This window comes from Arachis hypogaea, chromosome 11, assembly GCF_003086295.3.
Source record: "Arachis hypogaea cultivar Tifrunner chromosome 11, arahy.Tifrunner.gnm2.J5K5, whole genome shotgun sequence".
In the NCBI taxonomy this organism is placed as follows: Eukaryota; Viridiplantae; Streptophyta; class Magnoliopsida; order Fabales; family Fabaceae; genus Arachis; species Arachis hypogaea.
Window position 1 is genome coordinate 69,885,715 of NC_092046.1, and position 72,089 is coordinate 69,957,803.

General features: G+C 39.4%; 3 non-coding genes across 3 annotated transcripts; 1 reads left to right on the forward strand and 2 right to left on the reverse strand.

The window, feature by feature from the left end:
- The first annotated feature begins 43,541 nt into the window (after positions 1-43,541).
- Positions 43,542-43,645, forward strand: LOC112724865 (small nucleolar RNA R71). The gene has a single exon (XR_003164008.1). It is a non-coding gene; the product is annotated as a small nucleolar RNA R71 (small nucleolar RNA).
- Positions 43,646-64,702: 21,057 nt separating this feature from the next.
- LOC112724483 (small nucleolar RNA R71) lies at positions 64,703-64,810 on the reverse strand. Its single transcript, XR_003163644.1, has one exon. It is a non-coding gene; the product is annotated as a small nucleolar RNA R71 (small nucleolar RNA).
- A 6,653-nt stretch (positions 64,811-71,463) lies between these two features.
- LOC112724301 (small nucleolar RNA R71) lies at positions 71,464-71,572 on the reverse strand. Its single transcript, XR_003163470.1, has one exon. It is a non-coding gene; the product is annotated as a small nucleolar RNA R71 (small nucleolar RNA).
- Between the last annotated feature and the right edge of the window lie 517 nt (positions 71,573-72,089).

Below are 72,089 nucleotides of genomic sequence, written 5' to 3' on the forward strand. Positions count from 1 at the left end.
ATTGACAAGATAGTGTTGCTCGGCTACGTCACACAGGGCATGAGGCCCCAAGATAAGACCACATTGGAAAATGCTAGCAATGGGTCTATGAAAAAGTACAAGACCACTGATGAGGCATGGCAATTGATCAGCGACTTGGCTGAATCTACTAGGAATGACAGGCAGAAACAAAGCCGGGCAAAAGCTGTTGCAGAAGTATCCTCTAGCAGAGAGACTGCTGCACTAAGTCAGAGTATCTGTGAAATGACCAACTTACTGAAGCAGATGCAGTTGAGTCAACAACAAGCTCAGCAAGCTCAGCCCTCTCCACCACAGCAAAGCCAACAGTTGGTTCCACAAAGAGTATGCGGGATTTGTGCTGATTATAGCCATTATACTGATAAATGTCCGCAGCTCCAGCAGGAAGACAACACTGTGGCAGCCACTCATAACTTCTATGACCGTTCCAATCAAGGATACAATCAAGGTGGTAGCTACAACCATGGATGGCAGGACAATTCAAACCAAGGTTGGAGAGATAATTCTAACTAGGGCTGGAGGGACAACAATAACAGAAGAGGCAAAGACAATCAGGGAAATCAAAGGTAGAATAATAACAACAATAGGCAGCAGAACTAGAACTAGCCTTACAGAGCACCTCACCTGAGGTAATTTCAAGGACCACAGCACAACCAACAGCAGACCTCTCAGATCACTTATCCCTCTTCATCTTCTACTGATGAGTTACTACAATCTATTGATCGGAGATAGCAAGCCATGGAAAACAACCTTACTTCTACTCTAAATGGTCTGAACTCTACCTTGCAAGCTCTTGTATCACAGATTGGATCACTAAATAACTCCAATAACCAGCCTTTGAGCTCCAGCAGAATCCCCTCTCAACCATTGCCCAATCCAAAGGGTGGCATCAATGCCATCACCCTAAGGTCCGGAACCACACTGCATGAGAGGAATCAGGAGGAGCCAATCCCATCAGAACACGGCTCAGCCGAAGAGGTGGTGGAACTAGAGGATACTGAAGAGGAAGAGGACATACAAGACACAGTTGAAGAAGAAGAAGCTTAACCACAGCAGGAAGCACCAAAGGAGGCAGACCCTGCAGGAAACGCCCTTCCTATTCCATTTCCACAAATTGCAAGGAAGCCCAGGAAGCAGTTGGAACTTGATCCCAAAATGGTAGAAATATTCAAAAAGGTTGAGGTAACTGTTCCCCTTTTTGATGTTATCCAGCAGGTACCTAAATACGCAAAGTTTCTAAAAGATTTATGTATACATAAAGACAAAATTATTGAATTAGAAACTATTCCTTTAGGTAGTTCTATATCTACTTTAATGGGAGGTATACCTGAAAAGTGTAGTGATCCAGGTCCATGTATGGTTAATTGTACTATTGGTGGTGTGATATTTTCTGACTACATGTGTGATTTAGGAGCATGTGTTAGTATAATGCCTTTGTCTATATATGATACTTTGAGGCTTCCCCCGTTAAAAAGGCCGGCAGCTCGTTTTGTGTTAGCAGATAAAAGCATAATTACAGTGGTTAGAATTGCTGAAGATGTATTAATGAGCATTAAGGGGCTCACATTTCCCATTGACTTCTATATCCTGGAAATGCCCCCTAATGACTCAGGAAGGCCATCATCAATCCTGCTTGGAAGACCATTCCTGAAGACTTCAAAGTTCAAGCTGGACGCATTTTCCGGAACTTATTCCTTTGAAATAGATGGTAGAATAGTGAAATTCAGTTTAAATGGAGCTATGGAGCACCTTCTGGATGACCTTTCTATCTTCCAGTGTGACATCATAGATGAAATTGTGGCTGAAGTTCACCAGGAGGAGTTAGAAGAGAAGTACACAGGACGAGGTCCAAGTGTGGGGACACTTTCAGAGGACAATGAGGGTACTTTGCCATTATCACAAACACCAGATAATCCAGAGCCTGACCATGAACAGAAATTAGAATTAAATCCCCTCCCTCTGCACCTCAAGTATGCTTACCTTGAGGACAAGCAGAAGTTTCTAGTTATCATTGCAAGGGAACTCACTTTCCAACAAGAAGAACAGCTACTCAGTGTGCTGAGGAAACACAAAAAAGCAATTGGATGGAGCTTGGCAGACATAGAAGGCATCAACCCTCAAGTTTGTGAGCACAGAATATTTTTAGAAGAGGGAACTAGGCCTGTTCGTCAACCCCAGAGAAGACTGAATCCCACTATCTTGGAGGTTGTCAAAAAGGAAGTGACCAGACTACTTGAGGCGGATATCATCTACCCCATCTCAGACAGTGAATGGGTAAGCCCAGTACAAGTGGTACCCAAGAAGTCTGGAGTCACTACAGTGAAGAATGAGCATGGAGAGCTCATAGCAACCGGAGTACAGAATGCTTGGAGGGTCTGCATTGATTACAGGCGCCTCAACCAGGCCACTCGTAAGGATCACTACCCCCTTCCATTCATTGATCAAATGCTGGATTGCCTGTCAGGTAAATCACATTATTACTTTTTAGATGGTTACACAGGCTATTTCCAGATTCATATAGCTCCTGAAGATCAGGAAAAGACTACTTTTACATGTCCTTTTGGGACTTATGCTTATAAGAAAATGCCCTTTAGCTTGTGCAATGCACCAGCTACTTTCCAAAGGTGCATGATGAGTCTTTTCTCTGACCTTATTAAGGACTGTATGGAGGTTTTTATGGATGATTTTAGCATTTATGGTGATTCCTTTAGCCTTTGCTTAGATAGTTTATCTAGAGTATTAGATAGATGTGTCAGTACAAACCTTGTATTGAATTTTGAAAAATGTCACTTTATGGTAAAACAAGAGATTGTACTAGGACATGTTGTGTCTAATACTGGCATTTCTGTAGATCCAGCAAAGGTGGATGTTATTTCTAGTTTACCTTACCCCTCCTCTGTGAGGGCCATGCAGGTTTTTACCGGAGATTCATTAAGGACTTTAGTAAGGTAGCACTACCCTTATCCAGACTACTGCAGAAAGATATTGAGTTCGAGTTCAGTGAGGATTGCAAACAAGTGTTTGATAAGCTGAAGACCGCCCTGACTCAAGCTCCAATTGTGAGAGGACCAGACTGGAGCCAGCCATTTGAAATCATGTGCGATGCTTCTAACCATGCAGTAGGAGCAGCGCTAGCTCAACGTGAAGGTAAGGACCCTTTTATAATTGCTTATGCGTCTAAGACTTTAGACACAGCTCAGTCTAATTACACTACTACTGAGAAAGAGCTTCTTGCTATTGTTTTTGCTCTGGATAAATTTCGAGCCTATTTACTTGGTACTAAAGTCGTAGTGTACTTAGACCACGCAGCTCTAAAGTATTTATTAGCTAAAAAGAAGTCCAAACCTAGGCTTATACGTTGGATACTGCTACTACAAGAATTTGATTTAGAAATTAAGGATAGGAGTGGTAACCAGAATCTAGTGGCGGACCACTTGAGTCGCCTTGAGCACATTAAGGATACCGCCACTCCTATAAATGATAATTTCCTGTTTGATAACTTACAAGTAGTATCTGAATAGTCCATTGGTATGCGCCTGTAGCTAATTATCTAGTTAGCCGCACATTTCCTCCAAACTTTACTAAGCATCAAAGAGACAAGCTAAAAAGCGAGTCTAAATATTATATACGGAATGACCCATTTTTATGGAGATGTGGCACTGACCAGGTAATTAGACGGTGTGTGCCTCAATTAGAATTCCAGTCCATTTTAGAGGTCAGCCACTCATCTGAGAGTAGAGGACATTTTGGCCCTCAAAAAACAGCTAGGAAAATTTTAGACTGTGGATTCTGGTGGCCTACTCTTTTTAAAGACGCTGCTGAATTTTGTAAATCTTGTTCCCCATGCCAAAGGTTTGGTAATATATCCAAGAGGGATGAGATGCCTCAACAGACTATGCTTTTCTGTGAAATTTTTAATGTTTGGGGCATTAACTTTATGGGTCCATTTCCAAATTCTAATGGTCATTTTTATATATTCTTAGCTGTAGATTACGTTTCTAAAAGGGTGGAAGCAATTCCTACCCGCACTGATGATGCTAACACTGTTGTTTCCTTTGTTAGAAACCACATTATTTGTCGCTTTGGATCACCACGAGCAATCGTGAGCGATCAAGGCACCCATTTCAGTAACAGGAAACTAAAAGAGAAGTTTCTTTTCCCTTTTATATCAAATCCTGATTAATTTAAAATCTATTATCTAAAACTAAAATAATATCTTTTCCTAAAAATAATATTTGAATTTAAATTAGAATTAATTAACAAGTCTTCAGTTGATGGGTGGGGACCATTCGTTTTGTCCATTCTGCGGCTTCTAATCTATGTTTTCTGGGCTGAAAACTGAGTCAAAATAGCCCAAAAATTGCCCCCAACGTTTTTCTGCGTTTTCTGCACGTGGCGCATGTCACGCGTATGCGTCAGTCACGCGTACGCGTCGATAGTCTTCTTCGCGTGTCACGCGCACACGTCATTCACGCGTATGCGTAGCTGAGAAAATCTTCAAATCACGCATACGCGTCAGTCACGCACATGCGTTGCCATGGAAAGCTCCAAATCACGCGCACATGTCAGTCACACGTACGCGTCGCTCCTTGCTGCCATCTGCTTTGGTTCTTGTGCTGCAGAAACTCCATGAAATCCAGCCGAATGCTACCTAAAATAAACAAAATTGCAAAAGACTCAAAGTAGCATCCATATTGGCTAAAAGATAATTAATTCTTTATTAAACTCAACAAATTAGATGCAAATTCACTAGGAAAAGATAGGAAAGATGCTCACGCATCAGTACTTCAAGTTCTTAGCCTTCAATTGTTTGTTTGTTGTTAATCTCTTATAGTGGACACCTTTGATTTCAAGTTTTTTCTCAATTTTACAATGTCTCTCATCATTGCTCTCCAAGTATTTTAGAAAATGCCAACTTTAACTATGGAGTAGACTTTTCCTACTTGGCTTGGAAGTTGAGATATTGGAGACACTTGAATTATTAATGCCTTTTTTTATTGTCAATTGGAAATTGCTAATTGATTTGTATGTCACTAAAGCTAGACTTCCTTAGGGGTAGGCTAGGATTTGTTAATCCGAATTGATTACTTTCACTTGACTTTCCTTAATACTAGAGGTTAACTATGTGAAGCAATAACTAATTGTGATCACAATTGATAGAAATAATGATGATAGGAAGTCCAATTCTCACTTCTAGCCAAGGCTTTTATATAGCTTGATTTTCATTTGCACTACTAGCTTGTTCTTTTCTTATATGAAACTCCAAACAACAATACACTTTTTAATCAACAATGTGCATCTTGGAGCACTCCTAGGGAGAATGACTCGGGAGTCATACTCTCGGTTATTGATTTTAGATTGTTTGATGTGGAATTACATGTCAGTTTAAACTATACTACAATTGGATTCATTGATAAATTCTACACCGGCATAAAGTCACTCATCAAGTGGCCAAAGATCAACAATTTTCTAAGTTCCTAGAAGTCTTCAAAAATCTCCAAATAAATATACGTTTTGCTAAAGCTCTTGAATGAAGGCCCTTATATGCAAAGTTTATTAAAGAGTTGATTTTCAAGAAAAGAAATTATAGGAAGAATGAAACTGTAGTGCTTACAAAGGAGTGTAGTGCCATAATTCAAAAGAACCTCCTTGAGAAATTAAAAGATCCAAGAAGCTTTGTGATTCCTTGTACCATTGAAGAGGTGACTGTTGAGAGAGCCTTGTATAATCTTGGAGCTAGTATAAATCTCATGCCATTATCCTTGATGCGCAAACTCCAAATTAATGACGTAAAACCTACCAGAATTTCTTTACAACTTGTATGTTGACCGTTCTCTTAAATTTTCTTTAGGTGTTGTTGAGAATTTATTGGTGAAGGTGGGGACATTCATATTCCCTGCAGATTTTGTCATTTTGGATATGGAAGAGGATGGCAATGCCTCTATTATATTGGGGGAGACCTTTCCTTGCTACAGAGAGAGCCTTAATTGATGTTCAAAAAGGTGAATTAACATTGAGGGTGAATGATGAACAAATTATTCTTAATGTTTTTAAAGCCCTACAACATCCTAATAATTCTGCGGATTGCATGCAAATTGGCATTATTGATCCATTAGTGTAAGAGGCTTTAGAAGAGGAAGAGCTTAATGAATCACTTGGGTCCCTTGTTGAAGTTGAAGTGGGTGAAATTGAAGAGTTCCCACCACCCAAGGAAGCAACATATATTCTTTCAAAGGAAGAGGGGCCACCAAAGCTTGAATTAAAGCCCCTGTCTGCTTCTCTAAATTATGCTTTCCTTGGAGAGGTAGAGATATATCCTGTGATAATCAATTCTTTATTAAACACTTGTGAGGAAGAAGCATTAATCAAGGTGCTTAAGGAACACAAAACAGCACTTGGTTGTTCTATTGGTGACCTTAAGGGAATAAGTCCCGTAATGTGTATGCACTAGATTTTGCTTGAAGGGGATGCTAAACCAGTGGTGGAAGCACAAACAAAGCTTAATCCTAAAATGAAGGAAGTGGTTCAAAAGAAAGTGATGAAGCTGTGGGAATCCGTCATTATTTACCCAATTTTTTATAGCTCTTGGGTGTGTTCGGTACAAGTTATTCCTAAGAAAGGAGGAGTGATAGTGGTGGCCAATGACAAGAATGAACTTATCCCTACAAGAATTGTAGCCGGTTGGAGGATGTACATTGACTATATGTGGCTCAACACTACCACAAGGAAGGATCACTTCCCTCTTCCTTTTATTGATCAGATGCTAGAAAGGTTGGCCAGACATGCTTTCTCTTGCTTCCTGGATGGATACTCCGGTTACAACCAAATTACTGTGGACCCTCATGATCAAGAGAAGACGGCATTTACATGTCCCTTTGGAGTCTTTGCTTACCGCCGTATGCCTTTCGGTTTGTGTAATGCTCCTGTAACTTTTCAAAGCTGCGTGCTTTCCATCTTTTCTGATATGATTAAAAAATTTATTGAGGTACTTATGGATGACTTCTCTATTTTTTGTGATTCCTTTGAAGGGTTCTTGCAATATGTAGCCTTGGACTTGAGAAGGTTCCAAGAAACTAACCTTATTTTAAATTGGAAAAAATATCACTTTATGGTCACTGAAGGCATTGTTCTTGGACACCGTATCTCAAGCAAAGGCATAGAAGTTGACAAGGCCAAAATAGAGGTAATTGAGAAATTACCACCCCCTGTAAATGTCAAGGGCATAAGGAGTTTCTTGGATCATGCAGGCTTCTATAGAAGATTCATCAAAAATTTTTCTAAAATATCAAAGCCATTGAGCAATCTTTTAGTTGCTTATGCACATTTTCACTTTGATGATGAATGCTTACATGCCTTTGAAACTCTCAAAGCAAAGCTTGTCTTTGCACCCATTATTCCTCCTTCTAATGGGACATCACCATTTGAATTGATGTGTGATGCAAGTGATATTGTAATTGGAGCTGTTTTAGGGCAAAGGCAATATAAGCTTTTGCATGTTATATACTAAATGAAGCTCAAAAAATTATACAACTACTGAAAAAGAGTTACTTGCTATGATATTTGCATTTGATAAGTTTAGATCCTATTTAGTTGGTTCAAAGGTTATTGTTTACACTGATCACTTTGCTCTTAAGTACCTTTTGACTAAGCAGGATTCTGAACCAAGATTGATTAGGTGGGTGCTCTTCTTACAAGAGTTTGATATTGAAATCCGAGATAGGAAGGGCTCTGAGAATCAAGTAGCTGACCACCTTTCTCAGATTGAACCTGTGAAAGCCCAAGAACCTCCACTTCCCTTTCATGAAGATTTCCTTGATGAGCATTTATTTATGATTCAAAAGATACCTTGGTTTGCTGATATGGCCAATTACAAGGCCGGAAGGATAATACCAAAAAAACTTACAAAAGGCAACAAATCAAAAAGCTACAACATGATGCCCGGTACTTTCTTTGGGATAATCCATATTTATTCAAGAGGTGTACGAACGGCATCATCTGGAGGTGTGTTTCAGAGGAAGAAATTCCATAGATTCTCTGGCATTGCCATGGTTCCGAGTAGGGCTGGCATTTTGGTAGAGAAGGGACAGCGACGAAGGCCCTTCAATACGGGTTTTACTAGCCCACACTCTTCAAGGATGCAAGAGAGTTTATAAACAAGTGTGACTCATACCAAAGAGCTAGCAACATGCCCAAGAAAAATGAATCACCTCTGAACCCTATTTTGGAGGTTGAATTGTTTGATATTTGGGGCATAGATTTTATGGGACCATTCCCTTCTTCCTACTCTAATAATTACATCTTGGTGGCTGTTGACTATGTCTCTAAATGGGTAGAAGCTGCACCTCTGGCCACCAATGTTGCTAAGGTGGTGATGAGTTTCCTCAAAAAATATATCTTCACTAGGTTTGATGTTCGCCGAGACTTGATCAGTGATGGCGGCAGCCACTTTTGCAATAAACAGTTAGATGCACTTTAAACAAGTGGCCAAGTAGAGGTCTCTAATAGAGAACTCAAACGAATTCTAGAGAAGATTATGGGTGCTCCAAGGAAAGAATGGGCCAAGAAGATTGATGATGCCCTTTGGGCTTACCGCACAGCCTTTAAGACCCCGATTGAGATGCCTCCTGATCAACTTGTCTTCGGCAAAGCCTATCACCTGCTAGTAGAACTAGAGCATAGAGCTTTGGTGCGGGAAACTGGCTCTGCACGTTTCGCACAGATAGACTGGCAAGTATACCGGGTTGTCCAAGTAATACCTCAGGTGAGTGAGGGTCGATCCCACAGAGATTGTTGGTTTGAGCATGCAGTGGTTACCTTACAAATCTTAGTTAGGCGGATAGAAATTATAGTTTTTCACTGAAAACACATAAAACAAAATAAATAAATAAAACGTTACTAGATAGACGAAAAATCAACGACATGAGAACGGTTAAGGCTTTGGATTAACTTTTCTTATTGTCTACTACAATAACTTTCTAATTCCTTCAATGCCAGCCGTAAGTGATTAGCTCATGTCTTCTCATCAAGTTAACCTCCTCCACTGCAGCAATCCACCACGTTGAGATGACTCATGTCCTCTCATCAAGCCACCTATAGGTTTCTCACTATAGCATAAGATGAAGCTCTAAGCAATCCACTCTCCTTCATGATCCTACTCAAGGTGCCACAGACATGGTAGATCTTCCGAATCAGAAAGTGTTGCTTCTCTGACTCTAGCCTTACACCACAGAGACCTCACTTACCCACGGTCAACGAGATTTTATATCATGTATCCAAAGTTGCCCAGGTACTCTATTGGAATTTGCAATGCAATCTCTAGCTCTGGTTCAATGCTATCTGGGTTAGGACTTGCACGGAACCCAAGTAGAACAAGGGTGATTGTCACGAGTCACCCTCAATTAATAAGATAAAGAACGAGGTTGCATAAGAGAATAGAATCAGACATATTGAGATAGAACAGTAATATTATTATTCCATGAAACTCATCGGAGCTCCTAACCTTAACCTTAGGAGGTTAGTGACTCATACTATTCAAAAAATATAATGGAAAATGTAAAAGTGGGCAAAGATCCCTAACAATGGTGATCTTTGTTGTATATATAATGGTTTCCTAACTAAGAATTACAGAAATAAGATAAACTAGTCTAGTAGTGCGAAAATCCACTTCTGGGACCCACTTGGTGAGTGTTTGGGATGAGCTTTATGTGTTTCCATGTGCTAGTACCCTTTAAGGGCATTGAACGCTGGCTAGGGACTCTCTTTTGGGCGTTCGACGCCAGCTGCTCCCCTGTGGGCACTGGATGCCAGGAATGAGGCTGGTGGCTGGCGCTAAACACCATTTTTGGGCCTTCATTTCCGAAAGAAAGTATAAACTATTATATATTTCTGGAAAGCCCTGGATGTTTGCTTTCCATGGTCGTTGAGAGCGCGTCATTTGGACTTCTGTAGCTCTAGAAAAGCTCCTTTGAGTGCATGGAGGTCAGATCCTGACAACATTTGCAGTGCATTCTCTCTCTTTAAATCAAACTTTTGCTCAAGCTCCTCAATTTGAACCAAAAAATACCTGAAATCACCATAAAATGCATAAACTCAAAGTAAAATCCAAATATGTGAATTTAGCACTAAAACCTCTGAAAACATAATAGAACTTAAACTGTTGGTTTTCCGCAAGCAACCAAAAACAAAGTAAGATAAAAAAAAGAGAAGGATACAATAAATCTCAGAGTTTTCAATGAAGCTCAGTTTTAATTAGATGAGCGGGACTAGTAGCTTTTTTATTCTTGAACACAACTTATTTAGAGTCTTGGCCATGACCCTAAGCACTTTGTTTTCTAGTATTACCACCGGATACATAATTGTCACAGACACTTAACTAGGTGAACCCTTTCGGATTATAATTCAACTTTGCTAGAATCCCCAGCCAATGGTGTCCAGAGTTCTTAAGCATACTCTTTGCTTTGGACCATGACTTTAACTGCTCAGTCTCAAGCTTTTTACTTGACACCTTCACAGCACAAGCATATAGTTAGGGAGGCAGCTCAATTGAACTGTTTAGGCCAAAATTAAGTTTCTTTCAGACCCTCCTAACCATTGATGTTCAAAGCCTTGGATCCTTGCTCTTGCCTTTTGGTTTAAAGAGCTATTGGCTTTTTATGTTTTTTTTTCTTTTTCTGCTTGCTCCTTTTTTTTCGCTACTTTTCTTTCTCTTTTTTTTTCTTGCATTTTGCTGCTTTTTCTTGCTTCAAGAATGAATTTTTGGATTTTTTAGATTACTAATAACAGTTCACTTTCATCATCATTCTTTTACGAGCCAACATTCTTAACTCTAACATCAAATATGCACTGTTCATTCATGCATTCAGAAAATAAAAGCAATGCCACCACATCAAATAATTGAACTATTCTTAATATATAACTCAAAACTTATGTATCATTACTGCTTCTAACAAAATCAAAATTTTATTCAAGTTCAATGAGATGATAAGAGGAACATTTTATAGCTGATTGGAAAATAAAAACTTAAATCCTAAGAATACTCATGCACTTCTTAAATTAAAAGACAGAAATTTAAATAAACATAAAAACTTATAGACTACTAGTGATCATGTAAATCTAAACATAAGAAATAGGAATTAGAATAGCCACAGAAATAGGGAGGTGGAACTCAACCACCTTAGTCATGGGAGGCGTTAGGCTCTTCAGGGGATAATTTCTGGTGCTTCAGTTCTTCTAGCTCACGCCACTGCTTCTCTTGTTCCTTGACCTGTTTGCAAAGCATGCTAGTATGATCTTTCTTATCCTCTCTTAACTGATCCAAGGTGGTTTGCAATTGTGCAACAGATGCTTCCATCTAGGTCCAATATTCAATTAGAGGGATCTCTTGTGCTTGCTCAGGCACCTTCCTTTTGGGTTGGTCAGCTAGTACTTGGGTGCTTTCCATCACTTGCTTGGTGATTGGGCTTTCTACTGGGACAAATAAGTCTCTGTTAATCATGACTCCAACCTCTTTACACAAGCAAAAGATAAGGTATGGATAGGCCAATCTGGCTTGAGTTGACATCCTGTTTGCAACCTTGTATAGCTCAAAGGGAATTAGTTGGTGGACTTTGACCTCATTCCCCATCATAATGCAGTGGAACATCACAGCCCTTCTGATGGTAACTTCAGAATGGTTGCTAGTAGGGAGTATGGAACACCCAATGAAGTCCAACCAACCCCTAGCAACTGCTTTGAGATCTACTATTCTCAGTTGGTTTGGATTACCTTTTGTGTTATTGATCCACTTAGTTCTAGGCAGACATATGTCTTCTAGAATCTGATCCAACTTTGGATTAGCCACCACCCTCCTATTAAAAGATTTTGGATCATCCTTTTATGGTGGTAACTTAAAGATCTCTCTCACCTTGTCAAGATGAAAATAGAGACTCTTCTCTCGCACCATGGTGCAAAAAGTATGGAATCCTTGTCTATCTTTCTTTTGCTTATCTGTCATCCACAGATTTGCATAGAATTCATGGAACATTGTTATTTCAATATTGATCTAAGGATCAGTTAGGATCTCCCATCCTCTCTTACGAATTTGCTCTTGGATCTCTGGGTACTCATATTCTTTTAATCCAAATTTGCATCCGGGACTACTATCCTCTTGCAAATTATTTTGTAATAATTTTCTTCATGCTGCTTTGTGTAGAATCTGAAAGGTTTGAAAACAACTGTTTGGATGTCTTCTTTCTTGCTTCTTAAAGTGGGATTTTCACTTTTTAGAGCCGTAGAATTCGAATGGAGTGAGAAGGAAAGGCTCTTTCAACACCAAACACAAAAGGTATGATCATCCCTGAGCAAAAGAGAGAAAAAAGACGAAGAAGAAAAGAAGAATTCGAATGGAAGGAGGATGAGGGTGGCCGAATGGTATAAATAGGGATGGGGAGGGTGGGATTTCGAAATTCAATTAGATAAAAGATAAATAAGATATGATTGACACTTTAATAAAAGATAGAAAAAGATATATTTTAAAATCAAAAGATATGAGAAAGATATGAAAAAGATAAATAGATAAGATAGAAGGTATGAAAAGGATTTTAAAGTTAAAATAAAAAAAGAATTTGAAAAAGATATAAAATTTTGAAAAAAGATTTGAAAAATAGTTGAAAAACATATGAGATTTTGAAAAGGATTTGAAAAGATTTTAGATTTGAAGAGAATTTGAAATTAAAAGATGAAGGTTAAAAGAATCTTGTTTAGAAGATATGATTTAAAAAGATAAAAATTGGAAAAGATAAGCTTTGAAAAGGTCAACAACCTCCCTAACCTGTTTTGGGCGTTTGAATGCCCAGAATGCCTTAATTCTGGCATTCAACATCATGCTGATACTCCTTTTAGGCATTGAACGCCCAGCCAGTTCCCCCTGGCTGGCGTTCAACACCAGCTTGCCACTCCTTCTTGGGCATTGAACGCCCAGCCAGTGTCCCCTGGCTGGCATTCAACGCCAGTCTGGCATCCCCCTTCAGTGCATTGAACGTGCAGCCAGTGCCCCCTGGCTAGCGTTCAACGCCAGGCTTGCTACCCCTTGAGGGCGTTCAACGCCCAACCAGTACCTCCTGGCTAGCGTTGAACGCCAGTCTTGCTGCCTCTTGGGGGCGTTCAACGACCCTCTTTCCCTCTTGTCTGGCGTTCAACGCCAGCAAGGGGCCTTCCCCAGGGTGCTCTATTTTCTGCTCTGACTGTTTCTGTTTCTGTTCTAACTACTGCACATAATCACAAACTTAAATGTAAAAATTAAACTGAGATAACTGAAATAAATTTAATGAAAAATAGAAATAACTTTAATTATAGCTGGGTTGCCTCCCAGCAAGCACTTCTTTAAGGTTACTAGCTTGACGGTACTGCTCTCATGTCAACAATAGGGTGGATTTGTCTTGTTCAATCTCACCACCCAAGTAATGTTTCACTCTTTGGCCATTAACCGTAAATCATTTATCAGAGTAATTGCACTGAAGCTCTATATGACCATAGGGTGATACATTAGTGATCAGGAAAGGTCCTGTCCAACGTGACTTAAGCTTTACAGGAAAAGCTTTAGTCTGGAATTGAAGAGCAGAACTTTCTGTCCAAGTTCAAAAATTTTGGAAGAAATCTTTCTGTCATGCCACTTCTTGACCTTTTATTTATAAATCTTTGCATTCTCAAGTGTAGCAAGTTGGAATTCGTCCAACTCATTTAGCTGGAGCAACCGTTTCTCTCCTGCTGCCTTTGCATCAAGGCTCCGGAGTCTGGTTGCCTAGTAGGCCTTGTGTTCTAGCTCCACTGGCAGCCGGCACACCTTCGTATACACTAATGGATATAGGGAGTTTCTATAGGGGTCTTGAAAGCTGTTCTGTATGCCTAGAGAGCATCATCAAGCTTTCTTGCACAATCCTTTCTAGATGTGTTCACCGTTGTTTCCAGGATTCTTTTTAGTTCTCTATTCGAGACTTCAGCTTGCCCATTTGTCTGTGGATGATCTGAGGTGGCCACTTTATGGAGAACTACATATCGGCTCAGCACGGAGTCAAGCTGTTTCTTGCAGAAATGAGTTCTTCCATCACAAATCAGTGTCCGAGGGACACCAAACCTGTTGAAGATGTTCTTTTGAAGGAACTTCATTGCTATTCTAGTGTCATTTATGGGTGATGCGACTGCCTCAACCCATTTAGACACATAATCTACGGTCACAAGGATGTAGGTGTTTGAGTTTGAAGGAGGGAAAGGATCCATGAAGTCTATTCCCTATACATCAAATAGCTCAATCTCTAGGATTCCTTGCTGAGGCATGTCGTGACCATAAGGGAGGTTACCAGCCCTTTGGCAACTGTCACAGCGATGTACAAACTTTCGAGAATCCTTGAAGAGTGCGGGCCAGTAGAAACCACTTTGATGGACTTTAGTGGCTATGTGCTCTCTTCCAAAGTGTCTTCCATAATCGGAGCCATGGTAGTGCCATAGGATTTTCTGTGCCTCTTCTTCAGATATACAACGGCGGATTATCCCATCCGAGCATCTCTTAAAAAGATATGGTTCATCCTACAAGTAGTATCTTGCATCATGAATGAGCTTTCGGGCTTGCTGCCTACTATGTTCCATGGGGATAAATCTTATAGCCTTGTAATTCGCAATGTCTGCAAACCAAAGTGTTGTTCGGATGGCAAAGAGTTTCTCATCCAGGAATGTTTCTGATACCTCAATAGAGGGAGGAGATGTCCCTTTTACTGGTTCAATCTAAGATGGGTGGTCAGCCACTTGATTTTCTGACCCTTTTGTCTCTAATTTCTATATCCAACTCTTGCAGGAGTAGTACCCATCTTATCAGCCTGGGCTTGGAATTCTGCTTGGCGAATAGATATTTGAGAGTAGCATGGTCAGTATAGATAATGACCTTAGATCCTATTAAATAGGATCTGAACTTGTCAATGGCATAAACCGCTGCAAGTAATTCCTTCTCTGTGGTAGTGTAGTTCTTCTACGCATTATTCAGAACACGACTGACATAACAAATGACATGCAGAAGCTTGTCATGCCTCTGCCCCGAGACTGCGCCAATGGCATGGTCACTGGCGTCACACATCAGTTTGAATGGTAAGTCCCAGCTAGGTGCAGAGATGACAGGCGCAGTGATAAGCTTAGCTTTCAGAGTCTCAAAGGCCTTCAGACATTCTTGATCAAAGACAAACAGAGTGTCTGTAGCTAGTAGGTTGCACAGGGGTTTTACAATCTTAGAAAAATCCTTTATAAACCACTTGTAGAATCCTGCATGTCCCAGGAAACTTCTAATTCATTTGACATTGTTGGGTGATGGTAATCGCTCAATTACCTCTACCTTAGCTTGATCCACCTCTATTCCTTTGTTCGAAATCCGATGCCCAAGAACAATTCCTTTAGTCACCATGAAGAGACATTTTTCCCAATTTAAAACCAGCTTTTTCTCTTGGCATCATTTAAAAACTAGGTCAGATGATCAAGGAAAGAATCAAATGAATCTCCAAAGATGAAGAAGTCATCCATGAATACTTCAAGGAACTTCTCCACCATATCAGAGAAGATGGAGAGCATACACCTCTGAAAGGTGGCAGGTGCATTGCACAGGCCATATGGCATCCGCCTATAAGCAAACACACCATATGAGCATGTAAATGCTGTCTTTTCTTGATCATGTGGATCTACTGCAATTTGATTGTAACCAGAATAACCACCCAGGAAACAATAAAATGCATGCCCTGCTAGTCTCTCTAGCATTTGATCTATGAATGGTAAAGAAAAATGATCTTTTCTAGTGGCGTTATTGAGCCTTCAATAGTCAATGCACATAGGCCACCCTGTAATTGTCCTTGTAGGAATCAATTCATTCTTTTCATTGTGAATCACTGTCATGCCTCTCTTTATGGGAATAACTTGGACAGGGCTCACCCAGGGGCTGTCAGAGATGGGATAAATAATCCCAGCCTCCCATAATTTTGTGACTTCCTTCTGCACCACTTCCTTCATGACTGGATTCAGTCGCCTTTGTGGTTGTACCACTGGTTTGGCGTCATCTTCCAGCAGGATCTTGTGCATGCATCGGGTCGGGCTAATGCCTTTGACTTCACTTATAGTCCACCTAAGAGCTGTCTTGTGTGTCTTTAGCACTTGGATTAGTGCTTTTTCTTCTTGTGGTTCTAAGGCAGAGCTTATGATCACAGGATAAATATCTCCATCTCTGAGAAATGCATATTTCAAGGAGGATGGTAGTGGCTTTAGGTCGAGTTTAGGAGGCTTGTCCTCCTCCTTAGGAGTTTTCAGAGATTCCTTTATTTCCTCTGGCTCCTCTAAATCAGGCTGAGCATCATAAAAGATGTCATTCAGCTCTTATTCGAGTCCCTTAGCCATATTCACTTTTTCCACCTGGGAATCAATGATATCAACACTTATGCATTCCTTTGGAGTGTCTGGATGCTGCATGGCTTTGACAGCATTTAGTACAAACTCATCCTCATTGACTCTCAGGATCACTTTCCCTTTCCGAACATCAATAAGAGCCCGTCCTGTAGCTAGGAAGGGTTTTCCTAGAATGAGGGTTGCACTCTTGTACTCGTCCATTTCCAATACTACAAAATCTGTGGGAAAAGCAAAGGGTCGAACCCTAACAATCATGTCCTCAATCATGCCTGATGGAAGCTTAATAGAGCCATCAGCAAGTTGAAGATATATGCGGGTAGGTTTAAGTTCGTGAGTTAAACAGAGTCTCTTTATTAGTAATGTAGGTATTAAGTTAATACTTGCTCCGAGATGACATAGGGCTGTCTTTGTACAAGCATCCCCTAGGGTGTAGGGTATCATGAAGCTCCCAGGATCTTTGAGTTTCTCTGGTAAGCTCCTTTAGATTACTGCACTGCATTCTTCAGTGAGGACAACTGTTTCTTCCTCTCTCCAATTCTTCTTATGACTTAAGATGTCTTTCATGAATTTGGCATAAGAAGGTATTTGCTCAAGAGCCTCTGCAAAAGGGATCTTGATCTCAAGTGTCTTGAGATAATCCGTGAAGTGGGCAAACTATTTATCCTTTTCTGCTTGGTGGAGTTTCTAAGGAAATGGCATCTTGGTCCTGTACTCATCAACCTTGGTTAATGTAGGTTGAATGCCTATGGAATTGGAAGGGGGGTTAGTAGCTTGCTTAGGAAGGGTCTTACCAGCACTTGCATGTGCCTGACCATCCCTGGTTAGGCGTTCAACGTCCTTGCTACCCCCTTCCTAGCGTTCAACGCCAGGAACACTGTTCCCTTGTGGGCGTTCAACGCCGAGGGTGGGTATCCCGTCTTGGCGTTGAACGCCAAGAGTGTTGCCCCCTTTGGGCGTTCAACATCGGGAGTAGGCACTCTTTCTTAGCATTGAACGCCAATGACATTCCTCTTTGGATGTGCAACATCCTCAGAGGTGTCTTGGACAGCAGTCTGGATGTCCTCTATTAGCTTTTCTTCTTCTGGTCTCCTGTTGCTCTGAGGTTGGGTTTTCAATATTTTCCCACTCCTCAGTTGGATTGCCTGACATTCATCTTTTATTTGCTTAGATAATTTTTTCCTTGTTTGACTCAGCTGGGCTTCTACATTCCTGTTGGAAGCCTGAGTTTCTCACAAAGTCTTTTACAGCTCCAGCAACTGCTGTGCAAGGGCATGCAGCTGCTAAGTCAATGGGCCATGTTGTTCTGGAGAGTTAGACTTAGTAGATATTGCCTTAACCTCTCCTTTTATGGTAGTCTCACCAATCGAGTACAGATACTGGTTCATGGTAACTGTCTCAATAAGTTCATGAGCCTTTTCAAATGTCTTCCTTATATGTATAGAACCACCAGTAGAGTGGTCTAGAGACATCGAAGCCATGTCTGTGAGGCCATAATAGAAGATGTCTAATTGCACCCATTCTGAAAACATTTCAGTGGGGCATTTCTGTAGCATTCTTCTATACCTCCCGCAGGCATCATGAAGAGATTCATTATTCTCTTGCTTGAAGCCTTGGATGTCCAACCTTAACTAAGTTAACATTCTTTGGGGAAAGTATTGATTCAGAAACTTGTCTACTTGCTGCTTCCATGTTTTCAAGCTAGATTTGGGTTGGTTATCTAACCACCTCTTTGCTTGATCTCTTATAGCAAAGGGAAAGAGTAGCAGTTTGTAGATATCCTAATGTACTCCTTCAGTACGTACTGTGTCAGCAATTTGTAAAAAGTTTTCCAGGAACTCAGTAGGCTCTTCCTGTGGAAGTCCAGAGTATTGACAGTTTTGCTGCACCAGAGTGATGAGCTGAAGATTTAGCTCAAAATTGCTTGTCCCAATGGAAGGTATACTGATATTTCTCCCATAGAAGTTAGGAGTGCGGGCCATGTAAGACCTTAAAGATCTTCTGAACTGTTCATTCCCATTTGGATCCATGGGGGGTATACTGATATTTCTCCCATAGAAGTTAGGAGTGCGGGCCATGTAAGACCTTAAAGATCTTCTGAACTGTTCATTCCCATTTGAATCCATGGTGAAGAGAGGTAGGAGAGATTGGATATTAAGAAGTAAAAAGGAAAACTAAAATTAAAATATTTTTATTTTTATTTTTTTATTTAATTTGAAAAATAAAAGCTAATTAACTAAAAAGACTTGAAAATTAAATGATGAATTTTGAAAAAGTAGAGAGAGAAATAGAAGGGAACTTTTTCGAAAATAGAAGAGAGAGGAATTAGTTAGGAAGTTTTGAAAAAGAAAAGAGAAAACAAGTAACTAATTAAGAAAGATTTGAAAATAAGAAAAGATAGAAGATTAGAAAAAGATTTGATTTTAAAATTTAAAATTAGAAAAGATAAGATAAGAATTTGAAAAGATTTTGAAAAAGACTTGATTTTGAATTTTAAAATTGAAACAAGATAAGATTAAAGATTTGAAAAAGATTTGATTTTTGAAAAGATTTTATTTTGAAATTTTAATTTTGAATTTTTAAATTTTGAAATTGAGTTTTTTGAAATTTGAATTTGAAATAAGATAAGATAAGATAATGATTTGAAATTAAAATTTTTCTTGGAATTTTTGAAAATTGTTGAAATAAAGATAAGAAAGATATTTTTTATTTTTTTTATTTAATGAGGAAAGAGAAAAACAACCAAAAGACACCAAACTTAAAACTTTTAGATCAAGAGACACTAATTTTCAAAAATTAAGAAAACAAACACCAAAAGACACTAAACTTAAAAATTTTAAGATCAAAATAAGAAAAGAAACAAGAACAACTTGAATACAAAGAAAGAATACGAAGAATAATTCGAAAATTTTAAAGAAAAGATAAACTCAAAAGGGACACCAAACTTAAGAATTGACACTATTTTTGAAAATTATTTTTGAAAAGAATGCAAGAAAGTTCAAAACTTTAACAAGAACAAGAACAAAGACTCAAACAAAAGACCAAGATTTATAAACAAAAGAAAAAGGTTTTGAAAATTGTTTGAAAAGAAAACAAAGGACACTAACAGAAACAAAAAGTACCTAATCTAAGCAACAAGATAATCCGATAGTTTGTTAAATCCGAAAAATCCCCGACAACGGCGCCAAAAACTTGGTGCACGAAACTGGCTCCGCACGTTTCACACAGATAGACCGGCAAGTATACCGGGTCGTCCAAGTAATACCTAAGGTGAGTGAAGGTCGATCCCACAGAGATTGTTGCTTAGAGAAAGCAGTGGTTACCTTGCAGATCTTAGTTAGGCGGATAGAAATTATAGTTTGTCACGAAAAATGCATAAAACAAAATAAATAAATAAAACGTTACTTGATAGATGAGAAATCAACGGTATGAGAATGGTTGAGGCTTTGGAGATGCATTGTCTTTCTGGATTAACTTTTCTTCTTGTCTACTTCAATAACTTTCTGATTCCTTGAATGGCAGCCGTAAGTGATTAACTCATGTCCTCTCATCAAGTTAACCTCCTCCACTGCAGCAATCTACCCCGTTGAGATAACTCATGTCCTCTCATCAAGCCACCTCTAGGTTTCTCACCATAGCAGAAGATGAAGCTCTAAGCAATCTACTCCCTTTCACGATCCTACTCAAGGTGCCACAAATAAGGCAGATCTTCTGAATCAGAAGATAACTATATGCTTGTGGTGTGAATGTATCAAGGAGTGGCATGGGTAATTAAATATGAGGGGTGCGTCATCACCCGGTAACTTGAGCCAACTGGCTCGGGATTACCGATCGAATGCCCACAATCAAGAGTTGCCTTGAAAATGGAGCATTTAGAGCTGTCAACCGAAAAAGCTCTTTGATGTGAAACAAGGATTCACAGATCAATTTGAAGCTTAAAAAAGGATCTCATAATATTATCCGAGTTTTAACTATTAGGGATCATCCATTCCTAGGAGTGCAAGACTCATTGATGATAAAGAAAATCCAAGATGATCACGGAGGTTGTTAAATCCCACTTCCTAGAAGGGCATGAACTTCAAGAATGATTTAACCTCACTCCATCTAATACAATTCTGTTCCTTTCTGTATTCTTTTGCTTGAGGACAAGCAAAGTATTAAGTTTGATGTTGTGAAACATTCGCATCTTTAGTGTTTTTTATTCATGATTTTATTTGAATTATTAATAATTCTTGTTGAATAGGCAATGGCTTCATGGTTAAAATGAGCATTACTTTGATTTAGTTGAATCGATTGATTACAGGAAAACTTAGAAGGAAAACAGTCAAAATAAAGAAGAAAAGAGGATAGAGAGCAACAAGCAGGAAGCTCTCTGTAATGACCAGAATGCTCTCTGTGAAAAACAAAAAGCTCTCTGGAAATAAAGAACAATGGGTGTGCAACATAAAAGACTTGGCGTACCACGTTGGGGTCAAAAAGGTATCGTGCGTACGGACACAGCATGCGTACGCACAAATATGGTCTATTTTGCCACTCATGCATACGCATGATATCTCGTGTATGCATGAGTACACCATTCAACGTGGGACGTAGGAGATTTCACGTGGTACGTAGGCCACCATACGTACACATGGTGCATGTGTACGCACAACAAGGGGGACTTCAGGAAACCATGCGTACACACAAGACATGCGTACGCACAAGTGTGCTTTTACATGGTACTTGGATTTTACCACAGACAATGTTGACGGGTAATCAAAGGCAACCAGAGGCAACAATTGAGCAAGTTAAGGCCACGTACAATGCAGCATCCTTCATGTGGTACATGGGCTTCACAAAAAGCAAATCCATACAAGGTTAGACTTCACGTGGCATGCAGGAATCCTCACGTGGGATGTGGAAGTCTTGGACATCTTCCAAGGCTTCAAACAAAGCCTTCCTATCTCCAATTCTTTAACCTTTGGATGATCAATCAAAAGTGCACCAATGATGGCATTAATTGAGGATTACAAACAATTAAGGAAGAGATTTTTACAAAGGAGAAAATAATTATTATGGAGCTTTAGTTTTACTATAGTTTTGATTCTGTTTAAGTTTGAAATTTGAATTTGTTTTCTAGGGTTAGTACTAACCTCTTCTTCTCTTTGGCAGTTTTTACTTTCAATAATTAAGGATTTCTCTGAAGAACATGAGCAACTAATTCTTTTTGGTTAAGGTTAAGAGCTCTGTTAATTCCATGGATTAATATAATAGCTTTTCTACTTTTAATGTATGCATTGATTCCTTCTCAAGAAAAAGTTTTCGTTCTTCATCTTAAAGGGTTTGAATGTGTTGGGAAACCATTCTTCTTTAACTTGAATTCTTTTAACCTCTTGAAAAAGTTAATTAATTGAATTAAGCTTGAAAACCAATTCTCACAACTCTTAAGTTTTGAAACTAGACTTGATAAGTGACATCGAATCAACTAGGAGAGATTCTTATGAATTTTGTGGCTTTATAAATCAGTGAACACGTGTAACTCTTTTCTTAAATAATTGACTAAGGGATTAGAGATTAATTAGGTTAAAGAGAAATTGAATCACCAAGGGATTAGGGTTTGATTACTAATGATTTGCCATAGAAGTATCTTAGCATGATTAAGGTGGAAAATGAAAAGTATTAATTCGGAAGTTTTAATATCTCCAAAACCTTAACTTTCTTAATTATATCATCTTTTCAATACTCACTGTTTGTTCTTGTTTACTTGTTGTTTATGTTTCAAATGTTCAAAACCCTAATTTGGTTGTCTAACTAGATTAATTAGTTAACTATTGCTTGCTTAATCCATTAATCCTCGTGTAATCGACACTCACTCACCTGAGTTATTACTTGATACAACTCGTTGCACTTGCCAGTGTTTTGTGGTTTATAAAATCCACATCAAGATAAATGATTTTGGGGTTTTCAATTAGGATTTTTAACTTTTAACCGGTATGACTTTGAACCTTGTTGAAAAAATTTTAAAGCTTGAAATGATTTTGAAGTTAATTTATGATTTAACTTATTTAATTTTTGAGACGACGGTTGGAGATCTTGAAGATACTTAACGAGCGGACATTTTATACGCTTTTTGGCATCATTTTCATATAGCTTTTATTATGTTTTGTTTAAGTTTTATTATGTTTTCATAAGTTTTAGTGCTAAATTCACATTTTTGGGCTCTACTTTGAGTTTGTGTGTTTTATGGTGATTTCAAGTATTTTCTGGCTGAAATTGAGGAGCTTGAGCAAAAGTCTGATTCAGAGACAGAGAAAGCACTGCACATGCTGTCAGGATCTGACCTCCGTGTACTTGAAGGAGCCTTTCGGGAGATACAGAAGTCCAAATGGTGCGCTCTTAACGGCTATAGAAAGCTAACATCAAGGGCTTTCTAGAAATATATAATAGTCCATAATTTGCTTCGTAAATGAAGGCCTAAAACTGGCGTTCAACGCCAGTCACCAGCCTCATTCCTAGCATCTAGCGCCCACACGGGAGCAGCTGGCGTTCAACGCCCCTAAGGGGGACTAGCACGTGAAAACACTCAAAGCTTAGCCCAAACACTCATCAAGTGGGCCTCAGAAGTGGATTTTCATACTACTAGACTAGTTTATCTTATTTCTGTAATTCTTAGTTAGCAAAGTAATATATATACAACAAAGATCACCATTGTTAGGGATCTTTGCCCACTTTTACGTTTTTTATTGTATTTTTTGAATAATATGAGTCACTAACCTCCTAAGGTTAAGGTTAGGAGCTCTCTGAGTTTCATGGAATAATTATACTACTGTTCTATTTCAATATGTCTGATTCTATTCTCTTATGCAACCTTGTTCTTCATCTTATGAATTGAGGGTGACCTGTGACAATCACCCTTATTTCGTGCGAGTCCTGACCCGGATAGCATTGAACCAGAGCTAGAGATTACATTACGAATTCCAATAGAGTACCTGGGCAACTTTGGATACGTGACATAAAATCCCGTTGACCGTGGGTAAGTGAGGTCTTTGTGGTATTAGGCTAGAGTCAGAGAAGTAGTGATAAACCCCATTTAGAGGGTTTATCTTGTGTTGAATTTAGAGGATTTTATAACCTTTTAACCCACATTTATCCAATAAAATAGCATAGTTTTATAACTTCTCCTTTAATTGTGCTTAAGTGTGAAAACATGCTTTTAGGTCTTAAAGTAGCTAAATTCAATTCACCTTGATTCCATTAGATGTCTTGATATGTTTGTTAAGTGATTCCAGATTTAGGAGGCAAAGATTGGATCAAGGGAATGAAGAAAAAGCATGTATAAATGGAGAACTCATGAAGAAATGAAGGAATCGCAAAAGCTGTCAAGCCGACCTCTTCGCACTTAAACGACCATAACTTGAGCTACAGAGGTCCAAATAATGCGGTTTTAGTTGCATTGGAAAGCTAACATCCTGGGCTTCGAAACAATATAAGATTTACCATAGTTGCTACACGTATGATGATGCATACGCGCACTGTACACGCACGTATCGTTACTGCCATATGATCCACTTAAAGCAATACGTGGCCAGCGAATTCTAAAGCCTTGTGGGCCCAATCCAACTCATTTCTGATGTTATGTATGCCAAGGATTGAAGGGGAATTGACATACTTTAGATACTTTCACACATTAGTTTAGTTTAGTTTAATTTTTGGAGGGAAAGTTAGTTTTAGAGAGAGAAGCACTCACTTCTCTCTAGGATTAGGAATTAGGATTAGGATTAGTTTTTAGATCTAGGTTTTCATTCATGCTTCCCTCTACTTTTGCTTCTTAATTCTTTGTTGTTGCAATTATCTTCTTCTATTCTTTTGTTGTAATTTTCTTTATGTTGCTTCTATATTTTGTTATCTCTTCTCTTTCAATTCAATTAGAGGTAATTCATAATAATTGTGTTCCTTTTGATTGTTGTTATTGATTTCTTACAATAATTGTTGTTAGATTTCATTGTTGTTATCCATTTACTATGCTTTTCTTTAGTGCCTTCCAAGTGTTTTATGAAATGCTTGGTTGGATTTTAGTGTAGATTTTGTTCCTCTTGGCCTAGGTGGAGTAATTAGTGATGCTTGAGTCATCTAATTCCCTTGTTGATTGACAATTAGAAGTTGCTAATTGATTTGGATACCACTAAAGCTAGTCTTTCCCTTGGGAGTTGGCTAGGACTTGTGGAATCAAGTTGATTAATCCACTTGACTTTCTTCCATGGTTAGAGGTTAACTAAGTGGTTGCAATGGACAATTTGTGGTCACAATTGAGGAGGATAGCTAGGATAGGACTTCTAGTTCTCATACCTTGCCAAGAGTTTTGTTAGTTGTTAGTTTATTTTCTTTGCAATTTATGTTTCTTGTCTAAAACCTCAAAACACCAAAATACAACTCATAACCAATAACAAGACATTTTGTTGCAATTCCTAGGGAGAACGACCCGAGGTTTAAATACTTCGGTTTATAATTTTAGGGGTTTGTACTTGTGACAAACATAATTTTTGTATGAAAGGCTAATGTTGGTTTAGAAACTATATTACAACGAGACTTATTGTGAATTCTAGACCATACAAAAGTCCTCTCATCAAAATGGCGTCGTTGCCGGGGAATTGCAATGGTGTTGTGTTATTGGTTATTGTATATATGTGAATATTGTGAATAGCTTGATTTTTGGATTTCTTGTTAGTTTTTTCTAGTTTAGGATTTTGTTTCATTATTTTTCTATTAGCTTTTGAATTTTATTTTCTCTTTTCACCATGAATTCTCACTTTGGCTATCAGTTTGGTTCTAATTGTGTTGTAGGAAATGTGAACTTCAATGATGACACTCATTATGGATGGGACCAACAAAGATGGGAGGAGCCTCAAGGAACTGATCACTCCTATTGGCAATAACCTCCGGATATTTATAGGTATAATTTTCATCCTAATGCATGTCACTTCAATGGCTATGGTAAAACTTTATGTGAAAATCAACTACTACCATCATATGCCTATGACTCTTATCCTCAACATGAACCTCAACCATTCTCACAAGCCTCTCATTACCAAACACCTTCCTATGATCCATATCCATCACATGACCAATCACACATACCATATTCTTATGACTATTATGAGCAAGAACCTTTGGAACCACCACAACCTTATCATGACTACTATGAAGAACCACCTCAATGCACACCATCTCCATACCCCTATCAAGAAGAACCACTTTCCTACTATGAACCCTTTCTCCAAAATAATGAACCCCCTTACCCACCCCAAGCCCCAATAGATGATTCTCTCACCTTGCTACTTCAAGGACAAGCGGATATGCAAAGGAACACCTTAGAGTTTGTAACTAACTTGACCAAGGTAGTGCATACTTTAGCCTACCAATGCCTGAACACTCAAGGTGCTTCCATGGCCACATGTGAAGAATCAATTGAAGATCATAGCATGAAGGAGAGATAGAAAACTCCAGTGGGAAATGAGGGATGCCATTTTGTGTTGGAACAATTGGAGAAGCCTATGGTTATTGAAGAAAAGGAAGAAGTGGTTGAAGATTTAGGAGATGTTGAAAGTCCATGGGAATGTAGCATCATGGAGCACTCTTCCAAGAAGCTTGATATTGATGTTGAGGAGGGTGCGCAACCTCCAAGGCATATCATAGTAGGAGACTTGAAAGAGGCTTATCAAGAGATGGATTCAATCATGGATGAATTTCTATCTACAATTGAATCCTTTCCCATTGGACATGAAGTTAAAATTATAGAAGAATGTGTGCAACCTCCCATACTCTTGGTGAGCAATGAGAAAGAAGGTGAATCGGAAGAGAGCTACCAAGAGGAAAAAGTTGGCATGGAGTATATCAAAATTGAAGAATATGAAGAGGTTGATCAAGAGGTAGATTCATTCATCAATGAATTTCTATCCAAAATTGAGCCACCTCTCATTGGGCAAGAAATCGAAGTTCTTGAAGACAACACCAAGCCAAGTGATAAAAAGGAAAAGGTTGAAATTAAAGAGGCTTGCGAAGAGGTGGAAACAACTAAAGAATAGCCTAAAAAAGTAGACCTCGCATTGTCTAAGTGTGGGGAGGTCACACTCCCCAAGTCACCATCCAACACAACATTTAAGTGGGTAAAATTTCTTATCCCTAAGCTTTGCTTTCTCACTTGAATATGGTTTAATCGAAAATAATGGTCAACTTAGAGCTCTTTGTGGAATTAAGAGTAAAAAGGAGTTGTGTAGTGGTTGGATGTTTGGAATTAGGCTCATCAAGGTCAAAGCTTCAAAGTATAGGGACTATGATTGGATGAATGCTACTTTACATGGGTCTAGGAAGAAGACTTGTTACACTAAGGAGAATTCTACTTGTCATACTTGTCAACCACCCGAACGAAAAATTCATGAAGATCAACAAGAAGATGGGTGCGAAAATAAGATATGGGACCCCGGATCGAAGCACGGAGACCAACTATGGGAGCTTATATCTTGGGTGGAACTCCATCCAAACTTGGTGAAGATGGTTGGAACTTCTGTCAACCATTTGAGGAGCAAGGATCCTTGGAGATTCAAGGATGAGTACAAGCATAAGCCACCATGACAAGATCTTCCCAAAGGTCCAACTTAAGGACTTAAACTAAAAGTGGTAGGTGGGAAACACTCCACCATGGTAAACTCTTTTCACTTTCTTGTAGACTTTATTAATAAGTGATTTAAGTTACCATTGTAGGTAGTTTTCTTTCCATATACTTGTTTCAATAAATTGGTTGTTAGTTACTTGTGATGCAAGTTTCCTTGTTTATTTTTGAAAAAATCTTCAACAACCAAATAGAATTCTATAATTTTGCATTTGTAGTTGATTTTGGAGTTGTAGGTAGTGTTAGGGAGATTTTAGGCTGTTTTTAGTATTTCTGAAAAAATAAAAAAAAAGTGTCAAGGATGCGTACGCACGCTGTGCGCGTGTGCGTCCATACGTATATGTAGGCCCATACTCTTTCCAGAGATTTGGGCCAATCTCGCGCAAAAGCTGAGCCAATTGCACAACTGTGCGTACGCGTGCGCGCACAGTGCGCATACGCGTCGATATCCATATTTTCAACATGCGCGCGCCCGCGCACATGCCGCTTGCGCGCCGATTCGCCAAAATCATTTCCAGGCCAAGGACCTGAGACTTGTGCCAGTTCTGGGATGGCTTTGAGCCTTTAGCCCAACTCACCTTGCGCGGACGCACACTGTACGCATCCGCGCCCACACCTCCACAACTCACCCACGCGTATGCGTAACTTTTTAAATGGGGTAATAAACAAGTCATTCGCATAACTTTTTGAAGGAGCTCATCAGTTGTAGAAACCCATCCACCTTGCTCTTCTTTGCATGCACCGAGGATGGTGCAATGTTCAAGTGTGGGGAGGTCGTTCGACCAATCTCTATGGGTAACAATTTCCTTTAAAAACACCAATTTTTTTATTTTATTTGTTAGATTAGTTATTGCATTGCATGATAGGTTGCATGTTAGTTAGAATTTTTATATATTCTATCACTTCTTTTTATGCTAGGACTACTTGGTTAGGGTGATGATTTCTTTTCCAAGAAAATTGTTTTAGGGCACCCTACTAATTTGAAAAATTTTTGGTTGAACTTGCTTGAAAGAATTTATTTTAGAACATGGTTTTGAGCTAAGAACACAAGCTTGTGAGATTTGATCCTAATGGCGTTGTTACATCTTATAACCACTTATTTTTCTTCTTGTGGTCATTATTCTCTTTCTATGATTGTAATCTTTGATTTGTTTGATTCTTTATGTCCATTATTTTCTGTATTCATGCATTTATATGATTGAGGCCATCATTTCATGTAGCTCACTTACCCAAATAGCCTTACCTCTTATAATCCATTGTTAGCCAATTTGAGCATATGCTTAACCCACTTTGTTCATAATTTTAGCACATTACAAGCCTTAAAGCGGAAAACAATAAAATTTCTTAATTCGGATCTTTGATTGGCGTAGGCTAGTGTGTGTGTGTGTGTCATTTAAGTGTGGGAAATCTTGGGACATTGGGTAAATAAAATGGTAGTTTTGTATTTTTGTTATAAATATTGGGAATTGGGTACATGCTCATGTGTAATGAATGTAAACCTTTATGCATTGATGATCTTGTATATAGAAAGAAAAATGAGAAAAAGGAAAAGAAAAAAAAACAATATGGAAAAGAAAAAGAAAAAAATAGAAAAAGAAAGAAACAAAGAAAAAGAAAGAAATAAAAGGGGACAAAATGCCCCAAAGGAAAGCTCAATAAGGGTCAATGCATAAGTGTTGTGAAATGAAAAGGAACACATGAGTATGTGAAAAAGTGAGAAAAATGGGTAGTTAGGTTAGCTTTGAAATTGTATAGGATGTTGATGACTTGCATCATCTACCCTTCTTTCTTGCATAAAGAAGACCATAAAAGAGCATAAATCTCATTTGATCAGTACAATTCATGCATTATTTGATGAATATTATGGTACACTACTTTGAGATGAGTTGTGCTGAATTTCAGGTGAAAAAGGCATCAAAAATGGGTAGAAGACAAACAAGAAGCTAGGCGTGTGAAACTGGCGTGCAACTTGGGAGCAAACGCCACAAAAATGCACTGGCGTGGCACGCCATTACTAAAGTCCAGAGAAGAAGTCCAAGCATGCATGTGGGTGTGGCACGCTAGGGACTGGGCGTGGCACGCTAATACAAAATTCCAGAGAGCTACAATGGAGGAAACAAAAGGGGCGTGGCACACCAGGTTGGGCGTGGCACGCCTGACCCATCAACTACCATGGGCGTGCCACTTGAGCAAAGGGGCGTGGCATGCCAACGCACCATTCCAAGAAGAACCTTCACTATGGCGTGCCACTTGGTATCGAAGGCGTGCCACGCCAGCCCCAAGAAGTCACTTGGGCGTGCCACTTGAGAACCCAGGCGTGGCACGCCAAGCTTAAAGAGTTCACAAATCCATGGGCGTGCCACTTGAATAGCATGGCGTGGCACACTGGTACAATAATCCATAAAAGGGGCTAAAGGCAATTGAAGACTGGGCGTGCCACTTGAAGTCGAAGGCGTAGCACGCCGACCTTTCACCCTCACTTAGGCGTGCCACTTGGTGTCGAAGGTGTGGCACGCCAACCCAAGCATGTCACTATGATGTGCCACTTGAAGGTTGAGCGTGGCACGCCAACCACTGGAACCAAGACAAGATCATGGGCATGGCACGCCAGCCTTTAGGCGTGGCACGCTGGTATAAGTTTCCAGAGAGGATGAAGGAGGCCAATTACATGGGGTATGCCACTTGGTATCGAAGGCGTGGCACGCCACTCACCATTCTTCACTTAGGCGTGCCACTTGAGCAATCAGGCGTGGCACGCCAGTGTCATTCAGAGAGCAAAGAAGCATTGGGGCGTGCCACTTGAGTTCGTGGCGTGGCACGCCAAACAAAGGAACCACTCACTCACAAAAGGGGTGTGGCACGCCAGACCCTGGGTGTGCCACGTTAGTGCAACTTTCCAGAGAAGCTTAGCCAAGCATAGAGCAAGAGCGTGGCACGCCAGACCCTGGGCGTGGCACACTAGTTCAAGTTTCCAGAGGCAAAGAAAGGTGAAAAAAGGCAAAGGGCGTGCCACTTGAGTTCGAAGGCGTGGCACGCCAACACAAGAATTCCACTAGGGCGTGCCACTTAAGTTCGAAGGCATGGCACGCCAAGGTTGATAGAGAGATGAGTGTGCCACTTGAAGGATTGGGCATGGCACGCTAAGCTAGAAATGAAGGGCACGTGACACGCCAGAAAAGCGCCAGCCACACGCCAGCTGGGAAGTCACGCTTATTGAGTGTTTTCTTTTCCCTCCAAAATGTAATTTTTCTTTTTCACTTTTGTAGTTCTTTTATTTTACTAGGAGTAGTATAAATACCCCCAGTACTGAAGAGGGGGTTAAGCAGTTAGTTTTAAATCCACTTTTACACTTCACTTTTGAGTACTTTTTGAGCCATGAGTAGCTAACTTCCCTCTCATTGAAAGAGGGAGCTCTGTTGTACTTGATGGATTGATAATAGTGAAATTCTTCTTCTCTTTATCTTCTCTTTGATTTGCTAGAAGGAATTTCATTCTTAAAACTTAGCATTCAATCATCTTGGAGTAGAGATTGAATGCAATTTGGTTTCATGGAAACCTTGGGAAAGGAAGCATGGAACCATGCTTGAAAACCCTTCTCACATTTGAGTAGAATCTGGGTTTTGGTGTTTGGATATGTGACATATAATCCTCCCTCTACTTGGACCTATAATGGTGTGTGGTATAATTAGGGACCAAGCATATCTCTCTTCATGAGCAATTAGACCAAGGAATTGGCTATTGATCAAGATCTGAGAGATTGAGTCACCAAGGGATTGGGGCTCAATCAATCATGATTGCCAAGAGGTCAATGAGTTGCATGATTGAAGAGGATATAAGCTAGGTTTGATCCAAAGAGACAACATCTCCCAATCTCAATGAATTTCCCCATTCTTATCTATCCATTTCTCTATAGCTTAATGACGTTAGGATTTTTGCTAGTAAAGAATTTTATAAAAATAGTCGCGTTGTAGATATAGTTTCTAAACCAACAGAAATCCCTTCGTACAAACGTTTTGGTTGTCACAAGTAACAAACCCCTTAAAAATTGATAACCAAAGTATTTAAACCTCGGATCGTCTTCTCAAGGAACTGCAGGGAAGTATGTTCTTATTATTGGTTGTGAAGATTGTAAATTGGGGTTTTGAAGATGAGGAACAAGTAATTTAAATTGCAATTAAAATAAGTAAAGGACTGTAAAATAAATAAATAATTGTAAAATAGACTTTTGGCAAGGTATGAGAAATTAGAAATCCTATCCTAGTTATCCTTATCAATGATGATGAAGATTGAATCTTAATTCCACTTAGTTAGCCTTTACTTAAAGTAAAGAAAGGTCAAGTGACTAATTATGTTGATCTTCAAATCCTAGTTAATCCCTAAGGAAAGATTGGGATTATTGAAGTTCAATTCAATTAGCAAAGATAACAATTATCAATCATGTTGAGTTTGATAACTTCTGAGTTACTGATTTCTTAACCAAGACCAAAGGGGAAAAGTAAATCTACTGGAATAAAAATGTCTTCAGATTGGAAGCAACAGTAATATAAATAAAAGAAAGCAATCATAAACTGAAATACCTCAAATAACATTAATTCAAAGAGTAATCTGTAACATAGAAGAATTCGTAAATTAAATTGAGAAGATAAATAAAAAGGAATGTTGAACCTGATAAAAAGAGATAATCCTAAAAACAAAAGAAATCCTAATTCTAAATCCTAAAAGAGAGAGGAGAGAACGTCTCTATCAAAAACTACATCTAATTCATGAAAAAGAAACTAATTAGAGACTCTCCTCTTGAATGGATGCATTCCCCCACTTCATAACCTCTGATCTGTGCCTTCTGGACTTGGATTTGGGCCAAAAAGGGCTTCAGAAATTGCTGGGAGCGTTTTCTACAATTTCTGGTGCGTGGCCTCTGTCACGCGTCTGCTTGGGTCACGCGGTCACGTCATCTGAAGTTTTCCTTGTCACGCGGTCGCTTCAGTCATGTGTCCGCATCATATGCGTTTCGCTTAAGGCGCGCGATCGCGTCAATGACGCGGTCGCGTCACTATCATTTCGCACTGGCATGCCGCCGCGTCGTCCATGCGATCGCGTCACTGCCAGTTTCTTCAAAAACTCCGTTTTATGCTTTCCTTCCAATTTTGTATGTTTTCTTTGTATCCTTTAAGTCATTCCTGCCTTAGAAGATCTGAAACTACTCAACACACGAATCACGGCATCGAATGGAAGTAAAGGGTAATTAAAATAATTATTTTTAAAGCATAGGAAACATGTTTATCACATACATCACATAATAAGGAAGGGAATGTAAAACCATGCAATTTATATGAATAAGTGAGTGAAGGATTGAATAAATCACTTAAATTAGGCACAAAGTATATCATAAAATATGGGTTTATCAACATCCCCACACTTAAACAATAGCATGTCCTCATGCTAAATCCAAGACAAAGAGTAAGGTTAAGTGGTGGAATATCATGCAATGCAATCTATTCTAAATACTCTACCTAAATGAATCATGCAATTCTAATTTTTATTCACTTGTATATAAAACTTACATGTAGTTAAATTGATTCATATTCTCAAGGAGTCATATATGCATAGCCAAACCTTAGATAATGATAAAGCACTTTTACAATTGAGATGGGAAAGAAGAATATTTTACAAACTTGCAAGACAATTAGCAATTTAAGCAGAGATATATGTTGACGAGCTATTGAACCCTCACTGGATTTTGTGTTTACTCTCTATTCACTCAGTGTTTATTGGGTGAATCACTCTATTCTTCTTTTTATCCTTACTTTCCATAACTTTGTTCTTCATCTAACCAATCAACAATTATAGAATATAGGCATACAAAAATCATGAGGTCTTTAATTAAGGTTGTAATGGGGCCAAGGTAAAGGTAAGGGTATATATATAAGGCTAAGTGAGCTAATAAGTGAATCCTTGATTAGTCTAAAACCTCACCTAACATACATATTTTGTAAAGCAAAGCTTCTTTACCTATTTTCCCATATTTTTCCCACTTTTTATGTTACATGCTCATATTTTATTTTTATTTATTTTTATCCCATGTGCATTGCTTTTTGCATTTGGGGAATTCTTTTGTATCCCCTTTAGTCAAATACTGAAAATTTTTTTTTAATACACATGGTAATTCAATTATTTTGATTTCACATGAGCATGCTTCCCAAAATTTTTATTTTGAATTATTTTATTCTTTTTAACTTTCTACCCTTTGTTTTTATCATCCATGTTCCCATAAGGTTCCCCTACTTACACAATACACAATTTCTATCTTAAGCTAACCAAGGATTCAACTTGAGATTTTTATTTTGCTTTTCTGCTTAAGGCTAGTAATGTGGTTATAAAACAAGAGGGGTTTTAAAGGCTCAAGGGGGCTAACAAGGGTGATGTAAAAGGTAGGCTAATTTGGGAATAGTGAGTTAGAATCAAACAATGGCCTCAATCACTTTCTTGGTATGTATCTATATTCTATAATCGGACATATAGATTAAAACAAAGTAAAGAACACCAGAATAAATAAGAAGGGCGGAACACACAGGAATAAAATCTTATGGTTTAAATGTAACCATACAATTAAGCTCAAAACTCACAGGCTATGTGTTCTCTAACTCAAAAATCATATATCAGTTATATATGTCAAGCAAGTAAAAATTAAGAGTTCCCATTATTCTCAATGTAAATCTTAAGGTGGCTTTAAAGTTCTAGTGTTTCTCCTTGATGAAATGTTGTTAACTAACTAACATGTAATGCTTAATATACAAGGTGTGGGTTATTTTTATTCTGTTAAAGTCTCTAGTTTACTTCCTTTTTATATTTTTAATTTAAACTAAGTTATCTTATGCTAAAAAAAGGGTAAACTATACTGATTAATCCACATTTTCTATAACTAATTAAGTTAGAATTGCAACTAAACTAAATGACTAAAGTATGAACTAAAGTGCAACATGCAGAAATATAGTAAAAATACATGAAAATAGCAATGTATAAGTACTGAGAAAATAAAAATAAAAATAAAAATAAAGAGAAAAATACAGAAAAATAATAAAGTAAAAAGAGTCTGTAGTGGTTCACCAAAAAATATACGCCAGAGATGGCGACCTCCCCACACTTAAAATGAAGTATCGTCCCTGATGCTCACTCAAGCAGGGTGTGAAGGGGTGTCATCACTGGAAGGATGGGTAGCTAGGGTTTCTGTGGTGGTGGTCTAAGGATCTGCCTGCTGCAGAGGAGGTGCTGACTGAATAGGGATCTCTAGGTCTGCAGCCTGAATCTGAGGCGGGGCCTCCTGCTGTGATGCAGCCTGCTCTGTGCCTGCCTGCATAGCCTCTCCCTGTGGATGGGTCTCCGCCTCGTGATTATTTGCCTCCTCCTCAGATGGCTCTGATGGGGTGTCAGGCTCGGAGGGGATGTCACTGCCAGAACGGATCATTAGCTTCAGGTGCTCATAGCGTCGCTTGCTGCGACGCTCAGATCTCTCGTATCGCCGCCGGTTGCGGCGCTCCATCTGGTCTAGCTGCCCAAACAGGCGGTGCACTAAGTGATAAACTGGCTCTGAAGCAGGTGGAGGTGCAGTGGTAGTAGCAGGGGTAGCTGTAGAGGAAGAGGGGCCGACAGATGGTGTGGCTGTCTCATCAGTAGAAGTGAGGAATGGAGGTCTGTAGCCCAAAGCCAGAAAGTTCCTGCTGTGAGGGATAATTTTCTGGCATTCTGCAGCAGGGGGCTTCTCATCAGCATCCTCCCAAGGCACGTCAGCTCGACGGCCAAGCTGTGTAATCCAATATGGAAAGGGGAGAGTGCCTCGGACGTGGACCCTGGCTATGTAGTACCGAATAAAGCGTGGCAGGTACAGGTCCTTACCCTCCATCACACACCATATGAGGGTGATCATAGCGGCAGGTAGCTCTGTCTCGTGAGTACTCGGCATAATAAAGTTGCTTAGGATTTGATGCCATAGCCGAGCCTCACCATTCAAGTATTCCCGCTTGATTCCCTTAGGCATAGTGGTGTTCTGACCCATGACCCATGGAACAGTCGAGTCAAGGGCTATCCTTGCCTTGACGGCATCCTAGTCAAATTTCATGAAACGCATGTCCTGCTCAGCCTTTTGATAACCATCTGGCTGATCGGATTTAGGCAGGAGCTTCAGAACATCCTCTATGGCCTCTTTAGTGACCAGTATCTGCTTCCCTCTTAGGTTTACTGCATCTAGGGAAGTTTTGAAGTAATTGCAGTAAAATTTCCTAACCCAAGATGCATTGACCTCAGTCAGGTTTCGCTCCGGGAAGAACCAGCCTCTTTGTTTGATCTGATCAGAGGTGTATTGCTGATGCACGGAAAACTCGTCTCATAACAAATTTCCTTCGGCAAGTGTACCCAATTTGTCGTCAAGTAAAAACTCACAATAGAGTGAGGTCGAATCCCACAGGGATTGATTGATCAAGCAACTTTAATTAGAGGATTGTTCTAGTTGAGCGAATCAGAATTTGGGTTGAGAATTGCAGAAAATTAAATGGCGAGAAAGTAAATAACAAAAAAGTAAATGCTAGAAATAAAGAGCTGAATGTAGATGACGGAAAGTAAATTGCAGAATCTTAAATGGGAATGGGGTAATTGCTCATAAAAGTAAATGATAGAAATTAAAGAGAATGGGTAAGATCAGAAATGGGGAGTTCATTGGGCTCAGGAGATGTTGCATTCTCCGGATCACTTTCATTTTCATCTCTTCCTCAATCAATGCACTCATTGATCTCCTTAGCAATCTTAAGTGATCGAATTACAATTCCTTGTAATTCAATCTCTCAAATCTTGATCAATAGCCAATTCTTTGGTCAATTGCTCATGAGAAGAGATGAAGTATGGTCACTGATTATACCACATGCATTTCCCAAATCAAGTGTTGAGAGGACTATAGTCACATATCCATCCAAACCCAATTTGGTCCAGCATGAGAAAGCATTTCTAGCATGATGTCTTCATTCCTCTTTCAAGGTTCAGAAGAGATCCAAGTTTGAATAGCTTCTTTTCCAAGATAACTACCCAATTGGATGAAGATCGAAAGCTTTCAAGTAAAATCAAGAGAAAAGATAGAAGAAGAATAATGAAAACTAGTATTGATCCATCAAATTACCACAGAGATCCCTAACCCAATGAAAGGGGTTTAGTTGTTCATAGCTCTGGAAAATGAAAACAAAGATGGAGAATACATGATGAAACTAGAAGTGCAGAGAAAGTAAAATACAGAGAGTAATTCTATGCCAAGAGGCTCCCTATAATTTCCAACTCCTCTTTTAATTCAAAGCTACTCCTATATATACTACTCTTCTGATCTTCTAGTTGGCTCTTCAAGTCTTGGGTATGGGCCTTTAGATTTTGAGTTTGAAGCAGTTATCTTCTTCATTGGGCTTAGTTTTACTTGCAGAGAGAAAGTGTGAAGTGGGCAGAGACTTTAGCTCAGGACGTTAGTGGTGTTAACATTTAAGTGGAAATATGGGTTTGAGAACGTTAGTGACAATCACCTTTTTCACTAAAGTTCCTCACCAAAGCAAGAGCCACGTTAACTCCAACATTAGTGGCACAAACATTGTTACTAACGTTGCCTCTTTGTCCTTCGCACACGTTATTGGGACTTACGTTTCCCAATAATGTTGAGAAGTCTCCTCCTTCCCTACGTTAGAGTCCACGTTAACTTAGTTAACGTGGCTCCTTAACATAGGCTTGCCAACCTTCGAGAATGTTAGTGATACTTACTTTTGTCACTAACATTCCAATGTGCCCCTAGCTCCCACGTTAGAGTCCACGTTAACTAGGTTAACGTGGCCCTTAACGTGGCTGTGCTAGCCATCTCCAATGTTAGTGACAAAGATGAATGTCACTAACGTTGGCTCATGATCTCTCCTCCTCACGTTAGCTTCCACGTTAACTAAGTTAACGTGGCTCATTGTGGCTTGTGTGGGCTCCTTCCAACGTTAGTGACAATGTTAGGTGTCACTAACGTTGGCGATCACCTTCCTTCTTCACGTTAGCTTCCACGTTAACTAGGTTAACGTGGGAGTTAACGTGGCTTATTGGGGCTTGTGTGGGTTAATCCCAACGTTAGTGACAATGTTTGGTGTCACTAACGTTGTCGATCACCTACTTTCTTCACGTTAGCTTCCATGTTAACTAGGTTAACGTGGAAGTTAACGTGGCTTATTGTGACTTGGCCAACGTTAGTGACAAAGTTGAATGTCACTAACGTTGGCTTCCCCTTTACTTCTTAACGTTAGAGGCCACGTTAACTAAGTTAACGTGGCTCTAAACATGGCCACTTATGAGCTTGGTCCAACGTTAGTGACAAAGGTAAGTGTCACTAACGTTGGCTCCATTTCCTTTCCTCCACGTTAGAGTTCACGTTAACTTAGTTAACGTGACTCTTAATGTGGGCAATGATGGCTTCGAGAGCGTTATTGGCGATTACTTTTCTCATTAACTTTGCAAGTTACTCCCATTCCACGTTAGGTGTTACGTTAATTAGATTAACGTGGCTGCTAACGTGGTTCTTCCTTGCTTCCTTTGTCCTGAAATCAAGCAATAGAGTGCATCAAAGTTCTAGTCCAAGTCATGGGAAATACAACATCCAATTTGTGATTAAATTCATGCAAAATCCTCATGAAATCATGTAAAGTGCACAATGTATGCTTGAATCAAGATGTAAGTGAATATCTACCCAAAACTAGCTTATTTTCTAAGAAAATGCATGAAACTACCCTAAAAACAGTAAAGAAAAGGTCAGTGAAACTGGCCAAAATGCCCTGGCATCACAACACCAAACTTAAAGCTTGCTTGTCCCTAAGCAAGTACTGGAACAAGAGAATGATGAATGGAATGCCAAGAGAAACGAGTCATTCTTGTGGAGGTCATGTCCCTGGTTTTATGGTGGTTTCATGCATAGCAACTTAGATTCATTCCTTTACTGGCTTTCAGACCTTTATCATGTCCTAGAATACTCACTGTGATTGCATCCCATGAGACTTTTATTCATTGATCCTTTTATTGTTATTTCAGGGCTTATTTGTGTTCTTAGGCTAAGTGCTCTGTAAGGGGGCGACTCTTTAAGATAAGCTTTCAGCCAACACTCCCGAACCAGTTGGTTCAAGGTGCTAGGTGTTAAGACACCCCTACGGACTTACTCCCTCAAGTTTCTTTCCCCCATACATACACACCACAGGCATATAGTTTATTTATTTTCTTTTCTTGAGACCTTGGTGTCCAGCACCTCTTTGGGTTACTAAATGCTCTGTAGTGAAGGTTACTCTTGATAGTGGACTTTCAGCTGATAATCCCGAGTTAGTTAACCCAAGTTACCAAGTGATAAGGCACCCCTAAGAGCTTATTCATCCAAGTAGATCCCTCACACAGGAGCACCACAGACACATGCCTCAAGATTAAAACCATTGGTGCCTAGCCTTATTGCTTACTCTTTTTTCTTTTATATTTCAACATTTATTTGTTCTTTCCCTTTTTCTTATTAGGATCTTCTTATTTAGTTAGTCTCATGGGGTGTATTCAAAGCATAGTATTCATGACAGATAGTTGTCTTCCCACCTTGTGGTTGAACCAACTTAGCTAACTTATGATCACACCATAAACTCATGAACTTACTCCATAGTATGAGCTCCACTCTGGTCTTTTGTAAACACTCATTCTCTTTTTATTTGATTTAAAGGAACAAGCATACAAGTAAGCCTAGTGATGATGCAGTGACATAAAGACTAGCAAGCATGGACCTCTTCAACACAAAACTTAAAAGATAAAATAAAAAAGTTCAAACTAACATGGAAGCAAGTTCTATTTCATAGAAGATCTTCCTTATTTAAAGCATAGAGAAAGATGGACCAAAGAAGGAACTCCACCACCTTTTACTCATGTGGTTGCCCATTCTCTCCTCCTTGCTTGTCCTCCTTGTGTCCCTCTTGATTGCTCGTACTCCCACTCGCTTTGCTTTTTCCAATCAGCTTCTTCCAGAAACCACCATCTTCCATCTTCTTCTTCAGTGTTTCCTTCTGCTGTTTCACCTTCTTCTCTTCTTGTTCTACAAAATCTTTTTGGACCTCATCATATGTAGGGATGGCATAGTGTAGATGATGCATATTACTAGACATGTAGTTCAACTTGGCTTGAGTGTTTACGTTGAACTCCTCCCTATGTAGTTGCCGTCCTTCATTAAGTACAGTGAACTCATTGAATGCTTTTATCTGAGCTATTTGCCGCTGATTGAGTTCCTGCAAATGCTTATCTTGACGTTCTTGCCTCTTAGTAACTTGGTGGATGGCTTGAGTGAGCTGGGAGTATTGTTCCTATTGCTGCTCCATTTGTTGTTTCTGCCACTCTTCTTGTTGGCTCATCCAGTTGGACTGAAGGTTTAGTATTTGCTCTTGTCCTTCCATATGTCTCATCCCCAGATCTTCAATGGCCCTTAGAAGGTGATTCATATTCAAGTTGGCTGGGTCATGATACTCTTCTTGTTGATATTCTTCTTGATGAGGCTCCTCTTGGTGGGCTCCTTCTTTCGCTTTTAGCTTCCCTATTTGTGGCCTTCTTTGTTGCTGAGCAGGTGTAGTATAGACAAGACGCTGGATTGTAACTAGCCTCCCAGGGTTCACCCAGTCTGGATTGCTATCCTCGAAGACCACCTTAGCCTTTGTATATAGTCTGAGAATAGTGCTGGGGTACCAAAGCCTGGCACCCGAATCAGCCTTCTCAGCTGACTCTTGAATCCCCTCAGCTATGAGTTCATGCACATTGATTTCTCCACCCTGTACTAGGCAATGTACCATAGTCGCTCGATTAATATTGACCTCTGAATTATTTGCAGCTGGAAGGATGGACCTCCTTACGAGTTCAAACCACCCTTTGGCTTCTGGGCTAAGGTTTCCCCTCTTGATGAACCGGGGTCTTCCATCTGCATATCTCTCCCAATCAGCTGCTATGACACAGATGTTAGTCACGATTTCTGTGAGCTCATCATTGTCAGGGCTCTTACTTATCCTTGCATGATAACTGGGCTCATCAAAATGTGGTGATTTCAAGTGAAGAGTTCTTGTTATAGCATTTGGGCTGAAGTCTACCTCCTTTCCTCTTACATAGCTTTTGAAGGATGGGGCCCTGGTTTTCTCTTCTCTAACCACATTTGCGTAGAACTCTTTGATGAGGTTTGCATTGATCTTCCCCTCTAGATTAGTGAGCCTTTGCCACCCTCTTTGTTCAATTTTCTCCCGAATCTGTGGGCACTCGTCTTCATTGATTTGGAAGGTTAAATTAAGCAGTATCTTCTTGATCATGATCCTTTCAAATTCTTGTTCATGAAAGGCAGTTTTGAATCTCTTCTCATTGAAAGGAATGTTCTCCATTGGTTCCTTCCTCTTTTGCCTCTTAGAACTTGATGATGCCATGAATTTGAGTTGCTGTGTGAGGGGATTGGAAGGTAAGGATAGATGAGGAATTTGGTTGGTTAAGACGAGGTGTGATGAAGGGGTTTTGGATGTCGAAAGTGTGAAGTGTGGAGAGTGGGAATTTGAATGTGAGGGGTAAGTATTCACTAGGACTTATTTATATAGGGAGATTATGAGTGAGTGGAGGGTGTGGATTGATGGAATGGTTGCTTGATGGACGGTTGGGGTTGTGCATGGAGAAAGGACAAGGATCATCACTTTATGAGGGTTATTAGTTCGGTCTTCAAGAATCTCCTTTCTTCAATGTTGCATGGCAACATTTTCCAATGCATTCCTTCTTGAGACAAGTGTGTAGTTTCTCTTCATGAAGTGGCCGAACCTTTCTCATTTAATTGTCCAATCAATCTCCTTCAATGCTCTTCTCCTTTTCCCTATAAAGATCAAATAAGAAAAGTAAGAATTAATATCATAAAAAAAACAAGTTAAACTTTACGACTAGAATAATAAAAAGAAGAAAAGATTTTGTTTATTCATGAACTCCAACTAACTAACTAACTGTGTATCCTTATATGCACATTGGTGGCACCATGGGGTGACACCAAACTTAGTTTGGATCACTGTGATGAAAAGTTCTGTTCAAAGCTCCAAGACTAGCATGCTCTCAGTTGCATTCATGCTTTCTTGGCATGCTTTGAACACCAAACTTGTTCTTCACTATATACTGCTTATTAAGGATTTCACCAAGTGTTGGTCAAGTCTGGGTTAGAATTCATGAATATTGACTTATTCACTATTTTCTAAAAGCATATAAAACATGGGTTGCCTCCCATGAAGTGCTTCTTTAGCGTCACTAGCTTGATGTTTCTCCCTCATCAGGGTGGTTGGTAATGCTTAAAGTCCTCCCCTCTTGCTGTGGACTTATATCCATTGGTTGTATTAATGATCTCTACATGTTCCAAGGAGAGAACTCTGTTGATAGTGAAGACCTTAGGTAACTGAGATGGTACAGTGGGGAGATTAGGGGGGATATCTGGGAAGTAAGCTGAGATCACTTTATCCCCTGGAGAGAAGTCTTCCGTAGGGATCTTCTTGTTCCTCCACCCCCTTGGTACCTTCTTCTTTGTCCCTTTTGATGTTGCCTTGCTCTTTGTGACTTCTTCTTCTAAGGGAATTTTGTTGTTGTCTTCACATGTCTCTGGTGGTTTAGGTTCCTCCAGCTTTTCCTTGAGCTGTGACAACTGCTTATTTCCTTGTTCATCAAGCAAGGGCTTTCCCAGCTGGGCTGGTTGTGCTTCATTTCTTGCTTCCTCTTTCAGTATCTCATTATGATCTTTGCTTGGTTCTTTGTTCTCTTGGTCTACTTCTTGTGAGAGTTTGAAGACATTAAAGCTGAGTCGTTCATCATGGATCCTCAATATTAGCTCCCCTCGCTCCACATCTATGAGTGCTCTGGCTGTAGCTAGGAATGGTCTTCCTAGTATGATTGGGTGGGTGTGACCCTCTTCCATGTCCAGGATGACAAAGTCTATGGGAAGGAAGTATTTCCCAACCTTTCCCAACACATTTTTCACCACTCCTATTGCTTGTTTTTGAGTTTTGTCTGCCAGCCTGATGACTACATCTGTGGGCATTATCTCATTGATCTTTAGCCTCTTCACCAGGGATAAGGGCATTAAGTTGATGCTTGCTCCCAAATCGCAGAGTGATTTATCAAACATTGTTTCTCCTATGGCACAAGGGACATGAAAACTCCCTGGATCTTTTCTTTTTGTAGGCAATTGTGGTTGAATGAGGGCACTGCATTCCTTGTTCATCACTATAGTTTGGCCTCCCTTGAGTGAGCTTTTCCCGGGAAGCAGCTCCTTCATATACTTGATGTATGCAGGAATTTGTTAAATAGTCTTGATGAATGGTATGTTGACATGCAGAGATGCAAACAAATCTAGAAACCTTGAGTATATTCTCTTCTCCACAGCACCATTGAGCAGTTGAGGAAAAGGTGCATAGAGTCTCAGCAGCTCCTATTTTGAGATTTCTGGTTCTTGGTAATCTTTTTCCTCCTTCTCTGCTGAGGTGTCTCCAGGTTGTTCTGCCGACTTGTTTGGCTTATCCTCAGTCTCCTTATCACTTATAGTGACCATCTTGCAATCTTCCCATCTTACTTTCTTTGTTTCACCTCTCGGATTCTTCTTTGTGTCACTTGGGAATCCATCTATAGGTTTGGGAATCTGCTCAGAGAGATACCCACTTGGGATTTCAACCTCTTGATTGTGTCTTCCTAGTTCTTGAAATGGGCTCGCACTTCCTCCTTGAATGCCTTGTTGTCTTGAATCTCTTTGACTATGCCTTCAAGTAGATTCTCAATCCTTGAAAATCTGTCATCAAATGATGGTAGATTGGGATTAGAGGTGGAAGGATGAGGAGGGTTATTTTGGTTTTGATAGGAACGTGGAGAGGTGTTGTTATGGGGGTGTTGATATGGTCTAGATGTGAAATGTTGGTGGGCTACATTGTTGTTGGGATTTGAACGTCTTTGATCTAGGCCTTGGTCTTGTTGATTTCCCCACCTAAAGTTTGGGTGATTTCTCCAGCCAGGGTTGTAGGTCTTAGAGTATGGATCATGGTTTTGCCTAGGAGAATATCCAATGTTGTTGGCTTGCTCCTGACTACCTTCTGCTTCTTCATTCACTCCTTCTTGGGTTGTTGATGAAGTAGTGATTGCTGCTACTTGGTTCCTCTCCATCTTCTTGGTGAGGTCAGCCAGCTGCTGGGTAATGAGCTTGTTTTGGGCCAGCAGAGCATCTACATTGTTTAGCTCCATTACTCCTCTAGTGTTGCCTCTTTCAGAAACATAGAAATAATCATTCTCTGCTACTGTTTCAATGACATCTATGGCTTCCTCAATGGTCTTCTTCTTGTTCAAAGATCCTCCGGATGAATGGTCTACTGCCTTATTTGATTCATATGACAGGCCTTCATAGAAAATGTGCAGCTGTACCCATTCGTTGAACATGTCAGGTAGACACCTCCTTGTCAGGTCCTTAAACCTCTCCCATGCTTCATAAAGAGTCTCACCATCTTGTTGCCTGAAAGTTTAGACCTCAGCTCTCAGCCTATTGACTCGTTGAGGAGGGTAAAATCTTGCTAAGAATTTGTTCACCACATCTTCCCAGGTTGTCAAGCTCTCCTTCGGGAAAGACTCCAGCCACTTGGCTGCCTTATCCTTGAGTGAGAATGGAAATAAGAGCAGTCTATATGCGTCAAGATGAACACCATTAGACTTCACTGTGTCACATATTCTCAGGAAGGTGGTTAGATGTTGATTGGGGTCTTCTTGGACACTTCCTCCGAACGAACAGTTGTTCTGAACAAGGGTGATGAGCTGTGGTTTTAGTTCAAAATTGTTGGCATGGATGGTTGGCTTTTGAATGCTACTTCCACAGTTTCCTAGGTTTGGATTGATGTAAGAGCCTAAAACTCTTCTATCCTCCCCAGCATGATTTGCTCGACCTCCTCCGCCATGGTTGTGAGCCTCTTCTTCATGATGGTTTTCCATATTTTCATCCATGTTTGGTTCAAAGTATTCCTCCTCTTCCTCAGCACCAACTACTCTCTTTCCTCTTGCTTCCCTCCTTAATCTAAGGAAGGTCCTCTCAGGTTCAGAATCAAAGGAAGTTGAAGCCCCGCTTCTTCTCCCTGTCATACAACCAACAAAGCACAAGCAAGGAAAGTAAATGCAGAAAGTATTCTGTTAGAATTACTGTTAGTGTGAGTGATGCAATATATCAAACAGTTAGTGGGTTAGTGAACTGAATTGTAAATAACAAAAAAAATGAAAAAGTAGGGGGAAGGGAAGAAATTAACTAAAACTGAAAGTAAATTACTCAAACAGAAAATTAAATCAAACAAAACAAAAATGCTCAATCTAGTTATCTTCTAATTTAATCATTGTTGATGCACAATCAATCCCCGGCAACGGCGCCATAAACTTGATGCACGGAAAACTTGTCTCATAACAAATTTCCTTCGGCAAGTGTACCGAATTTTTTGTCAAGTAAAAACTCACAATAGAGTGAGGTCAAATCCCACAGGGATTGATTGATCAAGCAACTTTAATTAGAGGAATGTTCTAGTTGAGCGAATCAGAATTTGGGTTGAGAATTACAGAAAATTAAATGGCGGGAAAGTAAATAACAGAAAAGTAAATGCTAGAAATAAAGAGCTGAATGTAGATGACGAAAAGTAAATTGGAGAATCTTAAATGGGAATGGGGTAATTGCTCATAAAAGTAAATGACAGAAAATAAAGAGAATGGGTAAGATCAGAAATGGGGAGTTCATTGGGCTCAGGAGATGTTGCATTCTCCGGATCAATTTCATTTTCATCTCTTCCTTAATCAATGCACTCATTGATCTCCTTGGCAATCTTAAGTGATCGAATTACAATTCCTTGTAATTCAATCTCTCAAATCTTGATCAATAGCCAATTCCTTGGTCAATTGCTCATGAGAAGAGATGAAGTATGGTAACTGATTATACCACATGCATTTCCCAAATCAAGTGTTGAGAGGATTATAGTCATATATCCATCCAAACCCAATTTGGTCCAGCATGAGAAAGCATTTCTAGCATGATCTCTTCATTCCTCTTTCAAGGTTCAGAAGAGATCCAAGTTTGAATAGCTTCTTTTCCAAGATAACTACCCAATTGGATGAAGATCGAAAGCTTTCAAGTAAAATCAAGAGAAAAGATAGAAGAGGAATAATGAAAACTAGTATTGATCCATCAAATTACAACAGAGCTCCCTAACCCAATGAAAGGGTTTTAGTTGTTCATAGCTCTGGAAAATGAAAACAAAGATGGAGAATACATGATGAAATTAGAAGTGCTGAGAAAGTAAAATACAGAGAGTAATTCTATGCCAAGAGGCTCCCTATAATTTCCAACTCCTCTTTTAATTCAAAGCTACTCCTATATATACTACTCTTCTGATCTTCTAGTTGGCTCTTCAAGTCTTGGGTATGCCTTTGGATTTTGAGTTTGAAGCAGTTATCTTCTTCATTGGGCTTAGTTTTACTTACAGAGAGAAAGTGTGAAGTGGGCAGAGACTTTAGCTCAGGACGTTAGTGGTGTTAACGTTTAAGTGGAAATGTGGGTTCGAGAACGTTAGTGACAATCACCTTTTTCACTAACATTCCTCACCAAAGTAAGAGCCACGTTAACTCCAATGTTAGTGGCACAAATGTTGTTACTAACGTTGCCTCTTTGTCCTTCGCACACGTTATTGGGACTTACCTTTCCCAATAACGTTGAGAAGTCTCCTCCTTCCTTATGTTAGAGTCCACGTTAACTTAGTTAACGTGGCTCCTTAACGTAGGCTTGCCAACCTTCGAGAACATTAGTGACACTTACCTTTGTCACTAACGTTCCAATGTGCCCCTAGCTCCCACGTTAGAGTCCACGTTAACTAGGTTAACGTGGCCTTTAACGTGGCTGTGCTAGCCATCTCCAACGTTAGTGACAAAGGTGAATCTCACTAACGTTGGCTCATCATCTCTCCTCCTCACGTTAGCTTCCACGTTAACTAAGTTAACGTGGGAGTTAACGTGGCTCATTGTGGCTTGTGTGGGCTTCTTCCGACGTTAGTGACAATGTTAGGTGTCACTAACGTTGGCTATCACCTTCCTTCTTCACGTTAGCTTCCACGTTAACTAGGTTAACGTGGGAGTTAACGTGGCTTATTGGGACTTGTGTGGGTTAATCCCAACGTTAGTGACAATGTTTGGTGTCACTAACTTTGTCGATCACCTACTTTCTTCACGTTAGCTTCCACGTTAACTAGGTTAACGTGGAAGTTAACGTGGCTTATTGTGACTTGGCCAACGTTAGTGACAAAGTTGAATGTCACTAACGTTGGCTTCCCCTTTACTTCTTAACGTTAGAGGCCACGTTAACTAAGTTAACGTGGCTCTAAACGTGGCCACTTATGAGCTTGGTCCAACGTTAGTGACAAAGGTAAGTGTCACTAACGTTGGCTCCATTTCCTTTCCTCCACGTTAGAGTTCACATTAACTTAGTTAACGTGACTCTTAATGTGGGCAATGATGGCTTCGAGAGCGTTATTGGCGATTACTTTTCTCATTAACTTTGCAAGTTACTCCCATTCCACATTAGGAGTTACGTTAGTTAGATTAACGTGGCTGCTAACGTGGTTCTTCCTTGCTTTCTTTGTCCTGAAATCAAGCAATAGAGTGCATCAAAGTTCTAGTCCAAGTCATGGGAAATACAACATCCAATTTGTCATTAAAATCATGTAAAATCCTCATGAAATCATGTAAAGTTCACAATGTATGCTTGAATCAAGATGTAAGTGAATATCTACCCAAAACTAGCTTATTTCCGAAGGAAATGCATGAAACTACCCTAAAAACAGTAAAGAAAAGGTCAGTGAAACTGGCCAAAATGCCCTGGCATCAATTGCTGGAGTTCTTCTGGGATCTTCAGAGTCCTCTCCAGGTACAGGTTCCTGGAGGTTGCTAACACCGGATACTTCAGCTCGCAGTATCGGTTTGCAAACTTAATGGGATTAGTAGCAGGGAGTAGCTGGTCAGCCTTCTCCTACGGGGTAAAGTGTATCTCCCGCCAGGAGTCATCATGCATGATGTCCAGGATGGACATGGAAGATTCTCCTCTTTTCCGTTTGCCAGTTGTGGCCTTTTCCTTTCCTTTTCTTTGGGTGTCAGACATCCTGAAAAACAGAAAACCAAGATATAATAAAAACAGAAAAACAAGTAGGCAAATCACAAAATAAGCATATAGTGGCAAAAGAGAAGTGGAGTAATGAAAATTAGTTAAGTAAATGTGCATTAAGGATTGAATAGGAGTTAAAAGTCCGAGAAGAAAAATTAACAATCCAAAATGTAGTAGAAATCATGTTAAGTAGGAAAAATTATCATCATGCCTTGGTTAGAAGGATAAAGAGAATAGTGAAAAACCAGAAGAGATGCTTTGAAAGCTTAGGTTGGTTAGGAATGAAAAAAGAGTTTAAATTAGTGAATTAGTAAAAAGTGGGTTAGAGTAAGTGGCGTGATGAGCATTTTCTAAGTTACAAGCATTCGCAATTAGAAGCTACAGTTAACTCATATCCAAACAAGGGAATCATGTTAATGATGAATCAGAAATTGGAAGCTAAATATCAAAAATGCAGATTATGAACCAGGAAATCAAAAAGAATAAGAAAACTTGCCTTGGTATTCATGAATTGGTTTGGTAAAAGCAGAGTAAAGCAGAGTTCAAAGTGCCAAAACCAAGACATGAATAGAAACAAAACAGTTTACAGAAAATTGGGCAGCATTCCGGCTAAAAGTGGATGTTCCCGGAAATTAAACAGTAAGCAGGACAGTTCATATGAAACAAAAATATAGCTGCAATTACATATAAGGAATATGAACATGGAAAAGCAGTGTAAAGAGCAGCAGGAAATAAGAAATTACAGCATATGAACAATACTAACAGTAACATCAGAATTGCAAAATTAAAAAAATAGGTAGCAAGAACAGCGCAATTAATCAGACCTAAATCCAATAACCACATCCTAGGCTACCTAACCACCTAGAATCTACTACAACATGCATATCTAACTAGCCTAAATATGAACATAAACAGAAAAATATGTAATTAACTAGGAACTGAAAGAAAGGTGGCGTTTGGCGGAACCTCGAAGGCGTATGAAAGAAGGTGGGGCAGAGAGATGGCTGGGGGATGGTGGTGGTGGCAGCTGACGCGGCAGTTGCGGGTGGCGCGGCGGCGGTAGGGGCTATTCGGAGGCAGGGGGTTTCGGGTAGAGTAATGGGGAGGGGAGAGAAAGGGGAGGGACGGGAAGGGGTGAGGGTGGTGGTGGGAGGCACGGCGGTGATGGCGGCGCAGTGGTGGTCGCAGCGGGGGTGGCAGTAGTGGTGGAGGGAAGAAGAGGAAAGAAGAAGAAGAGAGAGAGGGAAGGGGGAAGGTGGGTGACGTTGCGGTGGTAGACGGTGGAGCAGCGGCATAGGGGGGCACGGTGGCGAAGGGCAGAGAGGGAGGGAGGGGTTTGGTAGGGAGGAGGAAGAAGAAAGGGGTTGGGGGGCGCGATGGGGTAGGGTTCACGTCACAGGGGGTTAATAAATTTAAATCCACACGATCGCGTGGGGCACGCGGTCGCGTGGCTGAGGTGGAATGGGTAAATAATCAATGACACGATCACGCGAGGCAGGCGATCGCGTCACTGGAAAAAGTGCTAAACGCGCAATTCCAGCGTCGTTTCAACGCAACTCTCTGTCTCCTTTGGGATGTTGTGCAATCCATGCGACACGATCGCGTCGCTCATGCTGTCGCGTGGGATTGGTGTTGTGCAAGGGACGCAATCGCGTCATGGACGCGACCGCGTGGATCATTTTGTGCAAAATGTACAACAGCTGCACGATTCCAGCCTAACTTTCTGGGCGTTGGATCCTTACGTCGATTTCTAGGTCACGCGGCCGCGTGAATGACGCGGACGCATGGGGGTTGTTTTTCGCAACTGACGCGATCGCATGAGTGATGCGGTCGCGTCGCACGCCCTTTCTCTCTTTTTTTTATGCAGGTATGCAATTATGCAGTATGCAATGCGAATGAATAATATTCAGGTTCAATTGAAAAGGAAAACAAAAATAAATAACACGAAATAAAACTGAAAAAGAAACGACTATACTATGGTGGGTTGTCTCCCACCTAGCACTTTTAGTTAAAGTCCTTAAGTTGGACATTGGATGAGCTTCCTGTTATGGCGGCTTGCGCTTAAATTCGTCCAGAAATCTCCACCAATGTTTGGAATGCCAGTAGCCTCCGGGGTCCCAAACTAGGCATGTAAAGCTTCTGAGCAGCTTCAAACAGATTCTCAGGCTCCCGGGTGATGAATGTCAGAATAGATTCTAGGATCCCAAACTTTGCTTTTAAATCCGCCTCCGTCTTGATCTATATTTTTCCATCCGGGCGGTTTAAAAATTAGATTCTCACCACGATGACCAAACATTTTCCGAGATCCATTCGATTGATCACGATGCCAATCCGTGCACTTCGAGTAGAAGCGTGGAACCTTATTGAACCTTGTGCACCAGCTCTGAGTACGAGCCATTTCCCTCTTACTCTTAAAGCCGCAGAGAGCTCTAAGCTGGGCATCTGTTTCAAGCAAACCATATTCAAGTGTGAAAATAAAGCTAAAGGTTAAGGATTGTACCCATTTAAAGCTTGTATTGGGTGGTAATGGCCTTGGGGTCGGTGTTTCCAGTGGTTCTGTGAGTTTTACTCCCTTGTGCTCTTCGGTGAATTTCTTCACTTCCTTGCAGACTTCTTCAATTGCATCCATGTCCTGATCAAAGCCTTCTATGTCTTCCTCATCACTTAAGTCATAAACGGGAGGTTGAGAGAAATCTACCTCCGCATCATCTTCGTATTCACTTGGGGAAGATTCTTCGATCTCAGAGAATTCACTTGCTGATGCAAGTTCATTACTGGGAGAACTTGACTTGAGATTATCATCATCAAGGAAACTTGCTTCTTGGATTATTCCGTCTGGTTCTTCATAAGAGACTTGCTTTGGGAGTTGTGCACTATCCTCCTTAGCATCAATTGTGACGTTTTTGATAGAGTTCTCCATAACTCTGGATTCCCATGGAAGTTCAGCGTCTCCTAAGTCTTCAACCAACTCTTCTTCGTTTACAATGACAGCTTCCTCTACCTGTTCCAATACGAAGTCATGCCCTGTTCTGTCCACTAAAGTTTCTAGTGTCTCCTTCATGCTACGCTCTTCTTTAGATTTCCCACATGGGGATGTGGGAGGTCCTTGAATGTTCGAATGTCTAGAAGATAATTGACTTACAGCTTGCTCCAATTGATGAAGGGTTGTTTGAAGTTGATCTACTGTTTCCTTGAGGTGAACCTCTGATTCTCGGGGTGATGAAATTAGACGTGGTACATGGGGAAGTGGTGGTGTTTGGGAGTAATAGGATTGGGATTGGGATAAATGAGGATCATATGGTAGTGAATGGTGAAAAGGAGCTTGTGAGTGTGGTGGTTCGAAGTTATGTTGAGAGGATGGCCTATAAGCACAGGGTGGGGTTTGTTGGTAACTACAAGGTTGTCCACCATGTCTATTGGCTTGGTATGCATTGTAGAATGGTCTTTGTCCATGATATCTTGGAGGGTGTTGTTGCCTAAAGGGTTGATCAGATCCTCTTGGCTCCATCCATCTTTGATTGCTCTCACCTTGATGCATGTTCCTGTTATAACTTTTACTCCTTTCAACAACATTAGAACCAAACTCAAAGCGAGAGGAGTGAGAATTCATAGTAGCTAATGGAAGTAAAAGGAGAAAATAAAGACAAATAAACAAGTAAAAGAAAAATATTTACAATAACCAATAATAAGGCACACGATTGCAGATCCCCGGCAACGGCGCCATTTTGACGTTAGGATTTTTGCTAGTAAAGAATTTTATAAAAATAGTCGCGTTGTATATATAGTTTCTAAACCAACAGAAATCCCTTCGTACAAACGTTTTGGTTGTCACAAGTAACAAACCCTTTAAAAATTGATAATCAAAGTATTTAAACCTCGGGTCATCTTCTCAAGGAACTGCAGGGAACTATGTTCTTATTATTGGTTATGAAGATTGTAAATTGGGGTTTTGAAGATGAGGGACAAGTAATTTAAATTGCAATTAAAATAAGTAAAGGACTGTAAAATAAATAAATAACTGTAAAATAAACTTTTGGCAAGGTATGAGAAATTAGAAATCCTATCCTAGTTATCCTTATCAATGATGATGAAGATTGAATCTTTATTCCACTTAGTTAGCCTTTACTTAAAGTAAAGAAAGGTCAAGTGACTAATTATGTTGATCTTCAAATCCTAGTTAATCCCTAAGGAAAGATTGGGATTATTGAAGTTCAATTCAACTAGCAAAGATAACAATTATCAATCATGTTGAGTTTGATAACTCCTGAGTTACTGATTTCTTAACCAAGACCAAAGGGGAAAAGTAAATTTACTGGAATAAAATTGTCTTTAGATTGGAAGCAACAGTAATATAAATAAAAGAAAGCAATCATAAACTGAAATACCTCAAATAACATTAATTCAAAGAGTAATCTGTAACATAGAAGAATTCGTAAATTAAATTGAGAAGATAAATAAAAAGGAATGTTGAACCTGATAAAAAGAGATAATCCTGAAAACAAAAGAAATCCTAATTCTAAATCCTAAAAGAGAAAGGAGAGAACCTCTCCCTCAAAAACTACATCTAATTCATGAAAAAGCAACTAATTGGAGATTCTCCTCTTGAATGGATGCATTCTCCCACTTCATAACCTCTGATATGTGCCTTCTTGGCTTAGATTTGGGCTAAAAAGGGCTTCAGAAATCGCTGGGAGCGTTTTCTGCAATTTCTGGTGCGTGGCCTCTGTCACGCATCCGCGTGGGTCACGCGGTCGCGTCATTTGAAGTTTTCCTTGTCATGCGGTCGCTTCAGTCATGCGTCCGCGTCATATGCGTTTCGCTTAAGGCGCACGATCGCGTCAATGATGCGGTCCGTCACTATCATTTTGCGCTGGCATGCTGCCGCGTCGTTCATGGGATCGCGTCACTGCCAGTTTCTTCAAAAACTTCGTTTTATGCTTTCCTTCCAATTTTGTATGTTTCCTTTCCATCCTTTAAGTCATTCCTGCCTTAGAAGATCTGAAACTACTCAACACACGAATCACGGCATCGAATGGAAGTAAAGGGTAATTAAAATAATTATTTTTAAAGCATAGGAAACATGTTTTTCACATACATCACATAATAAGGAAGGGAAAGTAAAACCATGCAATTTATATGAATAAGTGAGTGAAGGATTGAATAAATCACTTAAATTAGGCACAAAGTATATCATAAAATATGGGTTTATCACTTAACTTTACATTCAGCAATTCCCCATTCCCATTTACATTCAAGTCATTTATGATTCTGCACTTTACAATCTGCCATTTATATTTCCGAACTATATTGCTTTTCTTTATATTCTAGTCATTTACATTTATGTTATTTATAATTCTGCACTTCACAATCCTATTGATCCGCTTGACAAATTCATCAATTGATTAAAACTGCTCGAATTTGCCAATCTCTGTGGATACGATCCCACTCCACTGTGGGTTATTTCTTGACGATAATTTTGGTGCGCTTGCCAAAAGAACTAATTCACCAATTTTTGAATGGGGTGTGAATTCTAGTCATCAAGTTTTATGACGCCGTTGCCGGGGATTGTCTTAAATTTGATAGTGATTAAATTGATTGGAGAGCTAGATTAAGTGATAAACTATTATTTTATGGTTTATATTGTGTTTAATTGCGTGGTTTTATCAAATCTTTACCCACTTATTCATTAAATTAACATGTATTTACAATTCCTTCCCAAAATTACTCCATGGTTGAAAACTCGCCTCCTAGAGATTTTTAATTATGTATTTTAATTCTGCTTTATTCCATTCGATGCCGTGATCTGTGTGTTAAGTGTTTCAGGCTTTATACGACTTGAATGACTTGGAGATTGGAAATGAGGCTTGCAAAAATGGAAGAAACACAAGAAATTGAGGAGATGACCAGCGAGAAGTGACGCGGACGCATGACTCACGCGACCGCGCGAAATAGAGGAAATTGTAGTGACGCGCTCACGTGCCTGACGCGAGCGCATGGATTGGAAACTGCACTAGTGACGCGAAGGCGTGGACGACGCGCACGCGTGGCAAGGCAAGACGCTGGATGACGCGAACGCGTGGATGACGCGATCGCGTGACGTGCGCGATCTGCAGAATTCACTGGGGGCGATTTTGGGCCCTGTTTTGACCCAGTTTTCAGCCCAGAAAAGCAGATTAGAGCCAGGGAACATGCAGAGACAAAAAAAAAAACAACATTCATTCCGCATAATTTTGAGTTTTAGATATGATTTTACTCCTCCTCTAGCTTTTTCTCTCTACACGTTCATAGTTCTTAGGATTTTGATTTTATTGCTTTTTGGATTGGGATATTGAGAAGAGTTATTACCTCCGTCAAGACTTCATCACTCTAGTTTGTTTCCTTACTTGTCACTTACTCTTTCATATCCTTATTTTATTCAGAGTTACTCTTGAACTATTTTTAGAATTTATTAATACAAGAACTATTTTTATTTTTATTGATCCCTTTGATTACTATTTATCATGTCTTTCTTTATTTTCCTTTCTTATTTCATGAATTTCACAATTATAATGAGCGAGTAGTTCCATAACTTGATTGGGAGTTGATTGAAAGGAGGACCTTGAGTTGGATGCTCAAGAGTAAAATTATAATTGGGATTAGCGTTGGGTCGCCATCTAATCACTAACACTAATCCTTCCCAAGGGAGAGGATTAGAACTTGTGAATAGAAACTGACTTCCAACTTGCTTGACTTTCCTTTATCCGGTAAAGGATAACTGAGCAGACAACCTTCAATTATCAATTGATCTTGAGAGAACTCCATCAAGGATAGGACTTCCAACTAATCTACTCCCGGTCAAGGTTTTTATTTAAATTACATAATTTCTCTGATTTAATTTCCTATCTACCAAACTCAAACCCTTTTGGAAAACATCTGATTAATAAAATAGCACATCTTTCTGCAACTCGTTAGGAGATGACCTGGGATTCATTTTCCAAGTATTTTAATTCTAATTTTGTGACAACCCTTTTAAATTGATAAGCAGAATTTTGGTTGGTTGAGAACTATACTTGCAACGCATCTCATATAATAATTTCTTAACTCGCCAATTTCTGCCACGTCAATTTTTGGCGCCGTTGCCGGGGAGTTGTAATAGAGTGCTAAGTTATTGATTGGAATTTATTTATTTGAATTTTATTTTATTTTTGCTACTATGAGCTGCATGTTTCTTCCGTTAAATGACGTGTTCACTTTCTGATCCAAGCTTGCCAGTATTTGATCCTGAGATTGAAAGAACTATTTCACGTATAAGGCAAGCTCGGCGTCGGTTAGTCCTCTCCGAGGGTGAATCTGAAACGTCACTTGAGGGAGAAACAAGCTCCCGTTCTACTGATTCGGTTGATTTACGTGCAGGTGACATGGCAGCACCTAGGAGAGTTACTATCCAGGAGGTGGGAGCCTCTGATTTCACATTACAACCGTTTCAAGCGTATCACCCAGCGGTGGCTACAGATTTTAAAATAAAGACTGCACTACACAACTTAATGCCTAAGTTTCATGGCTTACCTGCTCAAGAGCCTATCAAGCACCTCAGGGATTTCCAAGCAGCCTGTTCTACTATCAGGCGTGATGGTGCAGATGAAACTTCTATTTTGTTAAAAGCTTTCCCATTCTCTCTTGAGGGAAAGGCGAGAGAGTGGCACTACACTCAACCCACAGCAACTGTTTCTGACTGGGATACGCTTAGAAGAGAATTTTCGGAAAAATTCTTTCCAGTTGAAGTTACTGATAAACTGAGGAAAAACATTTCCATGATTGTTCAGGACGAGTCCGAGACTCTCTACGAATACTGGGAGCGCTTCAACAATCTTCTGGAAGCATACCCCCACCATATGATTGACAAGATAGTGTTGCTCGGCTACGTCACACAGGGCATGAGGCCCCAAGATAAGACCACATTGGAAAGTGCTAGCAATGGGTCTATGAAAAAGTATAAGACCACTGATGAGGCATGGCAATTGATCAGCGACTTGGCTGAATCTACTAGGAATCAGAGGCAGAAATAAAGCCAGGTAAAAGCTATTGCAGAAGTATCCTCTAGCAGAGAGACTTCTGCTCTAACTCAGAGTATCTGTGAAATGACCAACTTACTGAAGCAGATGCAGTTGAGTCAACAACAAGCTCAGCAAGCTTAGCCCTCTCCACCATAGCAAAGCCAACAGTTGGTTCCACAAAGAGTATGCGGGATCTGTGCTGATTATAGCCATTATACTGATGAATGTCCGCAGCTCCAGCAGGAAGACAACACTGTGGCAACCACTCATAACTTCTATGACCGTTCCAATCAAGGATACAATCAAGGTGGTAGCTACAACCATGGATGGCAGGACAATTCAAACCAAGGTTGGAGAGATAATTCTAACTAGGGCTGGAGGGACAACAATAACAGAGGAGGCAGAGACAATCAGGGAAATCAGAGGTGGAATAATAACAACAATAGGCAGCTGAACTAGAACCAGCCTTACAGAACAACTCACCTGAGGCAATTTCAAGGACCACAGCACAACCAACAGCAGACCTGTCAGATCACTTATCCCTCTTCATCTTCTAATGATGAGTTACTACAATCTATTGATCGGAGACAGCAGGCCATGGAAAACAATCTTACTTCTACTCTAAATGGTCTGAACTCTACCTTTCAAGCTCTTGTATCACAGATTGGATCACTAAATAACTCCAATAACCAGCCTTTGAGCTCCAGCGGAATCCCCTCTCAACCATTGCCCAATCCAAAAGGTGGCATCAATGCCATCACCCTAAGGTCCGGAATCACACTGCAAGAGAGGAATCAGGAGGAGCCAATCCCATCAGAACACACCTCAGCTGAAGAGGTGGTGGAACTAGAGGATGCTGAAGAGGAAGAGGTCATACAAGACATGGTTGAAGAAGAAGAAGCTCAACCACAGAAGGAAGCACCAAAGGAGGCAGACCCTGCAGGAAACGCCCTCCCTATTCCATTTCCACAAATTGCAAGGAAGCCCAGGAAGAAGATAGAACTTGATCCCAAAATGGTAGAAATATTCAAAAAGGTTGAGGTAACTTTTCCCCTTTTTGATGTTATTCAGCAGGTACCTAAATACGCAAAGTTTCTAAAAGATTTATGTATACAGGAAGACAAAATTAATGAATTAGAAACTATTCCTTTAGGTAGTTCTATATCTGCTTTAATGGGAGGTATACCTGAAAAGTGTAGTGATCCAGGTCCATGTATGGTTAATTGTACTATTGGTGGTGTGATATTTTCTGACTGCTGATGAGCGGATAATTTATACGCTTTTTGGCATTGTTTTTACATAGTTTTTAGTATAATTTAAGTAGTTTTTAGTATATTTTTATTAGTTTTTAAATAAAAATCACATTTCTGGACTTTACTATGAGTTTGTGTGTTTTTCTGTGATTTCAGGTATTTTTTGGCTGAAATTGAGGGACTTGAGCAAAAATCAGATTCAGAGGTTGAAGAAGGACTGCAGACGCTGTTGGATTCTGACCTCCCTGCACTCAAAGTGAATTTTCTGGAGCTACAGAACTCCAAATGGCGCGTTCTCAATTGCGTTGGAAAGTAGATATCCAGGGCTTTCCAGAAATATATAATAGTCCATACTTTGCCCGAATTTAGATGACACAAACTGGCGTTCAACGCCAGTTCCATGCTGCATTCTGGAGTTAAACGCTAGAAATAGGTTGCAAAGTGGAGTTAAACGCCAGAAACAGGTTACAAACTGGCGTTCAACTCCAAGAAAAGCATCTACATGTGTAAAGCTCAATGCTCAGCCCAAGCACACACCAAGTGGGCCCCAGAAGTGGATTTCTGCATCATTTACTCATTTCTGTAAACCCTAGTAACTAGTTTAGCATAAATAGGACTTTTTACTATTGTATTTACATCCTGAGTTTTATCTTCGGATCAATTTTAGTCTTGGTTACTCCGGTTCCCCTCTGGGGCCGAGACCAATGAACTCCATTATCACTTATGTATTTTCAATGGTAGAGTTTCTACACACCATAGATTAAGGTGTGGAGCTCTGCTGTTCCTCATGAATTAATACAAAGTACTATCATTTTTCAATTCAATTCAAGCTTATTCCAATTCTAAGATATTCATTCGCACTTCAATATGAATGTGATGATCGCAACATTCATCATCATTCCCAACCTATGAACGCGTGCCTGACAACCACTTCAGTTCTACCTTATATTGAATGAATATCTCTGGGATTTCTTAATCAGAGTCTTCGTGGTATAAGTTAGAATCCATGTACGGCCATTCTTGAGATCCGGAAAGTCTAAACCTTGTCTGTGGTATTCCGAGTAGGATCTGGGAAGGGATGGCTGCGACGAGCTTCAAACTCGCGAGTGTTGGGCGTAGTGACAGACACAAAAGGATCAACGGATCCTATTCCAGTATGATCGAGAACCGACAGATGATTAGTCATGCAGTGACAGCGAATTGGACCATTTTCACTGAGAGGACAGGATGTAGCCATTGACAACGGTGATGCCTAACATACAGCTTGCCATAGAAAGGAGTATGAATGATTAGATGAAGACAATAGGAAAGCAGAGGTTCAGGAGGAACGAATGCATCTCTATATGCTTATCTGAAATTCTCACCAATGAATTACATAAGTATCACTATCTTTATTTTATATTTTATTTATCTTTTACTTATTAAATTTCCATAATCAATTGAATCCGCCTGACTGAGATTTACAAGGTGACCATAGCTTGCTTCAAGCCGACAGTCTCCGTGGGATCGACCCTTACTCACGTAAAGTTTATTACTTGGACGACCCAGTGCACTTGCTGGTTAGTTGTGCGAAGTTGTGACAAAGAACTAAGATTATGAACGTGCGTATTGAGTTTTTAGCGCCGTTACCAAGGAATGGAACCATCACGATTTCCGCGCACCAAGTTTTTGGCGCCATTGCCGGGGATTGTTCGAGTTTGGACAACTGACGGTTCATCTTGTTGCTCAGATTAGGTAATTTTATTTTATTTTTAAGCTCTTTTATTTCTTACTTTCAAAAAAAAAATTTTTTTATTCTATGTTGTTCAGAATTTTTAAGAATGAATTCTAAAGTTTCATGAAGCACGTTGAAGCCTGGCTGGCTGTAAAGCCATGTCTAATTCATTTGGACCGAGGCTTCCACTTATCAGCATATGAAGTTGGATGAAGTATCAGCTGTTGTATGTCTAATTTGTATCTGCTAAAGCTTGGTTGGCCATTGGCCATGTCTAGTGTTTTGGACCGGAGCTTTCACTGAAAGCTTGGCTGGCTAGTGAGCCATGTCTAATTCCTGGACCGAAGCTTTAGACTAACATTGCAGATTCCTGAAATTCTTATAAAAAATTTTGAAATCCTTATTTTTCTTTTTCAAATTAATTTTCGAAAAATCCAAAAAAATTAATAAAATGATAAAAACCAAAAATTTTATGTTTCTTGTTTGAGTTTAGTGTCAGTTTTTAAGTTTGGTGTCAAATTGCATGTTGTTATTTTTCTTGCATTTTCGAAAATTCATGCATTGCATTCTTCATGATCTTCAAGTTGTTCTTGGTAAGTCTTCTTGTTTGATCTTTAAAATTTCTTGTTTTTCATATGCATTTTTAATTTGTTAGTGTCTAAAAAATTAAAAATGTTTAAGTTTGGTGTCTTGCATGTTTTTCTCTTCTTCAAAATTTTCAAAAATAAGTTCTTGGTGTTCATCTTGACATTCAAAGTGTTCTTGGTGTTCATCTTGACATTCATAGCGTTCTTGCATGCATCATGTGTTTTGATCCAAAATTTTCATGCATTGAGTCTTTTTGATGTTTTTCTCTTTCATCATTAAAAATTCAAAAATAAAAAAATATCTTTCCCTTTTTCACTCATAAATTTTCGAAAATTTGAGTTGACTTTTTCAAAACTTTTTAAAATTTAGTTGTTTCTTATTAGTCAAATCAAATTTTCAATTTAAAAATTCTATTTTTTTCAAATCTCTTTCAAAAATCAAATCTTTTTCATTTTTTCTTTCATATTTTCAAAAACTTTATGATTGATTTTCAAAATCTTTTTCTTATTTCTAATTCATATTTTCGAAATTAATGCTAACAATTAATGTGATTGATTCAAATTTTTTAAGTTTGTTACTTGCCTAGTAAGAAAGGTTCAATCTTTAAACTCTAGAATCATATCTTTTTAGTTTCTTGTTAGTCACGTAATCAACTTTAATTTTCAAAATCAAATCTTTTTAAATTTCTTTTTCAAATCTTTTTCAAAATAAATTTCAATCACATCTTTTTCAAAAGCAATTTCAAAATCTTTTCTAACTTCTTATCTTTTCAAAATTAATTTTCAAATCTTTTTCAACTAACCACTTAACTTTTTGATTGATTTTAAAAGTTTACTATTTCAATCATATCTTTTTCAAAACCACCTAACTAACTCTCTCTTTCTAATTTTTGAAAATCCCTTCCCTCCTTTTCAAAATTCCTCTTTAATTAACTAATTGTTTTAAACTTTAATTTAATTTAATTTAATTTTTCCTTTTTTTAAATTTTCAAATTTTCACTTTAATTTTAAATTAAAAATAAAAATATTTTTATTTTAATTTGTTTAATTTTCAAATTCTCTCATCTCTCATCCCCTTCTGATTATTTATTCATCTACTAACACCCCTCTTTCACCCAAGAATTCGAACTCATTCCTCTCCCTTGTGTTTGGATTCTTATCTTTTCCTTCCTCCATTATTCTCTTCTTATACTTACATAAGGAATCTCTATACTGTGACATAGAGGATTTCATATTTTCTGCTCTCTTCTTTTTCATATGAGTAGGAACAAGGATAAGAACATTCTTGTTGAAGCTAATCCTGAACCTGAAAGAACTCTAAAGAGGAAGCTAAGGGAAGCTAAAGTACAACTCTCTCGAAAAAATCTGACAAAAATTTTCGAAAAAGAAAGAGACATGGCCGAAAATAACAACAATGCAAGGAAGATGCTTGGTGACTTTACTGCACCTAATTCCAATTTACATGGAAGAAGCATCTCAATCCCTGCCATTGGAGCAAACAATTTTGAGCTGAAACCTCAATTAGTTTCTCTGATGCAACAGAATTGCAAGTTTTATGGACTTTCATCCGAAGATCCTTTTCAGTTCTTAACTAAATTCTTGCAAATCTGTGATACTGTTAAGACCAATGGGGTTGATCCCGAGGTCTACAGGCTTATGATTTTCCCGTTTGCTGTAAGAGACAGAGCTAGAATATGGTTGGACTCTTGATGAGCGGATAATTTATACGCTTTTTGACATTGTTTTTAGTATGTTTTTAGTATAATCTAGTTACTTTTAGGGATGTTTTCATTAGTTTTTATGTTAAATTCACATTTCTGGACTTTACTATGAGTTTGTGTGTTTTTCTGTGATTTCAGGTATTTTCTGGCTGAAATTGAGGGACTTGAGCAAAAATCAGATTCAGAGCTTGAAGAAGGACTGCTGATGCTGTTGGATTCTGACCTCCCTGCACTCAAAATAGATTTTCTGGAGCTACAGAACTCGAAATGGCGTGCTTTTAATTGCATTGGAAAGTAGACATCCAGATCTTTCCAGCAATATATAATAGTCCATACTTTGCCCAAGTTTAGACGACGTAAAGTGGCGTTCAATGTCAGCTCTCTGCTCGATTCTGGAGTTCAGCGCCAGAAATGGATCAAGAACCAGAGTTGAACGCCAGAATTGGATCAAAACCTGGCGTTCAACTCCACAAATGGCCTCTGCACGTGCAACACTCAAAGCTCAGCCTAAGCACACACTAAGTGGGCCCCGGAAGTGGATTTATGCATCAATTACTTACTTCTGTAAACCCTAGTAGCTAGTTTATTATAAATAGGACATTTCACTATTGTATTTGACATCCTGAGTTTTATCTTTGGATCATAGAGTCTTGGTTACTCCGGTTCCCCTCTGGGGCCGAGACCAATGAACTCCATCATCACTTATGTATTTTCAGCGGTAGAGTTTCTGCACTCCATAGATTAAGGTGTGGAGCTCTGCTGTTCCTCAAAGATTAATGCAAAGTACTACTGTTTTCTATTCAATTCACCTGTTCCGCTTCTAAGATATTCATTCACACTTCAACCTGAATGTGATGAACATGACAATCATCATCATTTCCTATGAATGCGTGCCTGACAACCACTTCCGTTCTACATTAGATTGAATGAGTATCTCTTAGATCTCTTAATCGGAATCTTCGTGGTGTAAGCTAGAATGATGGCGGCATTCAAGAGAATCCGGAAAGTCTAAACCTTGTCTGTGGTATTCCGAGTAGGATTCAATGATTGAATGACTGTGACGAGCTTCAAACTCGCGATTGCTGGGCGTAGTGACAGACGCAAAAGGATAGTAAATCCTATTCCAGCATGGTCGAGAACCGACAGATGAATAGCCGTGCCGTGACAGGGTGCGTTGACCATTTTCACTGAGAGGATAGGATGTAACCATTGACAAGGATGATGCCTCCAGACGATTAGCCGTGCCGTGACAGGGCATTTGGATCATTTTTCCGAGAGAAGACCGAAAGTAGCCATTGACAATGGTGATGCATTACATAAAGCCAGCCATGGAAAGGAGTAAGACTGATTGGATGAAGATAGCAGGAAAGCAGAGATTCAGAGGAACAAATGCATCTCTATACGCTTATCTGAAATTCTCACCAAGGAATTACATAAGTATTTCTATCCTTCTTTTATTAATTATTTTCGAAAACCCCATTACTATTTTATATCCGCCTGACTGAGATTTACAAGATGACCATAGCTTGCTTCATACCAACAATCTCCGTGGGATTCGACCCTTACTCACGTAAGGTATTACTTGGACGACCCAGTGCACTTGCTGGTTAGTTGTGCGAAGTTGTGAACCATGGTATTGGCATCGTGTTTTTGGTGCCATTGCCAGGGAAAGAAAGAGCGATGAATTTTACATAATCAAAGTGTAATCACAATTTTTGCGCACCAAGTTTTTGGCGCCGTTGCCGGGGATTGTTCGAGTTTGGACAACTGACGGTTCATCCTGTTGCTCAGATTAGGTAATTTTCTTTTTGTTTTGTTTTCAAAAATTTTTCAAAAATCGTTCAAAAATTTTTCTTTTGTTTTAAAAAAAAAATGTGTTTTCAAAAATATATTTTTCTTCAGAATTTTTAAGAATGAATTCTAGTGTTTCATGATGATTTGTTGAATCCTAGCTGGCTGTAAGCCATGTCTAATCTTTTGGACTGGGGCTTCAACTTATCATCACAAGAGATTCTCACATACTTAGTTGCTCTATACATGAAAAAATTTACATGCTAAAGCTTGACTGGCTGTTAAGCCATGTCTAACCCTCAGATTGGAGCTTTAGACTAAAGAGCAAGATTCCTGGAATTCATATTAAAAATTTTGGAATCCTTATTTTTCTTTTTCACAATAATTTTCGAAAAAAAAATTCATAAAATCATAAAAATAAAAAATATTCTGTGTTTCTTGTTTGAGTCTTGAGTCATGTTATAAGTTTGGTGTCAATTGCATGTGCATCTTGCATTTTTCGAAAATTCTCATGCATTCATAGTGTTCTTCATGATCTTCAAGTTGTTCTTGGTAAGTCTTCTTGTTTGATCTTTGCATTTGCATGTTTTGTGTCTTTTCTTGTTTTTCATATGCATTCCTGAATTCTTTATGTCTAAGCATTAAAGAATTCTAAGTTTGGTGTCTTGCATGTTTTCTTTGCATTAAAAATTTTTCAAAAATATGTTCTTGGTGTTCATCTTGACATTCAAAGTGTTCTTGGTGTTCATCTTGACATTCATAGCATTCTTGCATGCATTCATTGTTTTAATCTAAAAATTTCATGCATTGCATCATTTTTCTTGTTTTTCTCTCTCATCATTAAAAATTCAAAAATAAAAAAAATATCTTTCCCTTTTTCTCTCTTAAAATTTCGAAAATTAGATTTGACTTTTTAAAAAAATTTTAAAATCTAGTTGTTTTTATGAGTCAAATCAAATTTTCAATTTAAAAATCTCATCTTTTTCAAAATCTTTTTCAAAAATCAAATAATTTTCAAATTTCTTAGTTATTTTTGAAAATTCCAAAAATATTTTTCAAAAATCTTTTTCTTAATTTTACATCATAATTTTCCAAAATAACATCACCAATTAATGTTTTGATTCAAAAATTTTAAGTTTGTTACTTACTTGTTAAGAAAGATTCAAACTTTAAGTTCTAGAATCATATGTTGTGATTTCTTGTGAATCAAGTCATTAATTGAGATTTTAAAAATCAAATCTTTTTTAAAAACTAATTTCTATCATATCTTTTCAAAAATATCTTCTTATCTTATCTTTTTCAAAAATTTGATTTTAAAATATCTTTTCTAACTTCCTAACTTCTTATCTTTTCAAAATTTGTTTCAATTAACTAACTAACTTTTTGTTTGTTTCTTACCTTTTTCAAAACCACCTAACTAACTCTCTCTCTCTAATTTTCGAAAATATCTTCCCTCTTTTTCAAAATTTCTTTTTAATTAAGTAATTATTTCAATTTTTAAAAATCTTAATTTTCGAAAATTACTAACATTTTTCAAAAACTATTTTCGAAAATTACTAACTCTTTTTCAAAAATTATTTTCGAAAATCCTCCCCCTCTCTCATCTTATTCTATTTATTTATTATTCTACTAACATCTCTTCCTCACATCACTCACCAAATTCGAACCCCCCTTTTCTATCTGTGTTCGAATTTTTTCTTCTTCTTCTCTTCTTCTACTAACAATAAGGAACCTCTTTACTGTGACATAGAGAATTCCTCTTCTTTTCTTTTTCTCTTCTCTTTCTTATGAGCAGGGACAAAGAAAAAGGCATTCTTGTTGAAGCTGATCCAGAACCTGAAAGGACTCTAAAGAGGAAACTAAGAGAAGCTAAATTACAACAATCCAGAGACAACCTTATTGAAAATTTTGAACAAGTAAAGGAGATGGCAGCTGAACCCAACAACAATAATGCAAGGAGGATGCTTGGTGACTTTACTGCACCTAATTCCAATTTACATGGAAGAAGCATCTCTATTCCTGCCATTGGAGCAAACAACTTTGAGCTGAAACCTCAGTTAGTTTCTCTGATGCAGCAAAACTGCAAGTTTCATGGACTTCCATCTGAAGATCCTTTTCAGTTCTTAACTGAATTCTTGCAGATCTGTGATACTGTTAAGACTAATAGAGTAGATCCTGAAGTCTACAGGCTCATGCTTTTCCCTTTTGCTGTAAGAGACAGAGCTAGAGTGTGGTTGGATTCTCAACCCAGAGATAGCCTGAACTCTTGGGACAAGCTGGTCACGGCTTTCTTAGCCAAGTTTTTTCCTCCTCAAAAGCTGAGCAAGCTTAGAGTGGATATTCAAACCTTCAGACAGAAAGAAGGTGAATCCCTCTATGAAGCTTGGGAGAGATACAAAGGACTGACCAAAAAGTGTCCTTCTGACATGCTTTCAGAATGGACCATCCTGGATATATTCTATGATGGTCTGTCTGAGTTATCTAAGATGTCATTGGATACCTCTGCAGGTGGATCCATTCACCTAAAGAAAACGCCTGCAGAAGCTCAAAAACTCATTGACATGGTTGCAAATAACCAGTTCATGTACACTTCTGAAAGGAATCCTGTGAATAATGGGACACCTATGAAGAAGGGAGTTCTTGAGGTTGATACTCTGAATGCCATATTGGCTCAGAACAAAATATTGACTCAGCAAGTCAATATGATTTCTCAGAGTCTGAATGGAATGCAAGCTGCATCCAACAGTACTCAAGAGGCATCTTCTGAAGAAGAAGCTTATGATCCTGAGAACCCTGCAATAGCAGAGGTAAATTACATGGGTGAACCATATGGAAACACCTATAATCCATCATGGAGAAATCATCCAAATTTCTCATGGAAGGATCAAAAGCCTCAACAAGGCTTTAATAATGGTGGAAGAAACAGGTTTAGCAATAGCAAGCCTTTTCCATCATCCACTCAGCAACAGATAGAGAATTCTGAGCAGAATGCATCTAGCTTAGCAAATTTAGTCTCTGATCTATCCAAGGCCACTATAAGTTTCATGAATGAAACAAGGTCTTCCATTAGAAATTTGGAAGCACAAGTAGGCCAACTGAGTAAAAGGATCACTGAAATCCCTCCTAGTACTCTCCCAAGCAATACAGAAGAAAATCCAAAAGGAGAGTGCAAGGCCATTGACATAACCAAAATGGCCAAACCCAATGAGGGAGAGGAGGACGTGAATCCCAAGGAGGAAGACCTCCTGGGACGTCCAGTGATCAATAAGGAGCTTCCCTCTGAGGAACCAAAGGACTCTGAGGCTCATCTAGAGACCATAGAGATTCCATTGAACCTCCTTATGCCATTCATGAGCTCTGATGAGTATTCCTCTTCTGAAGAGAATGAGGATGTTACTGAAGAGTAAACTGCCAAGTTTCTTGGTGCAATCATGAAGCTAAATGCCAAATTATTTGGCATTGATACTTGGGAAGTTGAACCTCCCTTGTTCATCAATGAACTAAGTGATCTGGATCAACTGACATTGCCTCAGAAGAGACAGGATCCTGGAAAGTTCATAATACCTTGTACTATAGGCACCATGATCTTTAAGGCTCTGTGTGACCTTGGTTCAAGAATAAACCTCATGCCCCTCTCTGTAATAGAGAAACTGGGAATCTATGGGTTGCAAGCTGCTAAAATCTCATTAGAGATGGCAGACAATTCAAGAAAACAGGCTTATGGACAAGTAGAGGACGTGTTAGTAAAGGTTGAAGGCCTTTACATCCCTGCTGATTTCATAGTCTTGGATAATGGAAAGGAAGAGGATGAATCCATCATCCTAGGAAGACCTTTCCTGGCCACAACAAGAGATGTGATTGATGTGGACAGAGGAGAATTGATCCTTCAATTAAATGAGGACAACCTTGTGTTTACAACTCAAGGATCTCTCTCTGCATCCATAGAGAGGAAGCATAAAAAGCTTCTCTCAAAGCAGAGTCAACCAAAGCCCCCACAGTTAAACTCTAAGTTTGGTGTTGGGAGGCCACAACCAAACTCTAAGTTTGGTGTTGAACTCCCATATCCAAACTCTAAGTTTGGTGTTGGGGAGTCTCAATAATGCTCTGAACATCTGTGAGGCTCCATAAGAGCCCACTGTCAAGCTACTGACAGTAAAGAAGCGCTTGTTGGGAGGCAACCCAATTTTTATTTATCTAACTATATTTTTCTTAGTTATATGTCTTTATAGGTTCATGATCATGTGGAGTCACAAAATAAATATAAAAATTGAAAACGGAATCAAAAACAGCAGAAGAAAAATCACACCCTGGAGGAAGCATCTGCCTGGCGTTCAACGCCAGAACAGAGCATGGTTCTGGTGCTGAACGCCCAAAATGGGCAGCATCTGGGCGCTGAACGCCAGAACAAGCATGGTTCTGGCGTTCAACGCCAGAAATGGGCAACAAATGGGCGTTGAACGCCCAAAATGGGCACCAACCTGGCGCTGAACGCCCAGAGTTGTGTGCAAAGGCATTTTACATGCCTAATTTGGTGCAAGGGTGTAAATCCTTGAACACCTCAGGATCTGTGGACCCCACAGGATCATCTCAGGATCTGTAGACCGCACAGGATCCCCACCTACCTCCACTCACTTCTTCTCACCCCTCTTTCACACAATCCCATAAACACTCTTCCCCAAAACTCTTCACCAATCACCTCAATCTCTCTTCCCCATCACCTCTTCTCCACTCACATCCATCCACTCTTCCCCATAAACCTACCTCATAAACCCCACCTACCTTCAAAATTCAAAACCAATTTCCCACCCAAACCCACCCATATGGCCGAAACCTTCCCCCCCCTCCATTCCCTATATAAAGCCCTCCATTCTTCTTCAAATTCACACAACACAACCCCTCTATACCCTTCTTGGCCGAAACACAACACCTTCCCCCTTTCCTCCATATCTTCTTCTTCTTCCTCTATTCTTTCTTTTATTGCTCGAGGGCGAGCAATATTCTAAGTTTGGTGTGGTAAAAGCATAAGCTTTTTGTTTTTCCATTACCATTGATGGCACCTAAGACCGGAGAATCCTCTAAGAAAGGAAAAAGGAAGACAAAAGCTTCCACCTCCGAGTCATGGGAGATGGAAAGGTTCATCTCCAAAGCCCATCAAGACCACTTCTATGATGTTGTGGCCAAGAAAAAGGTGATCCCTGAGGTCCCTTTCAAACTCAAAAGAAATGAGTATCCGGAGATCCGACATGAAATTCAAAGAAGAGGTTGGGAAGTTCTAACAAATCCCATCCAACAAGTCGGCATCCTAATGGTTCAAGAGTTCTATGCCAATGCATGGATCACCAAGAACCATGATCAAAGTAAGAACCCGGATCCAAAGAACTATGTTACAATGGTTCGGGGGAAATACTTAGATTTTAGTCCGGAAAATGTGAGGTTGGCGTTTAACTTGCCTATGATGCAAGGAGATGAACGCCCCTACACTAGAAGGGTCAACTTTAATCAAAGGTTGGACAAAGTCCTTATGGACATATGTGTGGAAGGAGCTCAATGGAAGATTGACTCCAAAGGCAAGCCGGTTCAACTAAGAAGATTGGACCTCAAGCCTGTGGCTAGAGGATGGTTGGAATTCATCCAATGCTCCATCATCCCCACTAGCAACCGATCTGAAGTTACTGTGGATCGAGCCATCATGATTCATAGCATCATGATTGGAGAGGAAGTAGAGGTTCATGAAGTCATCTCCCTTGAACTCTACAAAATAGCCGAAAAGTCATCCCCCATGGCAAGGCTAGCTTTTCCTCATCTTATTTGCCATCTATGTTACTCAGCTGGAGCTTTCATAGAAGGAGACATGCCCATCAAGGAAGAGAAGCCCATCACTAAGAAAAAGATGGAGCAAGCAAGAGAGCCCATTCATGGTGCTCAAGAGGCGCAATAAGCTCATCACCATGAGATCCTGGAAATGCCTCAAATGCATTTTCCTCCACAAAACTATTGGGAGCAAATCAACACCTCCCAGAAGAATTAAGTTCCAACATGGGACAATTAAGGGTGGAACATCAAGAGCACTCCATCATCCTTCATGAAATCAGAGAAGATCTAAAAGCAATGAAGGAGGAGCAACAAAGGCAAGGAAGAGACATAGAAGAGCTCAAGGACATCATTGGTTCCTCAAGAAGGAAACGCCACCATCACTAAGGTGGATTCATTCCTTGTTCTTATTTCTTCTGTTTTTCGTTTCTATGTTATGTGCTTATCCATGTTTGTGTCTTCATTACATGATCATTAGTAGTTAGTAACTATGTCTTAAAGTTATAAATGTCCTATGAATCCATCACCTCTCTTAAATGAAAAATGTTGTAATTCAAAAGAACAAGAAGTACATGAGTTTCGAATTTATCCTTGAACTTAGCTTAATTATATTGATGTGGTGACAATGCTTCTTGTTTTCTGAATGTATGCTTGAACAGTGCATATGTCTTTTGAAGTTGTTGTTTAAGAATGTTAAATTTGTTAGCTCTTGAAAGAATGATGACTAGGAGACATGTTATTCGATAATCTGAAAAATCATAAAAATGATTCTTGAAGCAAGAAAAAGCAGCAAAGAACAAAGCTTGCAGAAAAAAAAATAAAATAGGCGAAAAAAAATAGAAAGAAAAAGAAAAAGCAAGCAGAAAAAGCCAAAAGCTCTTAAAACCAAGAGGCAAGAGCAAAAAGCCAATAACCCTTAAAACCAAAAGGCAAGGGCAAATAAAAAGGATCCCAAGGCTTTGAGCATCAGTGGATAGGAGGGCCTAAAGGAATAAAATCCTGGTCTAAGCGGCTAAACCAAGCTGTCCCTAACCATGTGCTTGTGGCGTGTAGGTGTCAAGTGAAAACTTGAGACTGAGCGGTTAAAGTCAAGGTCCAAAGCAAAAAGGAAGAGTGTGCTTAAGAACCCTGGACACCTCTAATTGGGGACTTTAGCAAAGTTGAGTCACAATCTGAAAAGGTTCACCCAATTATGTGTCTGTGGCATTTATGTATCCGGTGGTAATACTGGAAAACAAAGTGCTTAGGGCCACGGCCAAGACTCATAAAATAGCTGTGTTCAAGAATCATCATACTGAACTGGGAGAATCAATAACACTATCTGAACTCTGAGTTCCTATAGATGCCAATCATTCTGAACCTCAATGGATAAAGTGAGATGCCAAAACTATTCAAGAGGCAAAAAGCTACAAGTCTCGCTCATCTAATTGGAGCTATGTTTCATTGATAGTTTGGAATTTATAGTAGATTCTCTTCTTTTTATCCTATTTGATTTTCAGTTGCATGGGGACAAGCAACAATTTAAGTTTGGTGTTGTGATGAGCGGATAATTTATACGCTTTTTGACATTGTTTTTAGTATGTTTTTAGTAGAATCTAGTTACTTTTAGGGATGTTTTCATTAGTTTTTATGTTAAATTCACATTTCTGGACTTTACTATGAGTTTGTGTGTTTTTCTATGATTTCAGGTATTTTCTGGCTGAAATTGAGGGACTTGAGCAAAAAACAGATTCAGAGGTTGAAGAAGGACTGCTGATGCTGTTGGATTCTGACCTCCCTGCACTCAAAATAGATTTTCTGGAGCTACAGAACTCGAAATGGCGTGCTTCCAATTGCATTGGAAAGTAGACATCTAGGGCTTTCCAGAAATATATAATAGTCCATACTTTGCCCAGGTTTTGATGACGTAAAGTGGCGTTCAACGCCAGCTCTCTGCCCAATTCTGGAGTTCAGCGCCAGAAATGGATCAAGAACCAGAGTTGAACGCCAAAAATGGATCAAAACCTGGCGTTCAACTCCACAAATGGCCTCTGGACGTGCAACACTCAAAGCTCAGCCCAAGCACACACCAAGTGGGCCTCGGAAGTGGATTTATGCATCAATTACTGACTTCTGTAAACCCTAGTAGCTAGTTTATTATAAATAGGACATTTCACTATTGTATTTGACATCCTGAGTTTTATCTTCGGATCATAGAGTCTTGGTTACTCCGGTTCCCCTCTGGGGCCGAGACCAATGAACTCCATCATCACTTATGTATTTTCAACGGTAGAGTTTCTGCACTCCATAGATTAAGGTGTGGAGCTCTGCTGTTCCTCAAAGATTAATGCAAAGTACTACTGTTTTCTATTCAATTCACCGGTTCCGCTTCTAAGATATTCATTTGCACTTCAACCTGAATGTGATGAACGTGACAATCATCATCATTCCCTATGAACGCGTGCCTGACAACCACTTCCGTTCTACATTAGATTGAATGAGTATCTCTTAGATCTCTTAATCAGAATCTTCGTGGTGTAAGCTAGAATGATGGCGGCATTCAAGAGAATCCGGAAAGTCTAAACCTTGTCTGTGGTATTCCGAGTAGGATTCAATGATTGAATGACTGTGACGAGCTTTAAACTCGCGATTGCTGGGCGTAGTGACAGACGCAAAAGGATATTAAATCCTATTCCAGCATGGTCGAGAACCAACAGATGAATAGCCGTGCCGTGACAGGGTGCGTTGACCATTTTCACTGAGAGGATAGGATGTAACCATTGACAAGGGTGATGCCTCCAGACGATTAGCCGTGCCGTGACAGGGCATTTGGATCATTTTTCCGAGAGAAGACCGAAAGTAGCCATTGACAATGGTGATGCATTACATAAAGCCAGCCATGGAAAGGAGTAAGACTGATTGGATGAAGATAGCAGGAAAGCAGAGATTCAGAGGAACAAATGCATCTCTATACGCTTATCTGAAATTCTCACCAAGGAATTACATAAGTATTTCTATCCTTCTTTTATTAATTATTTTCGAAAACCCCATTACTATTTTATATCCGCCTGACTGAGATTTACAAGATGACCATAGCTTGCTTCATACCAACAATCTCCGTGGGATTCGACCCTTACTCACGTAAGGTATTACTTGGACGACCCAGTGCACTTGCTGGTTAGTTGTGCGAAGTTGTGAACCATGGTATTGGCATCGTGTTTTTGGTGCCATTGCCAGGGAAAGAAAGAGCGATGAATTTTACATAATCAAAGTGTTTTTGGTGCCATTGCCAGGGAAAGAAAGAGTGGATGTTCAAACCTTCAAACAAAAAGAAGGTGAATCCCTCTATGAAGCTTGGGAGAGATACAAGGAACTGACCAAAAAGTGTCCTTCTGACATGCTTTCAGAATGGACCATCCTGGATATATTCTATGATGGTCTGTCTGAATTATCTAAAATGTCATTGGACCATTTTGCAGGTGGATCCATTCACCTAAAAAAAACACCTGCAGAAGCTCAGGAACTCATTGACATGGTTGCAAATAACCAGTTCATACATACTTCTGAAAGGAATCCTGTGAATAATGGGACGCCTCAAAAGAAGGGAATTCTTGAAATTGATACTCCGAATGCCATATTGGCTCAGAATAAAATATTGACTCAACAAGTCAATATGATCTCTCAGAGTCTGAATGGATTGAAGGAATCATCCAACAGTACTAAAGATTCATCTTCTGAAGAAGAAGCTTATGATCCTGAAAACCCTGCAATAGCAGAGGTGAATTACATGGGTGAACCCTCTGGAAACACCTATAATCCCTCATGGAGAAATCATCTAAATTTCTCATGGAAGAATTAACAAAAGCCTCAACAAGGCTTTAATAATGGTGGAAGAAATAGGTTTAGCAATAGCAAGCATTT